This window comes from Mus caroli, unplaced genomic scaffold (genome assembly GCF_978045245.1).
Source record: "Mus caroli unplaced genomic scaffold, Mus_caroli_1 scaffold_9, whole genome shotgun sequence".
NCBI lineage: Eukaryota > Metazoa > Chordata > Mammalia > Rodentia > Muridae > Mus > Mus caroli.
This window is the reverse complement of record NW_028227264.1, coordinates 5625299-5697387: the sequence shown is the minus strand read 5'-3', so window position 1 is coordinate 5697387 and position 72089 is coordinate 5625299.

Here is a 72089-nt window from a genome sequence, read left to right as displayed (position 1 = left end):
GGGGCTGGAAAGATGGCTCAGCAGTTAAGAGTACTGGCTGCTCTTCCAGAGGACCCAAGTTCAATCTCCAGCATCCACATGACAGCTCACAACTGTCTGTAACTCTAGTTCCAGAAGATCTGGCATCCTGATATGCAGGCAGAACACAAATGCACATAAAAATAAATAAATCTTAAAAACCGAAATCTATCACTAAATTTATGAACCTCTGTAGGCATAGTGATTTGTTGAAGGAGATTCAGAATAGAGTGGAAAGAAAGCACTAACATACTTTTAAGCATGAAGTTTGAGATCCAGTTATTTCTACACTTGAGTTGGTCGGTTTTTGTCAACTTGGCACAAACCCAGACATCTCTGGGAAGAAAGAATCTTAACTGAGAAAATACCTCCAGAAGATTGGTCTATAGGCAACTTTGTAGAGCATTTTCTTGACTAATGATTGATGTGGTCAGGTCCTGCCCACTGGAGGCAGGGGATGTCACACTTAAACAGTGGGCATGAGTTCTCTAAGAAAGCAAGCTAAGCAAGCCAAACAGAACAAGTCAGGAAGCATCGTTACTCTATGGCCTCTACTGCAGCTCCTGCCTCCAGGTTCCTGACTAGATTTCCCTCAAGGATGGACTCCTATCTGGAAGTATATAAGCGGAAATAAAATTTTCTTTCCCATGCTGCCTTTGGTTCTATTCACAGTGATAGAAACTATGAATGCTTGTAATCTCAGCAGTCAGGAAATAGACACAGTGGTCAGGAGTTCTAGGTCATCTTTGGCTACATAGTGAATGGCATGCCAACCTGGGATACATGACACTGTGGCTGAAACAATAAAACAACAGCAAAGTGAATGTGAATCTCTTTGTGGATACATGGCTTCACTGAAAGTGTCAGAGATCTAGTGGAAGTTAGAAGGAAGACACAAGGATCCCCTGGAGAAGACCCCTACCCTGTGTTTCATGCCACTGTGGTTCCTTTGATGGACAATGGCTTGTGGAATTGCTTGCATACCATCTTAGATACCATCACTGTTTCAAGTGTATCACAGGTACTCATTTGGTTTTCTTAACAACTCTATTTAATAGGTGTTATCAGTATTCCTTTTTATGTGCTGAAGGAAAAAATTAAAAAAAAACAGTGAGGTTAAGTTACTTGCTCAGAGGATTACATATCTTGGGGCTAAAGAGATAGCCACTCGATGCTTTTGTAGAAGACACACCACCCACTTCAGGCAGCCCACAAATGCATGTGAATCCAGCTCCAGGGGATTCAATGACCTCTTATGAGATCTTCAGGCAACTACGTGTATATCACATACATGAATATAGACACACTTACATACATACATATAAATAAATATTTTAAAAAGATTATACAACTTTTTCATCTTTCTTTCTTTCTTTCTTTTTTTCTTTCTTTCTTTCTTTCTTTCTTTCTTTCTTTCTTTCTTTCTTTCTTTCTTTCTTTCTTTCTTTCTTTCTAAATGTTTTCTTTACTTACATTTCAAATGTTATCCCCTTTCCTGGTTTCCCCTCTGAAAACCCCTTAACCCTCCCTCCTCCTTCCTCCCCAACCCACTCACTTCTGCTTCCTGGCCCTGGCCTCCCCCTATACTGGGGCATAGAGATTTCACAGGACCAAGGAGGGCCTCTCCTCTCATTGATGTCCAACAAGGCCATCCTCTGCTACATATGTGGCTGGAGCCACATTCTTTTCTATTCGTTTCAGTGTATCTAGTTTTACGTGGAGGCTCTTGATCCACTTGGAATCAAGCTTTGTACAAGGATATAAGAGTGGATCAATTTGCATTCTTCTATATGCTAACTACCAGTTGAACCATCACCATTTGTTGAAAATGCTGTCTTTTCTCCACATAAGACCAGAGACACTGAAATTAATTGAGGAGAAAGTGGGGAAAAGCCTCAAAGATATGGGCACAGGGGAAAAATTCCTGAACAGAACACCAATGGCTTGTGCTGTAAGATCAAGAATTGACAAATGGGACCTCACAGAATTGCAAAGATTCTGTAAGGCAAAAGACAATGTCAATAAGACAAAAAAGACCACCAACAGATTGGGAAAGTGTTTTTACCAATCCTAAATCTGATAGGGGACTAATATCCAATATATACAAAGAGCTCAAAAAGCTGGACTCCAGAAATTCAAGTAAACTCCATTAAAAATGGGGTTCAGAGCTAAACAAAGAATTCTCAACTGAGGAATACCGAATGACTGAGAAGCACGTGAAAAAATGTTCAACATCCTTAATCATCAGGGAAATGCAAGTCAAAACATCCTTGAGATTCCACCTCACACCAGTCAGAATGGCTAAGATCAAAAATTCAGGTGACAGCAGATGCTGGCGAGGATGTGGAGAAAGAGGAACACTCCTCCAAGGCTGATGGGATTGCAAGCTTGTACAACCACTCTGGAAGTCAGTCTGGAGGTTCCTCAGAAAATTGAACATAATACTACCGGAAGATCCAGCAATACCTCTCCTGGGCATATACCCAGAAGAAGTTCCAACTGGTAATAAGAACACATGCTCCACTATGTTCCTAGCAGCCTTATTTATAATAGCCAGAAGCTGGAAAGAACCCAGATGTCCCTCAACAGATGAATGGATACAGAAAATGTGGTATATTTACACAATGGAGTACTACTCAGCTATTAAAAACAATGGATTTATGAAATTCTTGGACAAATGGATGTATCTGGAGGATATCATCCTGAGTAAGGTAACCCAATCACAAAAGAAATCATTAGATATACACTCACTGATAAGTGGATATTAGTCCAGAAACATAGACCATCCAAGATACAATTTGCAAAACACAAGAAAATCAAGAAGAGGGAAGACCAATGGGTGGATACTTCATTCCTCCTTAGAATAGGGAACAAAATACCCATGAAAGGAGTTACAGAGACAAAGTTTGGAGGTGAGACAAAAGAATGGACTATCCAGAGACTACCCCACCCAGGGATCCATCCCATAATCAGCCACCAAACCCAGACACTATTGCATATGCCAGAAAGATTTTGCTGAAGGGACCCTGTTATAGCTGTCTCGTATGAGGCTATGTCAGTGCCTGGCAAATACAGAAGTGGATGCTCACAGTCATCTATAAGATGGAACACAGGGCCCCCAATGGAGAAGGTAGAGAATGCACCCAAGGAACTGAAGGGGTCTGCAAACCTAAAGGTGGAGCAACAATATGAACTAACCAGTACCCCCAGACCTCATATCTCTAGCTGCATATGTAGCAGAAGATGGCCTAGTCGGCTATCACTGGGAAGAGAGGCCCCTTGGTATTGCAAACTTTGTGTGTCCCAGTTCAGGGGAATGACAGGGCCAAGAAGCAGGAGTGGGTGAGTAGGGGAGCAGGGTGAAGGGAGGGTATGGGGAACTTTCAGGATAGCATTTGAAATGTATATAAAGAAAATATCTAATAAAAATAATAAAAAAAAGAAAAAAGAAAATGCTGTCTTATTTCCACTGGGTGGTTTTAGCACCTTTGTCAAAGATTAAGTGGCCATAGGTGTGTGGGGTCATTTCTGGGTCTTCCATTGATCAACCTGCCTGTCACTGTACCAAAATACCATGCAGCTTTTATAACATTTGCTCTGAAGTACAGCTTGAGGTCAGGATGGTGATTCCACCAGCAGTTTTTTTATTGTTGAGAATATTTTTCACTATTCTAGGATTTTTGTTATTCCAGATGAATTTGCAGATTTCTCAATGAAAAACTGAGTTGAAATTTTGATGGGGATTGCATTGAATCTGTAGATTGCTTTCGGCAAGATGGCCATTTTTAGTATATTAATCCTGACAATCCATGAGCATGGGAGATCTTCTGAGGTCTTCTTTGATTTCTTTCTTCAGAGATTTGAAGTTCTTATCATACAGATCTTTCACTTCCTTAGTTAGAGTCACACAAGGTATTTTATATTATTTGTGACTATTGTAAAGGGTGTTGTTTCTCTAATTTCTTTTTCAGCCTGTTTATCCTTTGAGTGGAGGAAGGCCACTGATTTGTTTGAGTTAATTTTATATCCAGCCACGTTGCTGAAGTTGTTTATCAGATTTAGGAGTTTTCTGGTGGAATTTTTTGGGTCGCTTAAGTATACTATCATAACTTTTGCAAATAGTGATATTTTGACTTCTTCCTTTCCAATTTGTATCCCTTTGACCTCCTTTTGTTGTCTAATTGCTCTGGCGAGGAATTTGAATACTATATTGAATACGTAGGGAGAAAGTGGGCAGCCTTGTGTAGTCCCTGATTTTAGTGGGATTGTTTCAAGTTTTTCTCCATTTAGTTTGATGTTGGCTACTGGTTTGCTGTATATTGCTTTTACTATGTTTAGGTATGGGCCTTGAATTCCTGATCTTTCCAAGACTTTTATCATGAAGCAGTGTTGAATTTTGTCAAATGTTTTTTCAGCATCTAATGAAATGATCATGTGAGGTTTTTTTTTTTCCTTTGAGTTTGTTTATATAGTGGATTACATAGGTTGATTTTCATATATTGAACCATCCATGCATCCCTGGGATGAAGCCTACTTGATCCTGATGGATGATCATTTTGATGTGTTCATGGATTTGGTTAGCAAGAATTTTATTGAGTATTTTTGCATAGATATTCATAAGAGAAATTGAAGTTCTCTTTCTTTGTTGGGTCTTTGCGTGGTTTAGGAATCAGAGTATTTGTGGCTTCATAGAATGAATTGGATAGAGTTCCTTCTGTTTCTATTTTGTGGAATAGTTTGAGTCGTATTGGTATTAGGTCTTCTTTGAAGGTCTGATAGATTTCTGCACTAAGCCTATTTGGTACTGGGCTTTGTGTGTGTGTGTGTTTCCCTGATCTGTCCATTGATGAGAGTGGGGTGTTGAAATCCCCTATAATTATTGTGTGAGGTGCTATGTGTGCTTTGAGCTTTTGTAAAGTTTATTTTATGAATGTGAGTATTCTTGCATTTGGAACATAGATGTTCAGAATTGAAAGCCTTTCTTGGTATATTTTTCCTTTGATGAATATGAAGGTCCTTCCTTATCTTTTTTTGATGACTTTTGGTTGAAAGTAGATTTTGGCCAATATTAGGATGGCTACTCCCACTTTTTTCTTGCGACCATTTACTTGGAAAATTGTCTTCCAGTTCTTTACTCTGAGGTAGTGTTTGTTTGTCTTTGACACTGAGGTGCATTTCCTGTATGCAGCAAAATTCTGGGTCCTGTTTACGAATCCAGTCTGTTAGTCTATGTCTTTTTATTGGGGGAATTGAGTCCATTGATAACGAATTATTTAGGAATAGTGATTGTTGCTCCTTATTATTATTAATATTATTTTTATGTTTGTGTGGTTATCTTCTATTGGGTTTGTTGAAAGATCACTTTCTTGCTTTTTCAAGGGTGTAGTTTCCCTCTTTGTGTTGGCATTTTCCATCCTTTGTATTGCTGGATTTGTGGAAAGATATTGTGGAAATTTGGTTTTGTCATGGAATATCTTGGTTTCTCCATCTATGGTAATTGAGAGTTTTGCTGGGTATTATAGTTGGCATTTGTGTTCTCTTAAGGCCTGTACGAGATCTCCCCAGGATCTTCTAGCTTTCATAGTCTCTGGTGAGAAGTCTGGTGTAATTCTGATAGATCTGCCTTTATATGCTACTTGACCTTTTTCCCTCGATGCTTTTAATATTCTTTCTTTGTTTAGTGTGTTTATTGTTTTGATTATTATGTGATGGGAGGAATTTCTTTTCTGGACCAATCTATTTGAAGTTCTATAGGCTTCTTGTATGTTCATGGGCATCTCTTTCTTTAGTTTAGGTAAGTTATCTTCTATAATTTTGTTGAAGGTATTTACTGGCCCTTTAAGTTGGGAATCTTCACTCTCCTCTATACCAATTATCCTTAGATTTGGTCTTCTCATTGTGTCCTGGATTTCCTGGATGTTTTGGGTTAGGAGCTTTTTGCATTTTGCATTTTTTTTCGACTCTTGGGTCAAATTTTTCCATCTTCTGCACCTGACGTTCTCTCTTCTATCTCTTGTATTCTGTTGGTGATGCTTGCATCTATGACTCCTTGTCTCTTTCCTAGGTTTTCTATCTCCAAGATTGTCCCTTTTGCGATGTCTTTATTGTTTCTATTTCCATTTTTAGATCCTGGATGGTTTTGTTCAGTTCCTTCACCTATTTGGTTGTGTTTTCCTGTAATTCTTTAAGGAATTTTTGTGTTTCCTCTTTAAGGGCTTTTACCTGTTTACCTGTATTGTCTTGTATTTTTTTAAGGGAGTTTTTTATGTCCTTCTAAAATTCCTCTATCATCATCATGAGATGAAATTTTAAATCAGAGTTTTGCTTTTTTGGTGTGTTGGGGTAACCAGGGTTCACTTGGTGGGAGAACTGGGTTCTGATGATGCCAAGTAGTCTTGACTTCTGTTGCTTATGTTCTTGCACTTGCCTTTTGCCACCTGGCTATCTTTGGTGTTAGTTAGTCTTGCTGTCATTGACTTTGGCTTGTCTCTCCTGCAAGCCTGTGAGTCAGTACTCCTGGGAGACCAGTTTTCTCTGGGAGGAATTTGGATATGGAGAGCTGTGGTACATGGTTTGCTCTGGGGTGCAGACAGAGACCAGAAGGATCCTGTCCCCAGATGATCCTTGGTTCCTGTGTCCTGATGGCTCTGTGAGTGTCCCCCTTGGGCCAGTAATTTGAAGAGTATTGGTGGTCTTACGTGTGTTCGCAGGTATGTAGGCACTCCTGGGAGACCAAGTCTCTCCTGGTGGTATATCTGTATGTTGGCACAGGATTAGCTGTGGGTGCAGACTGAGACCAGAAGACTCCTATCCCAGGCTGCCCCTTGGTTCCTGTATCCTGAGGGTTCTGGGTGGGTTCTTCTGAGCAGCAGTGGTGATCCTACCTTCATTCACAGTCCTATCCACAGTCCTGGGAGGCTTGCTCCCTCCTGACACTATTTGGGTATGGAGCCCTGTGGCGGAGGATTTGCTACAGGCAAAGATGGAAACCAGAAGGATTACATAACTTTTAAAGTGCAGAATGAGAATGTAGACCTGAGACAAGAGAGTCTGCACATAGACCCAAGTGACACTATGTAACTGTGCCCTCAAGTTATCTCTTACTGGTGAATAAAGATGCCTATAGCAAATAGCTGGGCAGCATAGAGATAGGAGGAGTCTTGGGTTCTAGGGCTTGGGGTTGGAGGAGAACAAGGGAGAGGAACGTGAAAGAGAAGGAAGATACCATGAGTTTGGAGTCAAGAAAGCATGGCCACAAAGACTGACCTGGCCAATTGGAGTTAAGAGCAGCCCAGATGAAACATATTAAGTAATAACTTGGAATTATCAATAGGAAATTGATTTTAATAGGATACAGGGTAGATAATGGCCCAGCTTTAAGGTTGATAAAGGCCTATCTTATACACACACATATACATATATACATATATACATATATATGTACATATAAGAATGTAAACCTGTACACAAGACACTAGTTATATCTGTAGTCTATAAATTCCACATACTCCCAATCTGAATATCCAAGGTCCTTGATAAATAAACAATCATCTTTAACTCCATAGTTATGAGCCAGTGAGAAATGCTGATATGTACCAATTCATAAACTTTTACTTTGAACATTGTAAATTAGAGGCTTCTTCTTTCTTTGGTCTTAAAGTCTATGGAGTTATGTGCCTTCAGGTAAAGTTGCCACAGTAGGAAATACCAGGAAAATCTCTTAAGTAAAATAATGGCAATACCATCCAAAGCAACTCCAAAGGCCCTGTCATCATACAGAATGCTCCTCTCTGGGGTGCTCCAAGAAGGATGTTCTGTCATATTGATATGGTTCTTTGATAATGAGAAAAGTAACAAGAACCGAGAGACTAGAAATTTTCAAGTAATTTTTTAATGATTTATTTATTGTATGTATATGAGTATACTGTGGCTGTCTTCAGACACACCAGAAGAGGGCATCAGATCCCATTACAGATGGTTGTGAACCACCATGTGGTTGCTGGGAATTGAACTCAGGACCTCTGGAAGAGCAATCAGTGCTCTTAACCACTGAGCCATCTCTCCAGTCCATTTCAATTGATTTTTAATGGAAGGATAAAGGTGTTGACCTTTTCCTTTAAAAATCATTATTGGGTGGATGATGTGTATGTGTGATGTTATGTATATATGGTGGTCGTAGGATACCTTTCAAGAGTCAGTTAGTACCATTCACTGTGGATTCTAATAATCACACTCAGCATATTAGGCTTGTGGAGTGAATGCTTTCGCCTGCTGAGCCACCTCAGGAGCTCTTTCTACTCTTCTTCTGTCTGTCCACTCATCCCTCCCTCCCTCCCTCCCTCCCTCCCTCCCTCCGTCCCTTCCTCCCTCCCTCCCTCCCTCCCTCCCTCCATTCTCTAACAACTTGATCCATATCCTTCCCCATCTACCTTTAAACTTCTTGGTTGTACAGAACTTTTCTTATTATTGAACTATTTATTATAAAGTCCATATTGTCACAACATTATAAAAGAAATCAGAAACTGGAAAACTCTGACAGCCAGGTAACCCATTCATGCTACCCCTAATTATAACCTTAGGTTATCTGAAAATTGGTGAACAGTTTATGTTTTAAATATTCTATAACTCATTGAAAATCAATTATAAAGAAAGGCTCCATATCTTGCTGGAGATAGAGGACTTGATAAAGTCTTTGATGAGAATGCTCAAAACTGTTCCACTGACTGGGAAAACCACTGGAAGATAAGGACCTGGCAGGGCTGGATAAGCTGGCAATTGAAGAAGAGAAATTTGAGAAGGATAGAAATATTTGGCAAAGAGTGATTTTAATATAAGCGGATTAAGAAAAGATCTGGTGAAATGTGAAGAGATCCTTGAATATATTTAGGAAAAGAATATATTACTCCTAGTTTCTGGGAAACTCAAATATGAAAAATGTCAACCCATGCTCTCAGCTCCTTACTGGAAAAATTATCCTCCCCCAAAGTTGTTTTAGATGAATTTCTCTTTCATCCTGAGGATGAGTGGAACAACACAATTATGGCTTAAATATTTTTAATAGTCATTTTCAGAACTTTAGCTGTACATTTTATGATAAGATTCTAATCAAATTTTATCTTCATGTTATTTTCTCTTTAATATTTGCTCCTCTTTTGTCCAGATTCACTTATAAATAGATCTGTTCTGTCCTCAGAACATGAAGACATTCTATTGAGAAAGCAAAAGCTGACCAGAGACAGAAAGGCGAGACAGTTCTTCAACTACTCTTCAATCAATTATAGTCAGCTCAGACAGAAGCCTCGCAGCCCCATAGGTTGATACCACCAGTGCTGGGTTTAGGAGAAACCCAGTTAGAAATTCCATTCCCGAGCCGGGCATGGTGGCACACACCTTTAATCCCAGCACTTGGGAGGCAGAGGCAGGCGGATTTCTCAGTTCAATCCAGCCTGGTCTACAAAGTGAGTTCCAGGACAGCCAGGACTATACAGAGAAACCCTGTCTCAAGAAAACAAAATAAAAAAGAAATTCCATTCCCTAGAAAAATACTAAAATGTTCTATAGCTTACTTTCGCATACATACAGATGGGGGCACCAACTAAATGCTTGGATAAATCCCTTCCTTTTTCTCCTTTTACAGAACTATGTCTGTGAAGTTCTTCCACGATATAGATATCACTAAAAGTATGGGTGGCATGGTCCCCTGACATAAGTTAGATATGCTTTCTTTACCCTCAGATGCACCCTGGCATGACTTTAAGTGATTATATTCAATTGCCTTTCAAAGTGATTTGTTGTAAATGCATTCAGTTACCAAGAATTGTCTCTCCTTCAAAAACTAATCCTTCCTGTAGCTTTTATAATAATTGTTTTCTAGGTAAACTGTACAATAGTGTTAGCTGGTGAGAATGGATAAGAAAAATGATCAGTGCGGAAGATTCATCCTTAACTTGAGGATTTCTTACTTGGTGAATCTCAATGAAAGTGAGCCAATGACTAAAAATCAAGCAAAAGAATAAAAACTATATTTAGGTGGGCAGCAAGTTACCATGGAAGTTTCAAACACACTTTACCCTTGGTCAGTTCCCCTCTTGAGTGCTAAGATGAAGTAAACATGTCAGCAGCCAATGAAGGCACTTCACTATGTGTAACAACTTGAGTGTGAGCCCTGGATCACACATGGTAGAAGACAGAAGATGTCCTTTGACCTCTACATACATAACATGACATGTACACACATACATACACACACATACACACATACACACACACACACACACACACACACACACAAACACAGAGTCCCTTAAGGACTTCTGTGGTCATAGGCAAAGCAGAACAATTTGGAGGCTCCAGCATTTTACAGCCTGCTTTGACTACACTGGACATTATAATCACCTAGGTCCACGGGAGCTACCACGGTTCTGATGCCACCTTGGCCAGAGTACTCAGATCCTGAGACCAGCCCCTTAGCGGGACTTTCACCCCTGCTCTGCTGACGTCCTGTATTTCTCCATGTCAAAAGAAACACCTAGCTTTTTGTCTACCCTTCTTGTCTAGCTTTATAATTCCTTTCTACTGTCTTCTTTCTTGCTCCCTACCTGGGTACTTGTCTCTCTTCTGCCAAGACTTCTCCATTATTTTGTTGCAAAAATTGAAGCATCGGCTAGGGATACGGATCAGTCAATAAAGTGCTTGCTGTACAATTGTGAGGATCTGCGTGCGTTCAGATGCGCTGCAGCCATTGCCATGGCAAGTTGCTGAGATTGAGACCACCCTGAGGCTCACAAGCTAGACAGCCTAGCGGAATTGATAAGCTCTCGGTTCACTTAGAGACTTTGTCTCAAAAACTAAGGCAGAAGATAGCTGATTTTGATCTCTGGCCTTTACACATATGCACACATATGTGCACACAGCGCCTTCACAGGCTACAAACATGGACAACACATGTGCAGAGAGAGTGTTAAAGATTGGTTCTTCTCAAACAACGTTTACTTGACTCCAAAATATAAAGTGCTTGGAGAATGAAAATAGCAAAAGTCCACATCTCTTTCCAGAAAATGCTTAACAGAAATAATAAACAAGTGGAGTCTAGTGATGTATTTGAATGGCTACCGTTTATGGTGTGCTTTGAAATTAGGTAAACTGGAAGAAACATAAAATGAAAAAGAGAAGTGCAATAAAAGATTGAATAAAGGATATAACATAGAGGTGGGAAAAGGTTATTGCTAATCATTTAATCTTCTGAGCTAAGCTGGAGCTCAGGTTGTGGAAACATAGTCAACGATGAGACAATTGTTGGGTCTCTGTCAGCCCCCCAATTAAAAGAGACTCTCTAACTTTAATATTTAGTTTGTACCTCAATAATAGCTTTTATGTTAGCTGTGATGGTGCATGCCTGTGCAGGTGCAGGTCTTTGGAGTGTTCTTCACAACAGTTTGTTTCTGCAGTACCGAGGATTGAAGCCTGGCTTCCGGCATGCTACTCTGGCTCTCCAAGCTACCTCCCAGCCTTTTCTCACTCTTTATCCCAAGACAGGGTCTCACTAAGTTCTCCTGGTTGGCTCTGACCATGTGATCTTTCTTATGCCTCCCTAGTAGTTAGAATTACTGGCCAATGGCACCGGGCTCAGAACGCTTCCCATGGTACTGATATCTTGCTACTCTTGTGGTGCTTCACACGTGCGGGCACTTCAGATGCCCAGTCAAAGACAAGACCTTCCAGTAACTAGCCATAAAATGTATATTTCCATCTCTGTCCTCGCCCCTGAACCCAGTTATTAGCATATCAGTTCTTTCTGGTTCTGTCATTCAAGGGGTGCATCTGTGTCCATCCAGTGGAGAAGTAATGAAGACCAATAAGCTCTGAATCTGATTGGCTCTTGACTGACACCATTGCTTATCTCTCCAAACATCATCTATGTGTTGATGGGTGTCTTAAGTGGAGTTTCTATTGCTGTAAAAAGACATGACTAATGCGACTCTTATAAAGGCAAACATTTAATGGGGACCGCTTACATTTTCAGAGGTTCAGTTCATTATCATCATAGTGGGAAGCATGGCAGCATGCAGGCAGACATGGTGCTGGAGGAGCCAAGAGTTCTACATCTTGATCAGAAGGCAGAGCATAGATAGGAGACCTCAAAGCCTACCTCCACAGTGGCATACTTCCTCCAAGGCCACACCTACTCCACATGTCCTAATAGTGCCACTCCCTATGAGCCAAACTCATTCAAACAAATGAGTCTATGGGGGCTAAACCCATTCAAACCACTACACTAGGCATCCGGCTGATTCCATAATTTAGCTTGTATGAATAAAAAAATGGTAGAAAGGATGTGCTGTTAGCTCTGTGTAGAAGGAATGTAGATTACATTCCTTCTGCCATACACTCAGGACTGATAGAGCCAGGTATGTACTTCTGGCTTTAGATCTTTGAGGAGCCCCTATACTGATTTCCTCAGTGGCTGCACTGATCTGCACTTTCACTAGCAATGTATAAGGGCTCGTCTTTCTTTGCAGTCTTGCTAGCATTTGTTGGCGTGGTAATAGTCATCCCGGCTGGGCTGAGATGGAATCTTAATGTAATTTTGATTTGTGTTTGCCTGATGGCTAAGGATGTTGACCTTTTTTTTCCTGTGTATTTATTGGCTATTTGTACTTCTGTTTAGAATAGTATGTTCAACTCATTTGCCTACTTATTGATCGGCTTATTTGGGGAGGTGGGTGCTTATTTATTTGTTTGTTTGTTTGTTTGTTTGTTTATATTTTTACATTTGTTCCACAGTCTAGATGTTAATCTTCTGTCTGGTGAGGAACTGCCAAATACTTTCTCTTGTTTTGCGACTGGTGTCTAAGGTCTGCTGATTTGTTCCTTTGCTGTGCAGAGTGATTTAATTTTATCGAATCCCATTTGTCAATTCTTGTTATTGTTTCCTGGGATATTTGGAGTCCTGTTCAAAAAGCTCTTCCATGTGACTGCACCTTCTAGTGTTTTCTCTGTGGTTTACTCTCATGGTTTTGCAATCCCAGCTTTTACATTAAGGTCTTTGATTCAACTTGAACTATTTTTTTAGTCAGGTGTGCAAGAGAGTGAGCAACTTTGTTTTATTATTCTACACGTGGTTATCTTGTTTTCCTGGAACCATTTGTTGAAGAGTCTGTCTTTTCACTAACAAATATTTGGAAATTTTGTCAAAAAATGGATGGTTAAGGCCACATAAATTTATTTCTAGGCCCCATATTCTATCGCATAAGTCTGGGTGTCTGTTTCGGTGCTAGTACTACACTGATTTTTTTTTACCCTGGATTGGCAGTATAGTTTGGACTCAGGTATTTGATACACCCAGGACTGGTCATTTTGCTTAGGACTGAGCTGAATTTATTGTTGCAACGGTAGGAATCAAGCCCAGGACATCAAGCATACTAAGCTTACATCTATGCAGACAAATACTTATACCCATAAAATTCTAAATAAATCTCTTTTTCTCTTTTTGAAAAAGGTAAGAATAGCTTGATTTGTATTTACAACATAAGCCAGACTCTCTACTGCTAATTATTAAGACTTTCAGTGTCCACTCCTTCTGATAACAGCTTGGTGCTCATGGAAGTTTCCTGAATACTGTGAGTGAAAACACCCTTTGGCCTGAGGGCTGCCTCCCTGAATTGTTGTTCTCTTCCTCAGATGGCCATGCTGGCTTATTACCTTGCTTTATTGTCAGGGTCCTGTGCATCCTACCTGCTCCCCACACCCCCACCCCTGCTTCTTTGACTTCACCATGACTCCCACAGTGCTACAGTCCCTCCGAGTCCCACTCTAGTTAGAATCAGGACAACCCAGGAGGATTCAACTCTCTCCCAGGCTTCCTGTTCTACCTTGGCTCCCATTGGAGAAGCTCCTGGCAGACTATAGTCTGGCTGAATTCTGTAGACCTGCCAGAACATAGGACAGACTTGTCATGTACCACCACGGATTCCTGGTGTGGGGGAGTGAGTGAGGGTTCAGTTCCTTGCCTTGGAGAACCCTCAGAAATATTCTCTCCTGTTCCATCAGCCTCCTGATTTATTCTTCTGTTGGATTCACCTGATTTTATGATTCCAATATGATTGACAGCCTTATAGAACAAGGAAACACACTCAGTGAATAGCTAATTTGTCTAAGATCACTGAATTACATGAAAGAATGTGACAAAATTAGCCGGTACCAAGGTCTGTCCCACAAACTACTATTTAGGGAACAGTGTTCTTCAGCTGAGAAGTAGGCTATTGAGTTATGATTATTCAACATGAGCTTGTGCTCCTGGGCAAGCTACTGTAACACTGACATCTTTTTCTGATATGAACAAATATTCTTTATATTCAATAATACAGAGAATATAGGTTTCTCCCTTTACTTCATCAACCTAGTTCTTCATTAAAAAGTATCTACTACCATTATTTCAATTAATTAAAATGAAGACCACAATCTGTTCTTTATTCTACTTCTATAAAACCCAATGAATATAGCAGCATAATAACAAACAAATGAATATAATTTCTTCAGGATTGAATTGCTATCTGTTAGTATCTTTTCATGAATTCAATTAACCATCTTCATAAATATTAAGGTTCTTATTACCTTATTTCATTTTATTATTTTATTTATTAAATACTTTGAGGTAAAAACTCTTCCATTTAAGTATTTGTTTTTCCATTTCTCTTTTTCAGTTTTCTTTTTTAAGGAAGAGGATGTTTATTTCCATTATAGAGGGATCATTTGCTGTTTTCTTGCGTTCCCTTCTCTTTACATCTCTAATTTAATCCTGTACTAACTCCAAAGAGTAATTGAGCAATTTGGGGTTCTTCTGAAGAAATATAACCCATTTATTTCCTGGAGCCTTGGAAGCCGTTGCTCCAGAATGCTCCCGTCCCACGCCTCTTTTCCTTCCAACAGTCTCCTTCTGTTTCTAACACTAAGTCAGCTCCTGCTCCCCAACCTCTACCTTCTAAAAAGCCTCTTTTGTTGCCTTATTTTGCAGTGATTATGTGGATTTTATTTCTGCCATATTTCTCTTTGTCCCTCACCCACAACCCTAGGCTCTGGTGATTCAATTTCTCAGCTTCGAATGTATTGTTGCCTGATTTTTTTTACTGCTGTTGACTATAAAATTCTGCCCAGCCACTGGGCTGTGAAAAACCAGAGGCAAAATTACTTCTACAGCCCACAGCCTGGCCAAGTAACCCAGCAGTCAGATTCTGAGCAGCCACGCCTCCTTCGCACATTCCTCCCAGTCAGGAGCATGCTCCATACGTAGTATGTCTATCTAATAACCCATGCTGTTGTTATCAAGAACCCCAAGTGCGTCCAATTATGAAATAAAATTAGTTTCATTTTATGTAAACATCCATGTGTTAATTACATAGAGCATGGAAATATTTTACTTATTTTTATATTTATTTATTATTTTACTTTTCTATTTTAATTTACTTTAATTATTTATTAATTTTATAGTGTGTGTGTGTGTGTGTAAGTATTGTTGCTCAGGCATCTTCCACCTCTTGTTTAAGACAGTGTCTCTCAGTGACCTGGACCTTTGGCAAGTAGGCCATGTTTGCTGGGTAGTGAGTACCAAGAATCGACTGGACTTTGCCTTCCCAGACCTAGAATTATGCAAGCTCAACCACACTTGACATTTCACTTGCAATCCAAGTATTAGAACTGAAGACCTCACAATTATGAGGCTAACATGTTGCCAACTAAGTTGTTTCTCCTCCCTCAAATTATTTATCCTTTTAAAGTGACTTTAAATTAATTATTTAAAATCAATATGCATTCATTGTGATTACTTTATTACATTAGTTAAATGTATAAGTTTAATCAGGATACATTCAACTGTGATGCTAATTTCACAGCTGAAGTGATGCCAACTAGCTTTGGTGTGTTATGTGGACAGCTGCTGTCTTCCTTCCAACAAGAACTGACCACATGCTGGGGTGTAGAAATCATGAGCATGAAAGCTAAGAGGAAAAGCATTGTATAGGAAGAGAGCGACTGTGGTAGGCTTAAATAGGTATGGCCCCCATAGAATCATGTGTTTGAATGCTTAGTCCATGGGGAGTGGGACTATTAGGAGGTGTGGCCTTCTTGGAGTAGGTGTGGTCTTATTGGAGAAAATTATGTCACTGTGGAGGTGGATTTTGAGGTCTCCTATGCTCAAGCTCTGTCCAGTGTGCAACCCAGTCTCTACCTGGCTACCTTTGAATGGTGATGTAGAACTTGTGGCTACTCCAGCACACACTGCTATGTTTCCCACCATAATGATAATGGACTAAACCTCTAAAACAGTAAGCCATCCCCAATTAAATGTTTTTGTTTATAAGAGTTTCCTTGGTCATGGTACCTTTTATAGCAATGGAAACCCTAACTAAGACAGAAGTTGCTACCAGGAACTGGGTATTGCTGTGATAGGCCTGACCATGGAGGAATGTGGATTTGAGGACTTTGAGTTAGGAAAGCAGTGGAATGCCTTAAGTGGGGCTTAATGAGTCATCCTAGTAGGAATATGGAAGACATTGGTGCTGAGGGTGGTTTGAACTGTCACAGTCTGGCTCAAGTGGTTTCAGAGAAGAAGAATTTTAGTATGTTGCCTAGAGATCATTCTTGTGTTATTTTGGTGAAGAATGTGGCTGCTTTTTGTCCTTGTCTAAAGAATCTGCCTGAGGCTAATGTGGAAGGATTTAGGTTAATTACATTGTAAGGAAATCTCAAAACAGCTGCACATAGACTCTGTACCGTCGTTCACTCTTATGAAGAGTGTTTTGATCAAATGTAACAAGCTTCAAAAAGAAAAATTCAAAATACATGGTTCAAAAATAAAACAGACACCAGGAACCAGAATGGAGGTAAATCCTGGGTTCAAGTAGATAACCAGATTAAAGATATTAAATGAAATTTAGGGAAAGGTGACCTCAGGGCAAGATACTATCCAGCTAAGCTTTCATTTTGTGAAAAAGAACTAAAGAAAAGTTTAGGTCCAGGCATGGTGGTAGATGACTTTAAATCCAACACTCATAAGACAGGTAAACAGAAATCAGAGGAGTTCAAGGCCAGCATATTCTACAGACAAGTTTCAGGTAAAGAAAATCTTGGGTCTAGGTGTGGTGGTATATGCCTTTAATCCTAGCACTCAGGAAACAGAGGACTGTAGATCTCTGAGTTCGAAGTCAGTCTACCAAGCAAGTTTCATGAAAGCAAAGCTTGAGCAGTGAAGGAAACCATGGAAAATGGAAAGCTGGTGAAGATGTGATTGAGCAAGGGGGTCATGTTCCAGCCCCGGCAGGCAGCAGAATTTGGTAACTGCATCTGTGTGGTCCTGGCTTTAGAGTCAATGATGGAATTTCTCTCCAAGACTAAGAAAAGCTGAGACCAGGAATGTGCCGGGGGTGTCCCTGCATGGAGAGCCAGAAAGGCCATTATGAGAAAGGGGTGATGGAATCTCTCTCCTTATCTAAGGAAAGTGGCTGAGGCCAGGTATGTGTCAGGGGTGTCTCTGCATGGAGGCCTAGAGAGGCCATTGCAGGAAGCTCTGAAGGCGAATCCTGGATTACCTTAGAGAACCCAGGATGTTAGAGATGTCAGAGCCATGGGATACCTGCGGAGGAAATCTGTTAACAGGGAGTGGAATCAGCCCAAGAGAAAGAAGTATGCTTCAGTCAACAAAGCTGAAAGAAACTGGAGATCTGAACAGCATTTTGATGCAAGACATGGAGAGGCATAGTTTGGAGTTTGCCTGGCTGGTTTTCAGTTTTGCTGTGGTACAGTATTTCCATACTGTGCTCTCTTCCTTATGTTCTGGAACAGTAATGTATATCCTGTGCCATGATATGTTGGAAATACATGATCTGCTTCTTAATTTTGATTGTATAGGAGGTTATAGTTAAGAGATTGTATGTAACTCAGAGAAGATTTTGAACTTTGGCCTTTTAAACATTGTTGAGACTGGGATAGACTATGGGGACTTTAGAAGTTGGACTAAATGATTTTGCATTCTGTTATAGCTACATGCCTATGGGGGCCAGGGAATGGGATGTGGTGGTTTGAATAAGTTTGGCCCCCACAGATTCATGTGCTTGAATGCTTGATCCATAGACACTGGTACTACAAGGAGGTGTGGCCTTGTTGGAGTAGGCCTTTTTGGAAGAAGTGTGTCATGGTGGGGGCAGGCTCTGAGGTTTCCAATGCTCAAACTATACCCAGTGTGACACACACACAGACACACACGCACACAGACACACACAGAATCTTCTCCTGGCTGCCTTTGGATCAAGAGATATAACTCTTGGCTCCTTCAGCACCATGTCTACTTGCCTGCTGCCATGCTTCCTGCCATGTTGATAAAACTAAACCTCTGAAACTGTAAGCCAGCTCCAATAAAATGTTTTATTTTATAAGCGTTGCCTTGCTCATAGTGTCTCTTCATAGCAATAAAACCCAAACTAAGATAGTAATGGAAGAGGCTACTTTCTGTGTAGGAAACTACAGTAGATGTCATTAATTTTTTTCAATAGAGTTGTCAAACCTTCCCAGGCATGGAAGTGTGACAGATTCTTAGAGCAGCCTATGTCCATCACCTCAATGAGAATTATGTTTTAAATTAACTACCTAGGCTTCTGATCGTGTCAAGATCATTTAGAGCACTCATTGTGATTGTTGAGGTTTTTTTTTCTTTTATTGCTGAGTAGATGTGTCCTTTTTCTTCTTCTTAGCTACCTTTTTTTTTTCTATTTTGTGTTTTTGGGGCTAGTTTACAAGATGTAATTGTTTCTATGCTTAGTTTCCATGCATCTAGACCCTGTTTTGTGTGTCCATGTGTTTAATATTAAGGCTTCCCTTGTGTCAAAAGTTTTTTATGTAATACTATTTCTCTCTTTTTTGGTTTGGAATCTATTTTTAAATTTTCCTTCTTCTCTTTTAATCAATAGTAATTTCTCCCTTCTTTTCCTCCCTCTCTCTCATGTAGTTTTAGACTCACAGAAATAATGAGCATAGACTCTAGAGTCCCCATACCTCGTCACTTGTTGAAAAAAAGAACTCTGCTTCTCCCATCAAATTGTCTTTGCTCCTCTGTAAAAGATTATTTTCTTGTTTCTGTGGCGTTGTTTCCGAACTCTTCATTTTTCTTTACTGTTGTGATTACGATGCTACCATCTTGATTATTACATACTATATGCCACTGTTGTGAAGACAAGACTAGCCCACTGAGCATGAAGTCATGATGACAGCCCAACTGTTGTGATTATGATATCCACAGCCATGATGATGACTGTTGCCACACACTATCATAATGACTACTCAATGGCCAGGCCATTGTCATGATACCTATGCATGCTGTTGCATGCACACTATGCCTAGAATATCATACTAAAATATTTCTTTGTGTTAAAGTTAGTACCACTACATTTAGAATTTTAAATTTCAATTAGTTACTGCTAACATATAAGAAAATGATTAAGTTTATAAATTAACCATTTGTCTTGAAAATGTGCTTTAATTAATTAATTAATTAATAATTAATGTGTGTTAATTAGATTCGAGGAGATTTTATTTGTTGATTCTTTGAGGTTCTTTGAAATGTCAATTAAAACTATTTTGTTACTTCCATCTTAATCTGCATTTTATTTCCTTCTCTTGTCTTGCTGCTGTAGTTGGTACTATGAGCATAATATCAAGGAGCATAATATCCAAGAAGAGCAGATATCCTTGTCTTGTTCCTGATATGACTAAATGTCCAGCTTTTTACCATTAAATGAGAGGTTATCTGTAGGTTTCTTGGATATGTTCTTTACCAGTTTGAGGCTATTTCTTTGCATTTGTAGCTGAGAGTTTTTATTTTATTATAAGGGCCTGTTAGATTTTGCCAAATGTTTTTCTATAGCGATCAATGTGATCGTGTAATTTTCTTTCTTAGCATACTAATTATGATTAATGATATTAATTGATTTTATAATATTGACACTACTGCATTGTTAGAATATATTTTCTTATGTCATGGTTTATAATCAGATAGATTGTTGAATTAAATTCTCATATGTTAAAATGTGTACATAATGTTTCCTTTATATGATGTCTTTGTCTGCTTTAAGTATTAAGGATGTGATGTATCATAGAATTGGCTACAATTATCCTCTCTGTGTCTATCCTATTCTTAGCTGTTTTTATTTAGACCCAAGAGGCCAGTCATCCTAAACGTCTGTGTTACACATGATCTTATACCATGTGTTCTATCAAATTTTAGATAAGGAAGAAGGTACATCCATTATGTTCATGGTGTGTTCTTGGGCTTGAACCAGGTCTACATTTTGTAAGACTCCCATTCAAACCACAAATGCACAAAGAACAAAAACAAAAAACCAAAAGGACAAAACTTCCTGAAAGTCATTTTGGCCTTGAAAATGGTCCTAGCATTGATAATAAATGTCTTTCTATTCAGCATCATTGTAAATCAAAGTAACTTTCTAACAAGTTCTTTTATGGGGATAATGCTAGGCTGATGTGATAGCTACTCTGAAAAGCAAGCAGCCTTTTATGAAGAACTTTCCTTTGAGTGGAATGACCTTCAAAACAGTTTGCAACAGCGCCTTAGAAAAGAGCTTTGGAAAGAAGAAACAAAAAAATTGAAAAGGCTTGACTTTAGCTCAGCTACTGGGTCCACACTGTAAAGATTCAGTTTCTTTTGTGTGTGAGCACAGGGAACATTTATGAGTGCCATCATGATCAAGTGGAGGAAAATAGCAGCTAGAAACTGCAGTCCAATTATTTTCTGTCTAGAAAAATGGTTGAACCCACAAGCATCTAATAAATCGGTCAATTATACAGATGCCAGGCTTCACGAAAGACATGATATCCAGTTTTACAAATCAGTCCCATCTCAGAGCAGTTTTATGACAGTGACTTCCACTAATTAAAATGTCAGTGTAAAGCATTGCTTCTCCTTCAAATCACCAGTGCAGGCTCCCCCTCCGTAATGATGGAATGTGGTAATTAGACCGTGAGCAAAGCCCACATGTTAGCAAACAGCAAACAGAGACTGTTCACAGAAAGTTAAAGAGCCAGCAGAGCATCACTGAGGTGGTCTCAGGCTTAGCTTTCTGGTGAAAACACTAAAGCAACACCCAGGTGTGTCTCCATGACAACTCCAAGGATCTGCCTAGGACCTACCACTGTCATTGCAGAGTTGAGATCCCTCTGAAAGGCACAGAAGATTTAAGATGGTCTTGAAATCGCTGTGTAACCCACACTGGCCTTGATTTTAGATCCTTCTGTCTTAGCCTCCTGACTAGTAGGATTACAGATGTTGCCACTGGACACTGGAAGAATTTGTGTGTGTTGGTGGGTGGGGGTGGGGGATGGGGTGAGGTTACATAGGCACCTGTAAATGGGTGCGCAGCAAAGAGGTCAGAGGAAGTCTTCAGGTGCCCTCTGTTAGCATCCCTTCTAGGCTCCGCCCCACAGTTACCTGGCAACAGCCAGGTATGCCAGACTCACTATAAAAGGGGCTGTTTGCCCCCTCCTCACTCTCTTACTCTGTACCTTTTCTCCCCATGCCCCTCCCCCTCTCTCTCCACTTCTTCCTGACCAGCCTCTCATCTCTCTCTCTCTCTCTCTCTCTCTCTCTCTCTCTCTCTCTCTCTCTCCCTCCCTCCCTCTCTCTGCCCTTCTCTGTCTCTACTCCCTCCTCAACTCCCCTTCCCATGTCCAAAATAAACTCTATTCTGTACTATATCCATCGTATGGCTGGTAACTCAGGGGTAGGGGCTCAGTATGGGCCGACAGAGACACCCTTCCACCTCACCATACCATGTCTCTACCAAACAGCCTGGCTCTGTCTTTTTTTTTTTTTTTTTTAAATAAGACACAACACCCTCTATTACTCTCTGCCTTTGTTATAAGCATACTATGCCAGAAACAGAGAAGGACATATTTATGTCTTTCCACATCTATTTGGATTATAATTCAGAATTTATTGAACAGTACACTGAGAAGGGTTCAATAGCTTCAGTGATAGCAATTTGTCATAGAATCCCACCTACCTTTGTGATCTGGACAAAGCAAATGCAGGTTGTTTTGTTTCAATCTTAATTACTAATACTAACTCATATCTCACATCATAAAGTGACACTCTATGTATTCTTTGTATACATGTTGAATACATGTTGAAGAGGCTGCAACAGATTTCAACCTAGTTTAGAAATGGCGTTGAGAGTCTATATTGATCAGACAATAACCAGATCAGTGCCAGGAGGTTCCAGTACTGGAACTTCTGCAGTCAGGGCGTGCGAACAATGCAGGGAAGTTCAGTTGCATGCAACCATGGCTGAACCATGGTTGACAGAAAGAAACACCAGGTTCGGTGCTAGGTCAAGAATAGGCAGATGGGTAGGTGGTCAAGTGTTGGGCCCTATTTGGCCCTGGTTTGGGCCTTGAGGACAAACCTGAGCCTGGCTTGAGTTTTGAAAACTGTCTCAGTCACTTCCATATTGGAATGTCTCAGCACAACCTGCTTAAGCCTGCCTTTGCCTAGCTATTGCTGACTTAGAATAATTTCGTTGGGTCTGTCAGTTACCCCATACCTTTGTCACCCTTCTCTTCCCCTCTATGTCATCTCACCTTAGCGGAAAAACCCCACCTCCTCTCTCAGTCCTTTATAAACAAAAGTCTGCTTTGCAGACTCTGGCAGGAGATCCGATTGGTGACACTCACCATCCTGCTTCAGCCCCAGAGAGACTCAGCTGGACCAGGTTCTCTCCTCTCAGCCTGCACCTGACAGCAGAGAGCTGGCAGTCAAGTGGGCTGCATCAGCAACTGGGCCACCAAGCCAAGCTGTAGCTCCAGGGACAGTTAAGGAGAACCCTTCTTGCTGGTCCTTACACACACACACACACAAACACACACACACACCAGGCTTCAGATGATAGGGTGGTGTGGGGCCATGTCATAACAGTATTGAGGGTTCATTGCTTTATGGGGTACAAGGGCAGGAGTTATGTCCCTCTGCCAGTGTGCTTTGGTGTGTCCGGTAACTTCTTTTGGCTGGTTTCCCTGATAGGGTTTGATACATCCATGTGCCCCTACACTCTCAATACACCCCAATAAACTTACAGAGTGACACTATTTCTATTCCTAGGAATAGGTCATTTACCAAATTGTTCCTGACAGGTGGTGCAGTTTCTGGGTCCACACAACAGACACAGTCATTCTTCTCCCTTCCAAAAGGAGTCAAAAGCTGCTTGTAAAATGGAATCTCCTGGGCAGAGCACAGTCTGAGAAACCACTGCTGGGTACACTATAGACTAACTACAGCCTTATTCCTTTGAGGTACGGTCTCTCTTTGAACTTGGAGCTTATATTTTTGGGTTAGACTGGCAGCCAGAAAGCCCTAGTAATTTCCCTGTATCTGTACTCCTGATTGGTCTAGGGTTACAGACATGTGTAAGACTGTAAGGGTCCATGATTCTCAAGGAATAACGCCCCAGACTTAAATAGTATGCTGTGGGTGGTGAACTGTGCACTGGCAGCCTGGTCCGGGTGCAACACAGGCCTGGAACCCGGGAGATCTGATGGGTGGTGACTTCTGCCTTCATGGGATAATAGGAGTCAGGTCAAGCCTTCTGGGCTCCTGGCTCCCGATGCAGCTACAGCCTCCCCCAGCCCCTGTAGAGAGGTGTGTGGCCAACAGTCACAGTCCCCAACCTCCTGGTATTCTCTCTGGACTCCTCCCCACAGTTGCCTGGCAATAGTCAGGTAGCCCCTGCCCACTATAAAAGGAGCTGCTTGCTCCCTCCTCTCTCTCTCCTTCCTCTCTTACCCTCTTGTTCATACTCTTGCTCCCTTGCTTCCTCTCTCTCCACCTTCCCTACCCCCCCCCTCCCGGCTTTCTACAACTTAAAACCATGGACTGTCTCATCTCATCAGACCGCCATGCTGGAGCAATGGAGCAGGTCTTCCTCTAATATGTCTAACCTCCCACCAGGAAGCCTCCCAGGGTTCCAGCCATGGCCACTAGCAGAGCTAGCTGCCTGAGCTAGCCACACTCCCTCCTTCCCACTGTAACCTGCCAGAGCTCTCCTCCTACCTTTTCCCCTTCAGCCCCTGAGGGTCCCCACCCATCTCTGCTCTTCCACTACTTACAGCTGTGTATGGGATGTCCGAGTGAGAACCTGTCCGTCCCTGGCCTCTGTGCAGCCCAGAGACCCAAGAACCGGCTCTTTCATGGTGCCTAGCAGCGTCTTGTGGTGCCTGAGGGTGGGAGCCCAACTCTGGCAGTTCCACGGGGACCCTAGACTGTGCCTTTTCCCACCCCTGGAGCGGAATCCCGTGGCTTCTCACAATCCAACACCTGCCCAGTGGTTCCATGAAGCTGTGCGCAAACTCCCCGAGTTCGCCTTGCCTAGCGTCCCTAGCCCCAAGCGACGCGGGACCCCATTTTTGTCTCACAGTGTGCAACAGTAAAGAACGTTTACTCTGCAGAGATCCAGCATGCAGGGGTCCACCATACATCAGGATGGAAGACAGGTGTGGACTTTACAGGGTCAGTTTAAAGCCTGTTAGGGTAGGAGTGGGTGGCTTTTCTTTATCTTGATTTTGTTGGTTCTATCTCCAGGAGCATGGATGTCTTTGTGATTGGTTAAGGCTCTGAGGGGGTTTAGGGACTTTTGCTGATTAACTATACTTGACTTAGGCTAGGTGAGAGGGCAGCTTTTGGTAGCTCCTGATTGGCTGCTCGTGAGGTTGGCTCAGGCTAGATGGTGGGGCAGCTTCCTGATTGGCTGCCCGTGAGGTGTGGTTCTCCCACGAGTTGACTTGTTTTGGACTTTTCCAGTTCTGGAAAATAGAAACTTAGACCTGCTTTCCCAAACTGCCACTTTGCAGCCTGTCATGGAGTCAGCCTGGCTCTGGCTAACTCAGGCCTCTCAAATTGTGGCATTGTTACATGGTTGTTGAGGTTACAGCAAGTGCTCTTAGCCATTGAGCTCTCTCCAATGCCACTGTCCATTATTTAAAAATTAAAGAAATGCTTTAAAAATTATTCTTCTAAAATGTAATTAATTGTGATGAATTATTTTAATATTATTACATTTTTACATTAATGAAATCAAGTAATATTTTATAGTGGCATACTCCCTGGTTTTTTAATAAATTCTGATTATATTTTGTATTAATAACATTAACGCATTAATATTTACATCCTAATATTAAATGATTTGGTTCATTAATATTTAGTATAATTAAACCTTACATTAAATTAACACTTACAATAATAAAACTGCTTGATACGTTTAACCTTGTGTCCCGAACTTTAAAAATTAAGGCTATTTTTTAACTTCCTCAGCTTCCCAATCTGGGATATTATTTCATGCGTAGTGAGTTTCTCTTTCTGTTCTGTAAACACTTTTAAAAATATCCTTTTGGTAAGTTTTTCTTTTATTTTTAATTAGCTTTTAAAATTAGCATCCAGGCTAATGGGCTTCATAACAGCATTTCCATAGGCTTTGTGTCTGCTGGCCCTCTTCCCTCATTTCCCCTTCCCCGGGGGTCACCATCTTTCCCTTAGAGACCCTCTTCTGCTCTGACAGCACATAGATTCTATTACTGTCCTTCTTCCCCAATTTGAGAATTGTCTTAGTCTGGGCTAATTCACTTAGTGGAATAATTTCCAGCTACATCCATTCCTACACGTATCATGATTTCGTTTTTCTTTTATGGATGAGTAATGTTCCATTGTGTATTTGTGCCTTGTTTTCTTCACCCACCTGTCTACGGATGAACATCTAGGCTGTTCTATTCTTTGGCTGTTGGGAATACAGCAGACCCAATCAGAAGCCTCCTGGCTTTGTAGCAGGCTTGGCATAGCGTCCACTCGTGGGCCTTGCGTGTGACTCTGGGCCCAAGGGAGAAAGACTCCCTACTGGGGAGGAGGAGTGTAGGAACGCACAGGTATGGTGGACAGATAAAAATCAAAATCACAAAGCACCTTGCCTGGCTCTCTGTTTGGATGCCTCCCTCCTTTGACTTCTACTTTTGACTACCTGGGCAACAAAAAAGAAGCGGATCCCAATCTCTTTCCTCGCTCTGAGGGAACCCTCAACTGAACAGAGATGGACCTCAAAGTCAGCAGTGACAGGCACTGTTCAGAGCGTGAGACTGCATCCCAAGTGACCCTCCATCCCACGGTGCTGTGGGCAGCAGGTGTAATGATTACAACATTGGTTGGTGTCCGTCACAGATTTATGTTTTCAAGTCCTAAACTTCAGTGCGCTTGGATTGCTGTCTCTGAGGTCGGCTCTGAACCTATCAATCCCCTCGATAGAAAAACAGATCAGAAAGGATCTCAGGAAAATAGATACCAGACAGCTCTCTCCCTACGCCATACCTCTGTGTAAGCAACAATGAGGCTACATGAGGCCACAGAGAGAATGAAAGCCAGGAAGACAGCTCTCCCCAGACACAAACCCCCAAACCCCCAGATCTTGGATTTCTAGCCTCTAGAAATGAGAGAGAAATGATTTCTGAGTGTGTTAACTTTGTTAACAGCATCCTAAGCTGACTAACGTTGTCGAACCTTTCCCTCATGGAGATTAGGATGATGGCATATAAAGGATTTGTCTGTCTATGATGTTTGTCAGTGCCAGCAATCCTAGAAGCCTGATTCAAAAGATCACTGCCCTCCATCGTGGAGATAGTTTTCCCCCATATGGACAAGTGCACTGCCTGTCCTTGTGCATGACGGCTTATGTGGCAGATGGTGCCCAAGCTTTCAGTACACAGCCGTGGAATAGATTGGCCATGGCCGTAACATCTTGCAGATGGAATACAGAGACTCAGAGATTTCCACTAAGGCTGCACAACCTTCCAGTTGGCGCCCTGGCTCCTGCACATTGGCAGAGCTTCACTGGGATATTTTGTACAAACATCAGGGAAGAAAACGCAGGGGTCTGCAACCCACCTCTGTTTCTCCATAATGCTTTGGTGCGACTTTTGGCCTCAGAGTAGAGAGTTTATTCTGACTTCTTTATCCTGGTCAAGACCTATGGTTCTGACTCATCTTCCAGTCTCACTTTTCTCTTCTGCAGCCTATGTTAACATGCTAAGTTAGGATTAAATGGTCTCTTCCAAAAAAGAACACATGCAAATTACATATGTGAGAGGGATTTGCATGTGTCAGGCTGACTGTGCTTTGCTCATTTCTGAGAGTTAATAGTAACCATTTGTTTTTGCTTTTGTTTTTTGTTTTTTTTTTTTTCAGTTGAGGTTTCCTCGTGTAGCTCAGGATAGCCTTGGACCCCTCAGCCTCTTGCCTCCACTTCCTAAATGCTGGAATTCTAGGTGGGCTCACAGCCATGCCTGAGCTAAGCAGGGATGTCTTGGTTCATTTGCTCTTATTTCAGTGCTTTGGTTATTCTTTTATTGAGAATATTATTTTTTGTATATCTCTGACTTCTTTTATGTTTTTCATCTTCAAAATCAGTGGTTCACAACCTTCCTAATGCTGCAAGCCTTTAATATATTTCCTCATGTTGTGGTAAACCCCAACCATAAACTTACTTTGTTGCTACTATGTAACTGTCATTTTTCTACTGTTATGAATCATGTTAATATCTAGTATGCAGAACATCTAATATATGACCCCTGTGAAAGGGTTGTTCAACTCCCAAAGGGGCCACAACTCACAGTTAAAGAACCTCTGTCCCAAGTGAACATTCTGAAAGAAATCATTGAATAGATTTTATCTCATTAAGGATTGTTTATGAAACATAATTTTTTGAAATCTGAGGATTTGAATTTTATTTGAGTGGTGAATGAATGTGTATATGTTCGTGTGTGTCACATGTGTGTGAGTACAAGCACACATCATTACATGTGCATGGGGAAGCACAGGTTAATGTGTGGTGTCTTCCTTTATTGCTTCCCCTGCCCCGACTTTTTTTTTGAGGCAAGTTCTCTCACCTCATTGAATCTAGCTCATGTATTTGACAAGACTTGGCTAGACAGCCAGTTCCAGGGACTTATCCGTATTCTACACAATCCACTCCCAGTCCTAGCATCACAATGCTTGACTTTTACATGGGTGCTGGGGTTTGAACTCAGGTCTTCATGCTTCAGGGACAAGTACTCCCCACTTCCTGTCACTACTTGTATTTCAGCCATTTGTCTTGAAACGGATTTCTCTAGGAAGCTTAACGTTCATTCTCCTCCATGTGGTATCAGAATAAGTGTAGTTTATGTCCTAGTTTGGATAGTCTTGTAGGAAGAGAACACTGTTCAGAGACCCCCATGGTTTCTCTGTTGCAGTTCAATTATATTATATATATCACATGACCTGACAACATGGTACTTATAAGTGTGTAACAGACTGCTCTAGAGCCGTTTCCCAACTACTTATGGTGTAAATAGTCTCACACAACCTGTTCCGATATGGATCCGCTGAGAGTGGAATTGGGACGTGATGCATGCATTGGTTCCCCAGGTCTTGCATACAGGATGATAAGTCAAGACATTTCACATACAGAGATGATAATAGAACTGGTACATGATCTTTAATGAGAGCCTAACCTGAGGGGTTCCTTGTCTTTCAAAACTAGCCTTTGTGGCCTGGGGCCTTGCATCTCTAAACCATGTTCTAGCTCCCCAGCACTGTTGGAGAAAATAGAGCAAAGAGCTGAGAAACTTGGCAACATTAGAAAGCCTTCCCACACCTTTTCTTTCCTAGCCACACCCCTTCACCTCTTTAACTCCACCAGAAGTTCACCAAAGACAACTATCCATTGTGTCTGCATTAGTGAACACTGGTAACTAGCATTTTCTACTCAGTGGTAGAGAGGAAGACCTTGGTCAGGGAGTGATGTATCAATTTGACTTATTAAAAAAACAAAACCAAAACCATTGTACATTGGCAAATGCCGGAAATCTCATCTCTCTGGAGGAGGCAGGAGAATTAGAAGTCTGAGCTCACAGTCAGCCATGTAGTAAATTGAAACCTGGGCTGGGCACCATGAGACCTTGTCTCAGGAAACTAAACTGACAACAACAAAGGCAGACACACTCTTCTGCCTGCTCACAACAAGCATGAGAAGCAAGTTACTGGTCCCTGGCACGGGCACATCTCGTACCCAGTGGTTGGGAGAGAAACCTATTTCTTCACCCAAGCAGTTCTGTGCTGGGGGTGCCAAGCTTGCTCCTGGCTATCCAGACTGACATCCATTCTCCAGCCTTCCTGAAAGTTCTATGGGTTTCTCGTTTTCTCTTGAGAAACTCCTCTCCCACAGCATTGAACCACGTTGGGGTTTGCCTATAACTAGGGAGAATTCAGAGTGTCTGAATGGCTGGCCCTTGTTCTAGAACCTTCATGCCTCAGCTCCTGGTATGTGGCCTTAGGTGAGTTCCTTACCTCAGTTCAAGTTCCTTACTCATTTACTCATAACAGTAGGCTAATCCTTCTTGTGGAATCAGGGTGGGGCCTACATGAATGAATGCATGCAGAGCCCTTACTGTCATGCTTGGCACATAGCAAAGCCCTCCATAACTGTTAGCTATTATCATCATGCCAGGTCCACTTTATAAAAGAAAGAAAGAAAGAAAGAAAGAAAGAAAGAAAGAAAGAAAGAAAGAAAGAAAGAAAGAAAGAAAGAAAGAAAGGAAGGAAGGAAGGAAGGAAGGAAGGAAGAAAGAAAGAAAGAAAGAAAGAAAGAAAGAAAGAAAGAAAGAAAGAAAGAAAGAAAGAAAGAAAGAAAGAAAGAAAGAAAGTTAGTTGACGGCAACCAAGTCCAGATACAAGGGAAAACAAACTGTCATTAAGCTGTCGCTTTTTATGGTATATATTTTACATTTTCTCAGTCATAAGCAACCTTTTCATAGTATAATAGTTTCAAAGTTGGTGCAGAAGAGAGAACGTGTATTTAGTTTTTCTGTGGAAATCAGCAGTTTAGGAGTTGATCACTCTTTAAATCCAGCATCTGTTAATGTTTAAAGCAATTCATAGTTTTCCTCAGAGCACATGATTTTTGGACAAGGACAACAACAATCAAAAGCACCAAACTGCGCTCACTCACTGGATTGTGGAAATCGAAGTGACTAGTACAAAATTTTTGTATGCACTATGCATATACTTTCTCAGCTCCAGGGTAATAAAACCTCGCATTGTACTGCTGGAAAGGGCCCCAGATATTTGCCCATTGGAGTTCTCTCTGGAAAGTCTATGCCAATTGTAATGCCACATCATTGTTTCCTTCTTGGCAAAAACGTATTGTTTCACTTTAGTGTTCTGAAGGGAGCTTTTTGATTTATTTTTTTCCTAACATTTCTAACAGATGGGTAATTTTGAAAACTGAACTCTGACCCCCTCCCCACCACCACTCCTTTTGGCTCAACAAAAATGAGGAAGGAAACTCTGTGCATCTTCTAAAACGCACTGTTCTAGAATTAATTCATGGGCTCATCATGGGTTCCAGAGCAAGCTCACACAAGCCATCAGGTCACCATCCACCTCCCAAGGATTTGCCGTAAAGAGCAAAGACCTGAAAACTAAAAGTTATCGTAGCCTCCAGTGACAGGGAATGGAAGCTGCTGTCTAGTACACTAGAGGGGCATCTCACCTCAGCTCAAGGGGACAGGAAAAGATTTCCTCAGGAAACAGTGTTTGACAGAGATGGTGCCATTGATAAGGGTTTGATGTGGGTTTTCCCCACAGCTTTCTATGGAAAGAATGTATAATTAAATGCATAATTCTATAAATGTATTTTATATGCCTTTGTCAAAAGACTGTCATGGTTTTTAGAGTCCAATAAGCACTATAATTTCTTTGTTACAGGAAAGTTTTTAATACGGCATGTTCTAAAACTGAGACTTTTTACATGTGTTGAAGTGTAAATTGTCATCATGATCCCAACATTCCAAACTATTTTATGTGCTAGTACTGGTTAGTTTGAGCTGCTGTTTTAAAAAGTACCACACACCGGGTGGCTTGAGGAATGCATATTTACTTCTCATAGTTCTAAAGACTAGAAGACCAAGATTCAGGGCACCACCATAGCTGGTTACAGTTGAGGACCTACTTCCTGCCTTGGAGATCGTTGTCTTCCAGCCACATCTGACAGAGAGAGGTGGGAGGGGGGGTTATGGAAGAGAAAGCATGTTGGGGCAGTTTGTGGTGGTTTGAATGAGAATGGCTCCTATAGACACCCACAGAGAGTGGAACTATTTGAGAAGGATTAGGCGAAGTGGCCTTGTTAGAAGAAATGAGACACTTAGGGTGGGGTTTGAAATTTCAAAAGACTCACAGCATTCCAGGTGTGTGCTCTCTGTCTCCTCTTGGTGGATCAATATGTGACCTCTCAGCTGTTTCTGATGCCATGCAGTTGTTCTACCATCATGAACTCTAAACCTCTAAAGCCATAAGCCCAATTAAATCCTTTTTTTTGTAAGTTGCCTCAGTCCTGATTGGTTTGTTTTTTTTTTTATCACATCCATAGGACAATAACTAATATAAATACATGTGCTCTGATCTCAGCCTCTTTAAGGGAAGTAATCCATCTTGGGGAGCGGGAGGGATTTGTACTCTGATGACATCATTAAAATGTTATTTCTTTCCTGAAGACCCATATCCAACAGTCAGTGACGCTGCACATTGGGGCTTCGGAATATGAATTTGGAGAGGACACGGACATTTAGTCTATAGCAAGACTTTATCCACATAGTTACTCCCTTTTTCTACATTCCCTACAAATAAATCAAAGTCAATAAAATCAAATGTTGATTTTGATGCCAAATAAGTATAATGAGTTTCAAGTCAGATCCTTTAACTCAACACTGAAAACTCATACAAAAGAACATCGTATCTCTCTTAAAGTTTTAAAAATTTGTTTTATGTGTTATGTTTTGTCTGCAGATAAGTCTGTGTAACATGTGTATGCACACAGAGGACAGAAGAGAGCATTAGCTCTCTTGTGACTAAAGGTAGAGATGGCTGTGAGCTGCCATGTGAGTGCTAGGATTCTAACCTTGGTCCTCTACAAGAGCAACAAGTTCTCTTAATTGCTGAGGCATCTCTCCAGCCCCACAAGATAACATTTGAACAATTCTACATTAGAGATAATAAAACTAAATGCATGCTGAAGGGCATGCTGTAGCTATTAATAGGAAGTCATAGCTACAAGACTATATTATACCCATCATATTCTATATTTGTTGTGAAACATGCTATTGCATTTTTTCTAACAGAGGAAAACAGTGTGGCAACAAACAACTCCTGAGCGTTTCCAGCTCTCTACTCCCCACAGTGGCTCAGAGCCCCAGTTTTACTCAGCCTCTCTCACACACTAGTTGGAAATAGTCTTTCAACTACCTTGGGTAGTGACATTCCATTTAGAACCACAGAGCGCACAAACCATCCAACTCTGCTTAGTAACCCTAATAATTTCAGTGGTTTCCTTTTGGTAACAATCTCAAGCATCCCACACACCTGTCCTCACCTGTACTCTGAGATGCCTTGTTCTTCATGAGGGTGACAAAATTACAGATGAAAAAAACCTCACACTTAGAAATACCAATGTGAGACAGTGACCCCGTTTGTCTGCAGCCCTAACTAAATTCTACCTCCACCTCTTATTCACTGGAGGCAGAAAATTGAATTCCATGAGCCTTTAACCATTCGTGGTGTTTTGGGTACTTCCAAGTCAGCATCTTTTCTGAATTTTTCTCAGAGTGGTATTGAAGGGCTGGATGTCTTCATATAGTATTAATGGGAAGAATCACATATTGCAAACCTGAAAACAAGAGAAGCCTGAAAGAACAACCTACCTGGGAACAATTTTGGTCTAGACGTAGTGCTTCTTGCTAAACAAAGGCACTTGAGAAGGGAGAAAATTTTTAAGTGAAAGTGATTTTAAAGAAAAAGCATCATGAACATGGAAAAGGAAATACTTGGGGTGAAAGGTAGGGGGAAGAAAAAGGAGCTTCAGTGGGGGCAAGGTTGCGGGCAGGAATCAATACAAGAATGTCTAAAAATTCCCTAGGAAGCATATAACTTGGCAGAGTCATTTAGAAACAGCAATGGGACCAGAGAGAGGGCCGATGCGGTGGCTCACAACCAGCCATAACTCCAGCTCCAGGGAAACGGACACCTTCTTCTTACTGTCTCATGCACCATGCGTGCACATGTGTAACTTAAGTTTTCATTATTTTTAATGATGGTTTTAAAACACTTTAACCTTTCTTGTAACTCACTACCCACCAGAGGTAGTGGAAAAGAAAGGATACAGGGTGGGGGGGGGGGGCGGGGGAAGTGGACCTGTTTAGAAAGATTCTTTGGAGCAACTCCTGTCTGTGTTGTCTGGAAATCAGCAGTTCAGTTCACAGGTCAGCAGGCAGCAGCAGCAGCTTGATCCACTCACAAACACCACAGTGATCCACCAGCAGCCCAGTTTGGTAGATTTGTGACAGCAAACACCAATCAGCAATGGTGACACGACCTAGCAGAGACAGCCAGGCCTCAGCCTCAGCTCTTGTCAGTAGGAGGGACCTGGAGGGATGCCAGGAGTTTTCAGCTGTGCCTGTCTCAGGGAAGTGAAGATCAGCAAGGACGAAAGACCCACAAATGTTGGACTAGCAATCCAAGCTCTGTCTCCATCACTCCATGGAGTCCTATTTATGCCCTCCAAACATCATGCATCCTCCATGTGCCTTGCCTCAGCATGACTCTTGTCTCAGCATATACATCCAATCAGCCTGAGTCTTTGGAAGAGACAACAAACTTTAGTACACCACCAGAAGATTTTTGGTGCATTTCTCTCTATGGAGTCCCGACAAATGCAGCTCAACTACACAGTGTAAGGCGAACCAATTCATGTGTGTTGGTAGCAAAGAATCCTTCAACACGTCCTTTCATGTGCTTGCTTTAGCAGAACATCCTCTCTTCTGTGTCTGCTTCAGTGTAATGTTCCTTCATGAGTCTGCCTTAGCCTTTCACACCTGTGTCCACTTTAACGAAACGATCCTTCACATGTTTGCCCCAGCAAAATGATATCCAACCAACTTTGCAAAGAACCCTTAGGTTTCTACTTTATATATGGGGTACATGCAGACAAAACATACATATATATTACAGACAAATATATGTATACGTTAATTCTAAAATGTTTAAACAAAGAGTATATGTGAGTGTATGTATATGTGTGTGTGTATATATATATATATATATATATATATATATATATATATATATATATATATTTTTTTTTTTTTTTACTTTATAAAAGCTACCAGAGCTTCTAGGTTCCAATGCTCCAATCTCAATGCTCTCCCAAAAAGTCATATAGAAACTAAATACCCAGCACCATATATGAATGCTTTTGGGGGTGGAGTCTTCTGAGTGGAATTAGAATTAGATGGGGTAGAAAGAGTTCACTTTAATGAAAAGTTCCTTCCCATGTTTTCCCCAGCAAAGCACCATCCATGTAGGGCTTCGTGAGAACTACAAAGTCTCAAGTGAGCAAACCCACACTGCCTATATGATGTCTCGCACCTCCTCAAGACTGACCAGCAGGAATCCCTAGCTGGACACGGGACAGATGTGGACAGATGCTGCTACCATGTACTCTGGAATTGTGAGCTAAACAAGCCTCTCTTCTCTGCAAATCTCTTAGCTTATAGCATTCGGTTAAAGCAACAACAACAAGAAGCTAATGCACGAAGACAGCTGGAGCGAGGGTGATGCTATTTCATCTCTTCCATATGAAATTTGTTTATCTTTCTACCCACATTGCAGATACTGCTTGTCAATAACAATAGAAATGACGGATTGGAATTCCAAGCACTTACCTTGGCTTGTTCGACAGTATGCAGAAAGCAGACTGAGAATAATCAAACTAGTGTTTTCAGCAATATCATCACAAATTCCTCTAAAGAATCATTTCTGGCTAGTGTTACTCTTCTGATGTATAGTTAAACTATCCCACAGTGACAGAACATTTGATTATTGTTTACTCTCTTCTTTCTCTTCTGTCTTAGATTAGTTAATGTATTTCTGTGTATGTGTGTATTTTGGAGCAGTGGTATGAGGGAGTTAGTCTGTTCTCACCTGTGATCTGTGTTCAAGGGATAAACCTCAGGTTGGCCTGCTTGGCAGAGTCTTTATCAGTTGAGCCATCTCTCCAGCCCTCCCTTCTATTTCAGTGTCAGTTTTCCAAGTATACAGCTACAGCTTGTCACCCATCTTGATGGTAAAGTCTTTCCTGTAGTTTTCTCCACAGTCCCAATGAAGAGTCACACAAACAATATTTTCTGAGTTCTTAAATTCTAATCATATTTTGTCTATGGTCTTTAATACCTGGATGCCACTTTAAATGAATATATAATCCTTAATCAATGTTTCCTATCATGGAGTCTCTTGAATATGTTCCATTTTCTTCTATCTTAATGTGTTCTTATCAAACACTTAAGCACAAGTTGGATTTAGTTAACCCAGGCCATGACTATGGTGTGACCTTGAGCTGAGTGCTCAGGTTTTGTTTCCTTGTTGTTGTTGTTATGGTGGTGGTGGTGGTGGTGGTGGTGGTGATGGTGATGGTGGTGGTACTAGTGGTGTTTTTTTGAAAAAAAAAAAAAAAACTCAGTCGTGCTGAGGAGATAGTTTAGCTGGTAAAGCACTTGCCGTGTAAGAGTTGGACCTGAGTTTGGATCTCCAGAGTCCTTGTAATAGCTGGGTAGGTGTGGCAGCTCCTCTGAAGTTTCAGAACTTAAGAGGCAGAGACAAGGGATGCCCAAGGCATGCTGGCTCATCAAACTAGCACAAACAGTATGTTCTGGGGGAGGAGGGGCAGAGGGATACCTGGCCTCAACACACAACATAAAGAGCAATCAATGAATACAGAAACATGAGTCTTAGACCTTCATTTGCATGGACACATGTGCACACATGTGTCCACACCCATGCAGACATGTACTTACACACCACACACATATGTAAAAAATGAAATAAAAATAAAAGCCAATTTTTCCCTCTTACTGAAAATAGATTTTTTTTCTCACATAATAAATCCTGGTTATGGTTCACCCTCCCTCGTCTCCTCCCAGTTCCTCCCACCTTCCTTCTCATCGTTATCCACACCCTTTCTGTCTCTCATTAGGAAACAAACTAAAGCCCTGCAGGGAACGCCATCTTGGCTCCGGGACTCCGCCGAGCTTAGTCTCTACAGGTCAGAGTGGGGACCACGGGGGCAGACGGCTTCTGGGACAGGCGGGAGCCACAGAGCTGCTGAGGCAGCACCCTTTAGGGGCCGCAGACATCCGGCACCCTCCCAGTCGGAGGACAGTGACCTGCCCTGCAGGGAGCGCCATCTTGGCTCCGGGACTCCGCCGAGCTTAGTCTCTACAGGTCAGAGTGGGGACCACGGGGGCAGACGGCTTCTGGGACAGGCAGGAGCCACAGAGCCGCTGAGGCAGCACCCTTTTGGGGCCGCAGACTTCCGGCACCCTCCCAGCCGGAGGACAGAGACCTGCCCTGCAGAGAGTGCCATCTTGGCTCCGGGACTCGCCGAACTTAGTCTACAGGTTAGAGTGAGGACCACAGAGGCAGACAGCTTCTGGGACAGGCAGGAGCCACAGAACCGCTGAGGCAGCACCCTTTTGGGGCCGCAGACATCCGACACCCTCCCAGCCGGAGAACAGTGACCTGCCCTGCAGGGAGCGCCATCTTGGCTCCGGGACTCCGCAGAACTTAGTCTGTACAGGTCTGCTGACAGAGGATACTCAGAATCTCCAGAAGAACAACCTCTGAACAGAGACAACTATAACAACTCCAGAGATTACCAGATGGCGAGAGGTAAAGGTAAGAATCTTACTAACAGAAACCAAGACCACTCACCATCATCAGGACCCAGCACTCCCACTTCGCCCAGTCCAGGGCACCCCAACACACCTGAAAAACTAGACCTGGATTTAAAAGCATATCTCATGATGATGGTAGAGGACATCAAGAAGGACTTTAAAGAACTACAGGAGAACATGGCTAAAGAGTTACAAGTCCTTAAAGAAAAACAGGAAAACACAACCAAACTGGTAGAAGTCCTTAAAGAGAAACAGGAAAACACATCCAATCAGATGATGGAAATGAACAAAACCATACTAGACCTAAAAAGGGAAGTAGACACAATAAAGAAAACCCAAAATGAGGCAACACTGGAGATAGAAACCCTAGGAAAGAAATCTGGAACCATAGATGCAAGCATCAGCAACAGAATACAAGAGATGGAAGAGAGAATCTCAGGTGCAGAAGATTCCATAGAGAACATGGGCACAACAATCAAGGAAAATGGAAAATGCAAAAAGATCCTAACTCACAACATCCAGGAAATACAGGACACAATGAGAAGACCAAACCTACGGATAATAGGAGTGGATGAGAATGAAGATTTTCAACTCAAAGGACCAGCAAACATCTTCAACAAAATTATAGAAGAAAACTTCCCAAATCTAAAGAAAGAGATGCCCATGAACATACAAGAAGCCTACAGAACTCCAAATAGGCTGGACCAGAAAAGAAATACCTCCCGACACATAATAATCAGAACAACAAATGCACTAAATAAAGATAGAATACTAAAAGCAGTAAGAGAAAAAGGCCAAGTAACATATAAAGGCAAGCCTATCAGAATTACACCAGATTTTTCACCAGAGACTATGAAAGCTAGAAGATCCTGGACAGATGTTATACAGACACTAAAAGAACACAAATTCCAGCCCAAGCTACTATACCCAGCCAAACTCTCAATTAACATAGATGGAGAAACCAAAGTATTCCACGACAAAGCCAAATTCACACATTATCTCTCCACGAATCCAGCCCTTCAAAGGATAATAACAGAAAAAAACCAATACAAGGACAGGAACCACGCCCTAGAAACAACAAGAAGGTAATCCCTCAACAAACCTAAAAGAAGACAGCCACAAGAACAGAATGCCAACTTTAACAACAAAAATAACAGGAAACAACAATTACTTTTCCTTAATATCTCTTAATATCAATGGACTCAACTCCCCGATAAAAAGACATAGACTAACAAACTGGCTACACAAACAAGACCCAACATTTTGCTGCTTACAAGAAACTCATCTCAGAGAAAAAGATAGACACTACCTCAGAATGAAAGGCTGGAAAACAATTTTCCAAGCAAATGGTCTGAAGAAACAAGCTGGAGTAGCCATTCTAATATCAGATAAGATTGACTTCCAACCCAAAGTCATCAAAAAAGACAGGGAGGGGCACTTCATACTCATCAAAGGTAAAATCCTCCAAGAGGAACTATCAATCCTGAATATCTATGCTCCAAATACAAAGGCAGCCTCATTCATTAAAGAAACTTTAGTAAATCTCAAAGCACACATTGCACCTCATACAATAATAGTGGGAGACTTCAACACACCACTTTCACCAATGGACAGATCATGGAAACAGAAACTAAACAGGGACACAGTGAAACTAACAGAAGTTATGGATCAAATGGATCTGGCAGATATCTACAGAACATTTTACCCTAAAACAAAAGGATACACCTTCTTCTCAGCACCTCATGGTACCTTCTCCAAAATTGACCACGTAATTGGGCACAAAACAGGACTCAACAGATACAAAAACATTGAAATTGTCCCATGCATCCTATCAGATCACCATGGACTAAGGCTGATCTTCAATAACAAAATAAATAATAGAAAGCCAACCTTCACGTGGAAACTGAACAACACTCTTCTCAATGATACCTTGGTCAAGGAAGGAATAAAGAAAGAAATTAAGGACTTTTTAGAGTTCAATGAAAATGAAGCCACAACATACCCAAACTTATGGGACGCAATGAAAGCATTTCTAAGAGGAAAACTCATAGCTCTGAGTGCCTCCAAAAGGAAACTAGAAAGAGCACACATTAGCAGCTTGACAACACACCTAAAAGCACTAGAACAAAAGGAAGCAAATTCACCCAAGAGGAGTAGACGGCAGGAAATAATCAAACTCAGGGGTGAAATCAACCAAGTGGAAACAAGAAAAACCATTCAAAGAATCAACCAATCAAGGAGCTGGTTCTTTGAGAAAATCAACAAGATAGATAAACCCTTAGCCAGACTCACTAGAGGGCACAGGGAAAGCATCCTAATTAACAAAATCAGAAATGAAAAAGGAGACATAACAACAGATCCTGAAGACATCCAAAACACCATCAGATCCTTCTACCAAAAGCTATACTCAACAAAACTGGAGAACCTGGATGAAATGGAGAAGTTCCTAGACAGATACCAGGTACCAAAGTTGAATCAAGATCAGGTTAATGATCTAAACAGCCCTATATCCCCCAAAGAAATAGAAGCAGTCATTAATAGTCTCCCAACTAAAAAAAGCCCAGGACCAGATGGGTTTAGTGCAGAGTTCTATCAGACCTTCAAAGAAGATCTAATCCCAGTTCTTCACAAACTATTCCACAAAATAGAAACAGAAGGTACTCTACCCAACTCATTCTATGAAGCCACAATTACTCTGATACCTAAACCACAAAAAGACCCAACAAAGATAGAAAACTTCAGACCAATATCCCTTATGAATATTGATGCAAAAATCCTCAATAAAATTCTTGCTAACCGAATCCAAGAACACATCAAAACAATCATCCATCCTGACCAAGTAGGTTTCATCCCAGGGATGCAGGGATGGTTCAATATACGGAAATCCATCAACGTAATCCAGTATATAAACAAACTCAAAGACAAAAACCACATGGTCATCTCGTTAGATGCGGAAAAAGCATTTGACAAGATCCAACACCCATTCATGATAAAAGTCTTGGAAAGATCAGGAATTCAAGGCCCATACCTAAACATGATAAAAGCAATCTACAGCAAACCAGTAGCCAACATCAAAGTAAATGGTCAGAAGCTTGAAGCAATCCCTCTAAAATCAGGGACTAGACAAGGCTGTCCACTTTCTCCATACCTATTCAACATTGTACTTGAAGTCCTAGCCAGAGCAATTCGACAACAAAAGGAGATCAAAGGGATACAAATTGGAAAAGATGAAGTCAAAATATCACTTTTTGCAGATGATATGATAGTATATATAAGTGACCCTAAAAATTCCACCAGAGAACTCCTAAGCCTGATAAACAGCTTCGGTGAAGTAGCTGGATATAAAATTAACTCAAACAAATCAATGGCCTTTCTCTACACAAAGAATAAACAGGCTGAGAAAGAAATTAGGGAAACAACACCCTTCTCAATAGTCACAAATAATATAAAATATCTTGGCGTGACTCTAACTAAGGAAGTGAAAGATCTGTATAATAAAAACTTCAAGTCTCTGAAGAAAGAAATTATAGAAGATCTCAGAAGATGGAAAGATCTCCCAAGCTCATGGATTGGCAGGATCAACATTGTAAAAATGGCTATCTTGCCAAAAGCAATCTACAGATTCAATGCAATCCCCATCAAAATTCCAAATGAATTCTTCAACGAATTAGAAAGTGCAATCTGCAAATTCATCTGGAATAACAAAAAACCTAGGATAGCAAAAACTCTTCTCAAGGATAAAAGAACCTCTGGTGGAATCACCATGCCGGACCTAAAGCTCTACTACAGAGCAATTGTGATAAAAACTGCATGGTACTGGTATAGTGACAGACAAATAGACCAATGGAATAGAATTGAAGACCCAGAAATGAACCCACACACCTATGGTCACTTGATCTTCGACAAGGGAGCTAAAAACATCCAGTGGAAGAAAGACAGCATTTTCAACAAATGGTGCTGGCACAACTGGTTGTTAACATGTAGAAGAATGCGAATCGATCCATTCCTATCTCCTTGTACTAAGGTCAAGTCTAAGTGGATCAAGGAACTTCACATAAAACCAGAGACACTGAAACTTATAGAGGAGAAAGTGGGGAAAAGCCTTGAAGATATGGGCACAGGGGAAAAATTCCTGAATAGAACAGTAATGGCTTGTGCTGTAAGATCGAGAATTGACAAGTGGGACCTCATGAAACTACAAAGCTTCTGCAAGGCTAAAGACACCATCAATAAGACAAAAAAACCACCAACAGATTGGGAAAGGATCTTCACCTATCCTAAATCAGATAAGGGACTAATATCCAATATATATAAAGAACTCAAGAAGGTGGACTCCAGAAAGTCAAATAACCCCATTAAAAAATGGGGCTCAGAACTGAACAAAGAATTCTCGCCTGAGGAATACCGAATGGCAGAGAAACACCTGAAAAAATGTTCAACATCCTTAATCATCAGGGAAATGCAAATCAAAACAACTCTGAGATTCCACCTCACACCAGTCAGAATGGCTAAGATCAAAAATTCAGGTGACAGCAGTTGCTGGCGAGGATGTGGAGAAAGAGGAACACTCCTCCATTGTTGGTGGGATTGCAAGCTTGTACAACCACTCTGGAAATCAGTCTGGCGGTTCCTCAGAAAATTGGACATAGTACTACCGGAGGATCCAGCAATACCTCTCCTGGGCATATATCCAGAAGATGTCCCAACCGGTAAAAAGGACACATGTTCCACTATGTTCATAGCAGCCCTATTTATAATAGCCAGAAGCTGGAAAGAACCCAGATGTCCCTCAACAGAGGAATGGATACAGAAATTATGGTACATTTACACAATGGAGTACTACTCAGCTATTAAAAAGAATGAATTTATGAAATTCCTAGCCAAATGGATGGACCTGGAGGGCATCATCTTGAGTGAAGTAACACAATCACAAAAGAACTCACACAATATGTATTCACTGATAAGTGGATATTAGCCCAAAACTTAGGATACCCAAGATTTAAGATACAATTTGATAAACGCATGAAACTCAAGAAGAATGAAGACCAAAGTGTGGACACTGTGCACCTTCTCAGAATTGGGAACAAAACACCCAGGGAAGGAGTTACAGAGACAAAGTTCGTAGCGGTGATGAAAGGATGGACCATTTAGAGACTGCCGTATCCAGGGATCCATCCCATAATCAACTTCTAAACGCTGACACCATTGCATACACTAGCAAGATTTTGCTGAAAGGACCCAAATATAGCTGTCTCTTGTGAGACGATGCTGGGGCCTAGCAAACACAGGAGTGGATGTTCACAGTCAGCTATTGGATGTATCACAGGGCTCCCAATGGAGAAGCTAGAGTAAGTACCCAAGGAGCTAAAGGGATCTGCAACCCTATTGTTGGAACAACATGATGTACTAACTAGAACCCCGGAGCTCTTGTCTCTAGCTGCATATGTATCGAAAGATGGCCTAGTCAGCCATCAATGGAAAGAGAGGCCCATTGGACTTGCAAACTTTATATGCCCCAATATAGGGGAATGCCAGGGCCAAAAGAATGGGAATGGGTGGGTAGGGAAGTGGGGGGCGCTATGGGGGACTTTTGGGATAGTATTGGAAATGTAATTGAGGAAAATATGTAATAAAAATATAAAAAAAAAAAAAGGAAACAAACTAAAAAGCCCAGTATCTTTAAAAGTTCATTATAATACCAGCATTAGCTGATATTTTTGCTGTAGCTTTTCAAAATGTGGCTTTGGTTTTATTATTGTTACTAACCTTTTTTTTCAAAAACTGTTTCATGTTTTGTTTGTTTTTCAAAATATGTTTTAAAAGCAAGTATGAAAGACATGCCATAATTAAGTCTTAAAGACTTACCTGTAGCTGGTTTATTCTCACGTTCCTTCTTAAAATAGCCTGCACCCTATATATTATATATTGCCTGAGTGACATAAACATAGGAGTTAAGTCAGAGGGAAAGAGGAGGCTGGCTACTGAGGAAACCAGGCTCCACCTCTGTCTCACTGAAACGAAACTGTGAATTGCTTATATGATTGCACTACTTGCTTTTCCTGTTGCTGTTACAAAAGTGATGACAGAGAGAACAGTTTGCTTGGGCTCAGAGTTCAATGAGCCCAATGAGACCACAAAGGCAGAATTTGAGGTGGCTGCCACATTGCACCCATGGTCAGGAAGCAGAGAGCAATGAATGTGAGTGTTTGGCTCCATTCTTCCTTTGTATTTACTCAAGGTTCTTGGTCTATGGAATAGTGCTACCAGGTCTTCCCACCTCAAGTAACCTAACCTGGATAATCTGATATACATGTTCCCCACTGTCTTAGGGTTTTACTGCTGTGAAGAAACACCTTGACCACAGCAACTTTTATAAAATAAAATATTTAATTGGGGATTGTAGTGGTTTGAGTATGCTTGGCCCAGGGTGTGGCACTGTTAAAAGATGTGGCTTTATTGGAGTAGGTGTGGCCTTGTTGGAGGAAGTGTGTCACTGTGCGTGTGGGCTTGGAGACCCTCCTCCTAATTGCTTTGAAGCCAGTCTTCTTCTGGTCTATATCTTCAGAATAAGATGTAGAACTCTCAGCTCCTTCTCCAACACCATGACCACCTAGACATTGCCCTGCTTCCTACCTTAATGATAATGGACTGAACCTCTGAACCTATAAGCCAATCCCAATTGAATGTTGTCCCTTACAAGCATTGCCTTGGTCATGCTGCCTCTTCACAGCAATGGAAACACTGAGATAGAAGTTGGTACCAGAGACTGGAGTATTGCTGTGATAGGCCTTACTATGTTTTTGTTTGGAGGAATGTGGATTTGAGGACTTTGGATTTGGAAGGCATGGAATGCTTTAAGTGATGTGTAATGTGCCATCCTGGTAGGAATATGGAAGACATTGGTGATGAGAGTTCTACATCTTGTTCAAAGGCGACCAGAAGAAGACTGACTTCCAAGCAGCTAGGAGGAGGGTCTCCAAGCCCACCTCCAACAAGCTCACACCTACCCCAACAAGGCCACATCTCTTAATAGAGCCACTCTCTTTTGACCAAACATTCAAACTCGTGCATCTGTAGGGGACATTCCTATTCAAACCATCACACCCACTAACCACTAACTCCCTCAAAGGTATACCTAGAGCTTTGCCTCCCAAGCAATTCTAGATCATTCCAGGTTGATGATCAATATGAATTATTACAGTGCTTTATTTTCTTTCTCCCTGTTAAGTAAGAAATAATAAAGCTTGTTTGAAAAATAAAAGAAAAGAGAAGATTCATTAAAATTTTACTTCTGAAGTTAACAGCAAAAACTTTATAACTGTATGGTGGTTCCAATGAAAATGGTCTTCATAGGGTCATACATCTGGATACTTAGTCACCAGGAAGTAGAATTGTTTAAGAAGGATTTGGAGGTGTGGCTTTGTTGGAGCAAGAATGTCACTGGGGCTCTGCTTTAAGATTTCAAAAGCCCATGTCAGGTGCCATCTCTCTCTCTCTCTCTCTCTCTCTCTCTGTGTCTCTCTGTGTCTCTCTCTCTGTCTCTGTCTCTGTCTCTCTCTGATCACTGCCTGTGGTGGATCGGGATATAAAGCTCTCTGTGACTGCTCCAGTTCCATGCCTCTTTGTTTCTTGCCATGATGATAAAACTGTAGGCCAGCCTTCACTTAAATGCTTCCTTTTATAAGAGTTGCCTTGGTCGTGGTGTCTCTTCACAACACTAGGACAGTAATAATACAAATTGTTTATCTTGTTTTGAGTGCTTTATATCTATCTGCTTGTGAGCAATAACAACTCTTTTTTAATTGCATCTCTGCTTTCCTGGGCCTCCCAGCAATAGAAGATAATACCAGGGTCAGAAGAATCCTCAGAAAATAATGTAGGAAAATGAGTGCTTTCTTATAATGACCAAGAAATGACGTATAACTTCCAACTGCTCTTTAATGTTTCCCTCTCCTTTCTCCTTTCTTCATTAACTTTCCCTCTTTTTTACCATCCCAGACACAATTATGAAGCCAAATCTACATATTTAGAAAATTGAATATAACAATAGCTCATCAAAACATGAGTTATAGGAGCTGAAAAGTTCCCTTCAAAATTAAGAGCACCCTTGCTTTCATGCAAGACCTGGGTTTGAGTCCCAGAATCTTCATGATGGCTCACAGCATCTGTTAGGTCCAGTCCCAGGGGATTTATTGTCCTCATCAGGCTTGTATATGGAACACAAACATACATAAATGCAAAGCGATCACATGTACAGTTTGTTCATTAAAATAAGTCTAAATTTAAAAACCATGAATTATATATTCTTTAATAATTGGCCTTATGGGATGGAGTGATGTTCAGTTGGTAAATATTTTACCTGTTGTGGATGGCCCTGGTGCTGCCTGTATTTTAATTTAATTCTGCTTTCCTAGGAGGGGTTGTCTGTAATGAGGAATGACTCATGTAGTCAGGTGACTTCTTGTGAACTTTTCCCCAAGTGAATAAAGGGACAAATCACTAGGCGAGTAGGCAGGAGTTCCAGGTTGGATGGAGGAAGAGAGGAAGCAGGAGAGAGTGAGGGGCTTTTGGACAGGGATAGCATAAGGACAAGTTGTAACTGCAAATGTCTCCTGGTTTCAAAGGTGGATCCACCAGGATTCGCCACTAGAGGATTTAGATTTAATATGGCTTACAAGATTAGGATTCTAGTTGTTGCACCCAGCGATTGAGTTACCATTGATTCTGAACTAAGTCTGCGTGGTGTTTTCCCTTACTTGGCGGCAGCTCGACCAAATGTGCACCATAAAGGCCATGGGAGGTTTGAAGCATGGGGCTGGCATGGTAGCGACTCACCAGTGGGAACTTAGCAAGCTGGGTGGGGAGATTTTGGGGCTCTGGGTCAGAGTGTCTCTACACGATAAGAACTGGCCAGCGAGACCCTCGGGGCTGAGAGTAGCTGGGTAAAGCGCAGGAACTTGCCATTCTTTAATATTTCCTGTAACATTTACCTTCAGTAAGAGAGTAAGTATGATTCCCCAGAATGCATTAAAAAAATCTTGGTCTAGTGGCATGTGATTTTAACCCAGTGCTGGGGAGATAAAGGCAAAGGGACTCACTAGCCAGCCAGTTTACCATAGCCTACTTGGTAAGTTCCAGGACAGTGAGTAATCTTGTCTCAGAGAGAGAGAGGGAGAGAGAAGAAAATATAAACAGCACTTGAGGAACAACAACCAAGGTTGTCTTCTGATCTCCATGGCTCTATTCATACATATATTTGCAACACACACACATTGACAACACATTCCCAGCACACAAACATTCACAATACACACACACACTGACAACACATTCCCAGCACACAAACATTCACAATACACACACACACACTGACAACACATTCCCAACACACACACACATTGCAACACATTCCCAACACACACACATTCACAACACACATACTCACAACACACACAATCACAATACATACACACATTCACAACACACACAATTACAACACACATATTCACAACACACATATTTACAACACACGTACACAGTCACAAAACAACACATTCACAACATACACACATACACTTACAGCACTCATACATTCACAGTATACACACATTCCCAACACACACAATTAGCATTTAAACAATTTTAAATGTAAAAAAGTAAAAAAAAAAAAAAAAAGAGTCTGTACTGACTGAGCAAAAAAAAAAATGGAAGGAAGCATGGGAAAACTTGAAAATATTTTGTACTGACACATGCACTTACTTAAACTCTAAAAACATCCAAGCATGCATTTTAAATTTTCAAGCCCCTATGCACTTCAGTGAGAATTAAATTTGGCTGCTTTTGAGGCTCATGAATACCACTCATCCAAATGCAGCCTTATACTTCAGAGCCAAGGGGGAAAATCCACTTTATATGCAATTAATACCAACTCATAGGGAGTTGCATCTACTTTTTGGGGGTGTTTACCCCTGGAAGAATTGTTTTGATCAAGTTTCAAGTTTGAGACCACACAATTAATGTGTCTGCTAATTGTAAGGGATAGTGAGAGTGTTCGAGTCATCTGTTTGAAAGCAGTGTCCCAGTGTATACGAACCTATTCTGAGTACTACATAGCATCCCAACTATGAACACTTGAGCAGGTAGAATTCTAACCGTAGCCTCGGAGGTACAGACTTCCAGTCCTCACTTGCAAAAGGCAGTCACTGAAGAAGGACTCTGGAAAAAGGATGGGAGAGCGTTTAGGGCTGCCATAAAATGACTGTTGAGTAGTTTTGATATCACCCTTCTGCTCCTCTTGGGTTGAGGCTAGAGACTAGGTAGACCATAGCATGGAACAAAGCATGGGTGGATGGAATTCTCCCAGGATTCTCAGTCTCTATCCCGAGAAGGACATGGGCTGCCGTGTTCCTGGGTCTTCCTGCAGCTCCTCTTATCACCAACAAGGAAGAAATGTGTCTGAGGCAGATGAGGAAGAGAAACATCCAGGAGACAAAAAGCAGAGTTCAGACTGTCACTGGGTAGCATTGCCAAGACAATTAAGTCCTTAAGGCTCTGCTGTAATAAGTGGCACATCCTGTGATGAATTCCTGATAGGATGGCATTATGGGAGGTGGTGAGAAGTGGGAGGTAGGACTTAAACGAGTGAAGTGGATCACTGGCCATGTGTTATCAGGGGTTCTATATCTACCCAGACCTCCTCCTGTAGTCCTCTTTCCTCTGCTTCTTGTGATGGGTGGAACTCTGGGAAACCAAGAGGTAAAATAAGTAATTTTCCCTTTAAATTGTTCTCAAGTATTTTGTTCACAATAATAACGTTCCTAATAAACCCCTCCAATTTTTTATTATGTATTTGCAGGTAAAACATTAAGAATACTTTTTTTCTCCCAGTTTTGTGAGCTACTTAGGATGCAATGGCTTTCTGTAATTACCCCATGGTACAGTTAGACACCAGAACTTTGAACTAGTGCCTAACCATATCTTGGTGGCCACTAATCAAACCCTCCTGCATCTTTCCCTCTTCTGTACTCTTCCTGACTCTCATAACCGCCATTCTGTTCCCACCTTCCATGAGATCACCTTTCCCAAGACCATGTGGTGCTCGTATATTTGTACCTATTTTGTTTCACTTAACAAAGTGTCCTCTGGTATATCAATGCTCTTACAAATGACAGAACCTCATTCTTTTTTAGGATTGAATGGTGTCCCACCATATGTATGTTCCACATTATTTTTAATCTGTTAAAAAGCTGGTGGAAAACTGTGGTAGTTTGAATGGGAAGTCCCTGTTAGGCTCAGGTGCTTGACTATTTGGTCCCCAGTTCATGGAGACGTTTGAGAAGGATTAGGAGTTGTGCTCTTCCAGGAAGAAGACAACACTGGGGGCAGGCTTTGAGGTTTAAACAGCTATACACAATTCTCTCTGTTTCTGCCTTCCTGTCTTTCTGTCCCTCTCTCTGTATGTGCACATGAGTGTGTGTGTGTGTGTGTGTGTGTGTGTGTGTGTGTGTGTGTGACAGTTTGAGATATAAGGCTCTGAGCTTCTGCTTCAGACACCATGACTGTCTGCCTGCTGTCATGTTTCTCCACTGTGGTAGTGATGGGTTCTTATTCCTCTAAAACCCTAAGTTAAATAAATTCTTCCTCTTTAAGTTGCCTTGGTCATGATGTTTTATCACAAGAATAGGAAAGCAACCAGTGCTGCACTTAACTTTGTTTCTTTTTCTTGGCAAACAATACTTCATGGAAAATGAGTGTTAGTGTGTGGTTCCATGTCCTGTGGACTTGTACCCAGAGTAGACATGCAAGATTGTATGACAATTTTTCTATTTTTTGAAAAGTGCCCATGTGTTTTTTCATTATGGCTGTGCTAATTTACTAACTTCTCATTACATAAATGAGGCTTTCTTGTTCTTCAGTCCTATGGAGCTCTTATTATATTTCATCTTTTTGTAATATCTACTTTTGATAGAGTGGGGTTATATCTGATTCAGTTTGATTTAGATCTCTCTGATGATTAGAAATAGTGAAAATGTTTTCAAATACCTATTAATCATTTGCATGTCTCTTTTTAAGCAATATCTGCATAGGTCTATTGTTCAGTCTTTAATCAGGCTAGTTGATCTTCTGCTATTGGGTTTTTAAAGTTTTTTTTATGTATCCCATCAACCTCTTGAAAAAAATTCTTCTTCTGTTTATTGTCTCTTCTCTTTGCTGGGGAGGACTCCCCTTAACGAATATTTTCAAGTTATTCTTGTATATAAGACTCTTAAAAGCGACCACATTTACAGTCTCTTTGCAAGTTCGTGACCTTAAGTTTTGATGGGGGTATTTGTTTGTTTTCAAGTTTAAGCATAGAGGAACTTGGAGAGGAAAATAGACCTTCAAATGCTATATTACAGTGAACATTATTACTGTAAAATTTGTGAGCACCACAGAAAATGAGCTCTAACAAGGAAACCAAATGTGGAGGGGATGCTGGAGGGACATAACCAAAACCTCACCAACCACTAATTTTATTTATTTATTTATTTATTTATTTATTTATTTATTTATTTAGAGACAGGGTTTCTCTGTATAGCCCTGGCTGTCCTGGAACTCACTTTGTAGACCAGGCTGGCCTCGAACTCAGAAATCCACCTGCCTCTGCCTCCCGAGTGCTGGCATTAAAGGCGTGCGCCACCACCACCGCCCAGCGCCAACTACTAATTTCTACAAGTCAGTCTTGTAGAAAACATTGACAGAACCAAAACACCAGCATAAAGAAGGATGAAGACGAGAGATTTGGGACAGACAGAAGCTGTTAGCACAGGCCAACAGTCCTGGACTGGGTCATCCAGGCAGATTCAGATCAGCTCCAGCATTTCCTGGGGTCAGCACTCCCACAGCTGTGGCCTCAAAGCCTTTCCTCAGAGCTGTCCAGGAAGTCTCTTCATTCTTTCTAATCACTGAGCTCTCCAGCTCTCGCTTTCCTGGAAAATTTGGCTTCTTTTTTTCCTGCCTTCCACATGGAATACATATTTGAGGGAGAAAGGTCGTATCATTTAACTCAACAATAACTCATGTTCAGAAAAAATATGATTTTTTGACTTGGTCTATAACTAATTCAGCCCTTTATGTAAGCTCCCCAAATGCTGGCTGGCTCTAAACTATGCAGAGAATGTCTAATCTGCTTTAAGGTTGAGTTCTCAATATTTCACATCAGCCCTCCAGTAAATTGAACTGTTCAACCTCTTAGGGAGACCCCACCCCCACCCCACCCCCTGATGTACCCCTCCCTGTGACAATACAAAGGTATAAGCAGAAGAAAGAGAGGGAATGTCCTTGAGTTGGAGATCCTCTGGCCATGATTTGCACCTTGATTGTAGTACCCCAGTGGCCTCTGAAGGCAAGGGCAGCAGCTGTCTTTTATATCTGGCTCTGGGTAACGTAGCCTAACCTTGACTCTTCCAGTTCCATGTTCCCCAGGCAGCCAGTTAACATGGGCATTCATTATCAGTTTTATTTTGGGGTCACCTTGCTTGTTGCAACAGATCTCTGCTGGCCTACCAGCTCTCTAATTCAACATCCATGCTATTCTGTATTGCCGAGGCTTGGTCTTTTGTTATGTATTGTAATGCTAAATACTAAGGACAAGATAATCTGCACTTAGACCCAAGTGACACTATGTGATCTTATCTCCTCCCCGCCCCGTGCCCCACCCCCCCAGCCATTCCTGATTGGTGAATAAAGATACCTACAACCTATAGCTGGGAAAACTGAGATAGGCAGAGACTGGGGTTGCTGGGCTTGAGGTCTAAAGAGAACCACAAGAGGAGGAAGGAGGAGAAGAGAAAGATGATGCCACGGGATAGGTGAGCCATAAAAGCATGGCCATGAGGGCTGGCCAATTGAAGTTTAGAGCAGTCCAGACAGAACATGACAAGTTATAATTCATGGTTATTGATGGGGAGATAGATTCCAATAGCATAGAGGGTAGATATCTGCCCAGATCTAGTGCTAATTAAGTCTTATTATAAAGATTGTGTGTCTTTTATCCAGGAACTGAATGATCAAAGGCAGGGTAGAAGCCTCTGATTGAGATGAAATATTTTCTACAACATAGGATTACCAGTTCTCTTTTTCTGTACACTTAACAATATTCCTTACATCATACACATTGTGTTTTGTAGTTACCTATGTATTTTCACACTTATTTAAATTGGTACCTGTCTATAAATATGTGAGGACATTCTGTTTCTATGAAGAGAAAGTTCTTAGAGGCCCCTCTCTATAGCCACAAGAGTGGTACAATTCAGGAACATTGGGCAACACTCCCTTTGCTAGTTTGTTCATCTCAGAAGATCTTTACAATAGAATAACTCCCAAGATATTGTTCTTTTAAAAGTGTGGATGTCAGGGAGATAGTTGGATAATGACTAGTTTCCCCTCTCTTTTCAGTCCCGGCTTGCCTCCCAGGTATATATACCCCATTTCTTGTGAGCCGCAGGCCAGCTTCCAACAAGGGAGATAGTTGGATAATGACTGCAAGTTTGAAGGCCTGAATCAGTTCCCAGCATCCACACTAAAAACTGGGCATAGTAGTGGACACTTGTATCCCCAGTGCTGTCGAGGGAGAAGCAGATCCCTAGCTCTCACACCGGGGAGTCTAGGAGAGTCAGTAAGCTCCAGGCTCACTGAGAGGTGCTGCCCCACTAAAAATAAGGCAAAGAGGGATTGAAAAAGACATTGCGCATGAACCTCTAGCATACACACACATGCACAAACATGTGCCTGCATGCACATACAACAAAATGCACACCAGAATACACACACACATACACTCACAGAGAGAGAGAGAGAGAGAGAGAGAGAGGATCAAGTAGTTGGCTTTCATATATCTAAACTGGCAAGTTCTAGGTATGATTTTTAAAAAAATCTGTGGTAAATGTCTTGTGCTGTGAAAAATGTTGAAAAGTGGACAGAATTATTATAAACAACGGTCTCCAGGAATAAGAAAATTATCAAAGGCAGAAAACAAATGGAAACAGCTACTGGTGGAAACCTAACCGGTCTGTGGGCTTCTTGCCAGAACTCTGCTCTTCCTCTTCGGGGAAGCAGCAACACTCACAATCCAGAATCAAATCATCGGTTTGTTCCTCTAAGGAACAAATCTCTCAAGCTAGAGGTGGCAGATTCCACAGGGACACAAAACCAGGAGAAGCAGCAGCTGGCACCTCCCATGTCAGCGTAAGGAGGATGAACAAATCAACTAGACATTTATATGTGTGATGTTGGAAGGGGGAGCACAGAGGGGTTGAAGCACAACTCCTCATGTGACTCTGGATGATTACACCGGGGCTACCTCCGAGCACCTATCAGCAGGTGAAGACTGAAGGAGATGTAAGTGTTGCGTCTGCTCTCGACCAGCAAGAAGGACACGGCACAGTCGGATTCTTCTCAACAGCCTTTATTGTAGGAACGCCTCGATGCTTCTACGGGGACCCCAGGTGCCCAGGGAGCCCTGTTTATATACTCTTAGCCCCCATCCACTCACAGCAGGCCACGTCACCTCACCAGGCACGCAGCTTTAGCTAATCAGGGCAGCAAGGGCATGTCTCCACCAAATAAGGACTTGTTTGCACCACCAGCATCATGGTGCACCTGCGCAGCTCTCACGATGGCCGTGGCTATTTTTAGGTGTATGAGGAAGTCAGGTGCAAGTCATAAGACTTAGCTGCAGTCCCGGGTGCCATATTGGGACTGCTGCCACACCTGCTCCTCACATCTCCCCCTTTTTTCTTTTTTGGCAGAGAGAATGTCTTAGATTGCTCCCTGTGGCAATCTCCCTTACCTGTCCTTGGGAGACAAACAGTATTGGTTTGATCTCTGTCTTAGGTTGGTGACACGCCCAGGGAGTCTTATCCGTCACTGACTACTTCTCTAGCACATCAAGCCACACATGAAGAGATTGTCCTGTCTGTATGCTGCAGGTGCACCAGAAGGCCAGGACGTTGATTGGCCCGATTTTGATTGCTGCAAGCAAGCCTCATGGGTGAAGATAGAGGTCTGATTTCCAGTGTGGAAGCATAGGGGCCCTACACAAAACCATCTCTTGGGCTCATCACCCAGAGAGGTCTTGGTCAGCTCTCGTGTCGTTTTTTTGGGGGGGGAAGGGAACTAGGATACTGAACCTTCATGCAATCAGACGTGTCTCCCACAGGATGCCAACAGCAAGCTATCCTCTGTGCAGTGCTTAGCCTCACAACCCACGGCACAACGCAGCATTATTTCTTTAGAGCGGCAAGCCAAATCTGAGGAGATTGTCCCGCCTCCACTGCGGCAAAGACCTGCACCACCATGGTGGAAGTGCGGGCCTGCACACGCTGCATCCGACACATACACCAAACACACAACACACACACTATTACAAGTATATATCCCAGGGCTCCCATCAGCCCTGAGGCAAGGGATCAGTGCAACTACCATAAGAATTGAGGAAACACTTGAATGCATCAATGGCATGGGTTTCAGGAACACAGACATAATTCCCCAACGTAGCTCCTTAGTTCTCACTAGCGGGAGCATTCCCAGTCACAGGAATATCCACATCTTTATAGCTCTGCTTGTTTTGAATTGCTCTGGTCAGCCGTTCTGGGACCCACAGCTGTTGTCGGTGATCCTGGGGAAACACACAAACAGACCCTCTTGCCCACATCAACACTGTCAACACTGGTGGGCAATGATTTCCACACCCTTATGGCAATCTGATTTACCTGCTCAAACACCTGCACTGGATATCCTGTCTGTTGTGCAAAGTGACCTTGACCAAGCAGCATATCTCTATCTCATGCTGGATTTCTTGCAGCAGCGTTAGCCGCTGCCTGTTCGTTTGCAAATTCAATAAGGAAGGCTTTTTAATCTAAATACTGCCCAGGTGAAAGGCATGCCTTTACCAAGACTGTCTAATTGGACGGCGTCATGCAGTGTCTATTCAAGGCCTCTACTTGAGCCACAGTATAGGAGGCAGTTAGGCCGTACGTCCGCACGGACTCAGCCAAATTTCTGATTACTTTGAAATCTAGAGGCTCATGATATCTCTGCCCTGTTTGGTCAGTGAAAATAGGACATCCCAGCAAGGAGAATCTACCCTCTCTCCAAACCTCCAGACAGAAGGTCTGCTTATAGGTGGCTGCCGAGGAGGAATAGGGAGGGGGCGCAGAAGCCAATTCGCCTTCTTCCTCTGCCTCGGCTCTTTTGTTTTGTCCTTTCTGTCCACCTGATAACACTGTGTCTCCTTTCTTTTTCTTTTTTCTTTTTAAGCCCTTCTCTTCCGATATACTCTCTTGTTGCTCTGTAAGGATTTTCTGACCTGTCTTGACTGCCTGACAATTCAAACAGTAACAGAGTCCATATATCAGAACAAACAAGACCAAAACTATCAGACCTACCCACAAAGGGTCAATGGGAGAAAAAAGCATAACTACACAGAGAGGATCTATTGATCACTACACTGAGGTTATCATAGTTCCTTAACTTGTCCCAAAACCGTGAACCTTAATTTGTCCCAAAACTGTGAACCTTAATTTGTCCCAAAGCCGGGAACCTTCAAAGCCGGGAACCTAATCGTCTCAATCCTTTCTTTCCTTTTCTTTTCTCTTTTTTCCTTTTTTCTTCTCTTCTTTTTTCTTCTTTCCTACTCTTCTTTTCTTCTCTTCTTTCCTTCTTTTCTTTCCTTTTCTTCTTTTCCCCTTCTTTCCTTCCCTTTATTTCTTTCCTTCTTTCTTTTCCTTTTTTCCTTCCCTTCTCTATTTCCTTTTCTTTATCACTGATTCCTTTTATTTTTTTTCTCCCTTTTCTTTTCCTTTTTATCCCCCTTTAACCCGGGGATCAATTTGGGAGACTTACCGGTACCACCTTTCCTCATCTGAAGAGTTCTGAATCCACGAGATCCTCGGGTCTCTGTAAGGGCCACCAGATGTCCTGTCTGCTCTCGACCAGCAAGAAGGACACGGCACAGTCGGATTCTTCTCAACAGCCTTTATTGCAGGAACTCCTCAATGCTTCTACGGGGACCCCAGGTGCCCAGGGAGCCCTGTTTATATACTCTCAGCCCCCATCCACTCACAGCAGGCCATGTCACCTCACCAGGCATGCAGCTTCAGCTAATCAGGGCAGCAGGGGCATGTCTCCACCAAATATGGACTTGTTTACACCATCAGCATCATGGTGCACCTGCACAGCTCTCACAATGGTCGTGGCTATTTTCAGGTGTATGAGGAAGTCAGGTGCAAGTCATAAGACTTAGCTTCAGTCCTGGGCGCCATCTTGGGACTGCTGCCATACCCGCTCTTCACATGTAAGAGTTTGCTGGGCTTGATGGCTAACACCTATAATCCTAGCACTTGGGAGACTAAGACAGGAAGATCATTAAAGATTAGAGGCTATCCAAGACTATGTAATGACTTCAAGTCTAGCCTGGGCTACAGAGAAAGATACTGTCACAAAAACAATTAATCATAAAATAAACAAAATTCATCACACATCAGAAGAATTTGCCATATTTCTAACACATTCCTCAACAGACCTTGAACAGGCAGGGTTAAAAGTCTTATGGGCCAGACAATGGTGGCACATGCCTTTAATCCCAGCACTTGGGAGGCAGAGGCAGACAGGTTTCTGAGTTCAAGGCCAGCCTGGTCTACAGAGTGAGTTCCAGGACAGCTAGCGCCAAAAACCAAAAAGAAAAAAAGTCTTACGGGTTCAGAATATCTAATTATGATCTCTGACACATAATTACTTGGCCACTAAACTACACAGGCATGGGGCCCTTTTGTAATGAGACCAAAACAAGCAAATATCAATCTAAGAAAGACATCAGAAGCTGAGCATTGGGCACAGATAATACCAAGCCTAAATATGGATGGCTTGCTAAAATGTAAAATAATGGTCAAAACTATTGAAACTAAGAATACTTAATTCGGTATATTTGCCATGGAGTCCAATTTTCTATTTAAAAAATTGCAGGCATTTAAAAACAAATAAACAAGAAGTAACTCATTTTTAGAGCAGCCAGTGGGAACTGGCATCAATTAGGCACAGATGCTGGTTTTAGGATTAGAAGACTTCAGAGGAAGCACCTACAAAGAGTCTGTGGGAAATATGCTGACACCTCATCCAAAACTAGCAACAATAGAAAAACAGAAACTACAAATAATGCCATATGGAAGTTCTATAGCTGAAAAAAGTCAATAGCTGAAATTTCAAATGGACAAGACGAATTCAACTTCAGATGGTTGCTATCAGAAGAAAGAATGGATTTGAATGCAGACCAATAGATTGTCTAATCAATTGTAAAAGAGCATAAACAAATAGAAAAAAGAGGGAGAGAACTGGAGAGATAGCTCAGTGGGTAACAGTTCTTTCTGCCAAACCTGCTGATTTGAGTTTAACCCCCAGAACCTACATGGTAGAAGGAGAAAACCAACAAATGACCTGTGTCCTTCAGTGGTATGATATGACAATTGTGTACCTTTCTCCAATAAATGAGTGTTATGAAAAATTTAAGACTTGAAAGAAATAAACTATGGAGCCAAACTTTCCAAATATAGTAAAAATATTAATATATAATAAGCCAAGAAATCCAATTAACAAATTGGCTAAACGTGAAGAGAACCAAACTAAGGCCAACATGCAGAAAAACAGATAAAATTTTGAGAACAATAAGAGAATAATTACAAACCACATAGGGTAAAAAAAAAACAACCTAATATAGATAAGAGCTTACCATATTTCAAAATTAATGAAGTCTATCTAGACAGTAAGAGAATGGTATACTCAAGTTGCTGAAGGAATAAAAAAGACTATTCAGTATTCCAAGACCCCCTCTCTCCCAAATTTTGCCTGGAAAGTGAAGAGGAAATACATTTTCAGACAAGCAGAAATTAATTAATTACTCCTTAATTACTGCAAAAATTTACTACAAGAAATATTTTTAAAGACTTACTTAAGAGAGAGAGAGAGAGAGAGAGAGAGAGAGAGAGAGAGAGAGAGGAGTCATGCATGTAGGTCCCTTAGAGACCAAAAGGGGGCATTAGGCCCCCTGAAGGTGGAGTTTCAGGCAGTTGTGAGGCATCTGATGAGCATGCTGGAATCTAGAGTCAGTCCCCCGCAAGGGAGGCAAGCACTTTTACCTCCTAAGCCATCTCTCCAGCCCCACTACAGGAAATATTAAAGACACTTCCTTAGGTTAAAGAAATTTGTACCAGATGCTGACTTGAGTCTATAGAAGTAAATGTCCAAAAACTGGATAACACACAGTTATGCAATACAAACATATTTCTGTTAAAAAATTGGCATATAAATACAGTGTTCCATTCCAAACAGCAAAATATTCATTATTTTCAACTTCATCTTGAGTACTTGTCAAGATTGACTAAAGGACATAAAATTCATTTCAGTGAGTTTAAAAAGACAAATTATAAAAATGCACTCTAACAACAATTGAACTGTTTAAAACCAAACAGAGAAATATAGAAAAACATCTAACCATGTAGAAATTGAGCAACACATTTAAAGTAGTTTATGAAAAAAATCAAAACAAAGGTTTAAAATATCTGAAGTGATATTTAAATTAAAATTCAATATATAAGAAGATTAAACATAAATGAATGCCTTAGATAGTCAGAAAACACTATACAAGTTTTCACTAAGAAACTAAGGGAGAGGAACAGAACCCAAGGAAGAAAAAACGGGTAAAGCCTGGGGTAGAAACCATTGAAAGGGAAACCAGTGGACAATTATATAAAATCTGATGAAATGAAAACTCCTAAAAAACAAAACTGGTGAAATGCTGGCTCATTAATGAAAAAGGGATGCTACTATCAACCCATCAAAAGTTAAAGCCAACACTGTGAACATTTTATATCAGTGTTACTGGAAATTAACTATGATGGAGAATTTTAGTTGCCAACTTTACACAATCTAGACTAATTGGGAAAAGAGTGTAAGTGAGGGATTGTTACCATGGGTCAGTTAACCTGTCCATGAGGGATTGTTACAGTGGGTTAGTTAATCTGTTGGTAAGGGATTGTTACCATGGGTCATTTAACCTGTCTGTGAGGGATTGTTACTGTGGGTCAGTTAACCTGTCCATGAGGGATTGTTACTGTGGGTCAGTTAACCTGTCTGTGAGGGATTGTTACTGTGGGTCAGTTAACCTGTGGCAGGAAGTGCATTCATGGTTTCATGATGGAAGGTGACAGCAAGGGCTGGTCACATTTCGAAGTGAAGGAACTGGTCCAGTTTCACAAATGGGTTGAGTGATTATGTGTACTTTTACGTTTTATCCAATTGTGCAATTAAAATCAATAACTTCTACTGCCTGTAAACTATACTTCCCATTCCCTACCTATTCTGTTGTTACTTAAAATGAACACTGAGGGGCCAGTAATATGGCTCTGTGGGTAAAGGCACTCGTGACCAAACCTGATGGCCTAGTTTGTAAACAACGCTCCTGTCATATTGAATCATCAATTGAGGATTAAATAGTTGGTTTGACCTGTGGGAGGTAGATCCAAGATGATTTTCTGAAATTTAAAAGAAATTTTAAACAAATTAAACAATTTTTTAACAATTTTGGGTTAAAAGGCATGGACAGTCTTTCATGTGTTCCTGTTATGCGGGAAGAAGAAGCGTTTAAACAAATTTTAGACAAAGAAGCATGGAATGTCTAAGTTTTGGATGAACTGTGTTGTTCCAAGCTGTCAGTAGCAAGATTCCATCCATTTTTTCCCCTTTGGTAGGCCCTTTCCGCCCACACGTCATTTATGTCTGACAGATAAGAAGCACTGCAAAAGTCACTGGTTCAGTACCAAGCCGTCCCCAGCTTAGAGGCTGAGGGAAACAATGCTACTGAGCCATTGTAAAATAAATCAGGGGGAGATGTGGTTAATTAAGTGGAGACTCTGCTAATTAAGGTCAAAGTCCACCATGACGGAGCCTCGGAGCTCCGTGCAACATGGGAGAGTGCCTTGTTAGCAGGTTTTCTCCTTCTCTGACCTTGTCTGGGAGATTCTAAGCGCCCCCCCCCCCCCCTGCTCTCCTTTCATTGAAAAAAAAGCAGTGTAGCATAAAAACTTGGGAGTTCTCCATGCTAGTGAGGTGTCTAAATAAGGCCCTGAGTGTTCAGCCAATGAACTTCCTTCCCTTCCTGGGTATTTATTCCTGCAAAAGGTATTTAATCCCTGGTTTACCCTGAGTAAGGTGGGTGCATTCACATTCGCCATCAAATTAAACCAACCCCGGTTCTGCCCCCTTTCAGGACTCAGCTTTCCCCCTTCCTACCTGCTCCATGAGGGGAAGGGCAAACCTCGGATCTGGGTTTCCAACTCCCAGTGGCATCCAGCAGTGGTGCCTGGGTACACAGAAGACTGGGATCCACTTCTGAGGTCTCCCATTACAGACTGTGTTCAGCCTCCCTAGAGCAGTTTGCTGGGGCTGCTGTGGCGGTGTTCCAGGCACCCCAGTGATGAGGCAGACAAGCAGCCCAGCAATTGTGCATGGTGCTGAGGAAGGCAACGTGGGTATTGGGCACTCTAGGCAAATTCTTCTATGAGCTACACCTCCCACTGATGGCTTACTACTTAACAGGAACAAAGATATTTTATCCATCAAAAGGTGGAGATGAATCGATTTAGGAGTCTGCTAGTTAGTTTTTAATTATGAACTTGCCACACCTCGAGTCGCCTGAGAAGAGAGCCTCAATTGAGGAATTGTCTAGATCAGGTTGGCCCTTAGTGATGATGCCTTTGGGAGACTGCCTTGACTGTTAATTCTTGTGGGAAGACCCAGCCCATTATGGAGCACCCTGATCCCAGGCAGGTGTGCCCTGGACTGTCTGCAAATGAAGGAAGCTAGCCAAGCATAAGCAAGCAGGCAGCTCGGGCGCACTCCTTTCTTTTTGCTCTTGACTGTGAATGTGCAGTAACTAACTACCTGTCACAAGCTCCTGCCTGGTTGAGACTTCCCCACTATGATGGAATAGAAGCCGAAACACCCTTTCCTGCTCTGGATGCTTTTGATCCAAGTGTTCGTTCGCTGTGTCCTCACAGCGTCAGACATGAAGCTAGAGCATGCCACCTTCCCAGGGCGCAGACATCTTATCAGTGAAGTACGAGGTACCCAAGGGAAGAGCTGGGTAGAGCAGTGGCTGGCGCTCCAGAGAACATGCAGCGAGATGGCTCTGCAGAGGTGAGGCAGACCTGCAGAATATTCAGAAAGGACTGCAGGATGGTGCCGGGCTGGCTGGAATTGGATGACCGCGGCCCCGCGGACATGCTAGGTCTACACAACTAGCTGTGTTTTCTCACAGCTTCTCCCACTTCCTTGGGTACAGACTAGGGGAGTTTAGCTGAACTGAAGCTTGACTGGAGTTTTATAAGAAAATGGAATCTAAACTCAGTAAAAGGAGAATTATGGAAATGGGTGAGGTTTGAATAAAAACGAACAGATTTGAAGGCTTAGTCACCTGTGGCACTATTGAGAGGTGTGGCCTTGGAGGGAGTGTGGCCTTGTTGGAGAAGTTGTGTCACTGGGGACTGACTTTGAGGTTTCAGAAACTCAAGCCAGACCCAGTCTTCTCTCTCTCTCTCTCTCTCTCTCTCTCTCTCTCTCTCTCTCTCTCTCTCTCTCTCTCTCCTGCCTGCAGATCTAGATGCAGAACTCCCAACTACTCTCCAGCACTGTGTCTGCCTGGAGGCCGCCATGCTTCCTGCCATGATGACAACGGACTGAACCTCTGAACCTGTAAGTCAGCCCCAATTAAATGTTTTCCTTTATAAAGGTTGCTGTGGCCATGGTGTCTCTTCACATCGTTAAAAACCCTAAGACACATAGAAGTCTACATTTAAGGCCAGAAATAAATATAATTTTAGGAGGCTTATTAAAGATAGGAACAAAAGTTACAAATACAGAATTATTTTTCAGAGTTAACATTGATCTTAAAATGACAAAAATATTTACAAGATAGGCTGGAGAGATGGCTCAGTGGTTAAGAGCACTGACTGTTCTTTCAGAGGTCCTGAGTTAAATTCCCAGCAACCACATGGTGGCTCACAACCATCTGTAATGGGATTTGATGCCCTGTTCTGGCGTATCTGAAGAGAGTGACAGTATATTCATCTGGGAGGACCAGCAGTGGCCACCTTTGCATAAACACAGGGCGCCACACAGCCCACAAATGCAACTCCTGCAGGAGGACCTAATTGAAGACTACCTCGGAGACCAAGGATTGCTGATTCAGACAACGTCAGCCAATCAGGAACTGATGTTTGGAAGAGATGCTTGCTGGGGACCAGTGGGATGCGGGTGAAGGGTGTTAACAGAGCTTCCTGCAGTGTTCTAATTGCTCCTGGAGTCTGAGCTATTGATTCCAGGCCACCTCATCTCTAACCCCAAGGGCAGGTAGGGTTGGGCAGCAGGCAGTCTAGGGCACAAACGACATATTTATATACAAAAAGAAGAGGAGGAGGAGGAAGAGGAGAAGGAGGAGGAGATGAAGACGAGGAAGGAGAAGGAGGAGAAGAAGAAGAAGAAGAAGAAGAAGAAGAAGAAGAAGAAGAAGAAGAAGAAGAAGAAGAAGAAGAAGAAGAAGAAGAAGAAGAAACAATTGACTAAAAGGTTTTCTTAAAGCATACTTACAATAAAGTATGTTTATGGGCTGGAGAGATGGCTCAGCAGTTAAGAGCACTGCCTGCTCTTCCAGAGGACTAGAGTTCAATTCCCAGCAACCATATGATGGCTCACAAATATCTGCTCTGGGATCTGATGCCCTCTGCTGGTGTATCTAAAGACAGCCACAGTGTACTCATACATCAAATAAATAGATAAATAGATAAATAAATAAATAAACAATTCTTTTTAAAAATATGTTTATAAAGGCAATATATGCTACCAATGTGTCAAAAATCCTGAAAATGTACATAATGGTTTTTCTTAATTTCTTTAACTTCCTCTATGATATTATTTTCATTATGCATGTTGGCTATATGCCCTATGATGGTTTCTTTATTGGACAATAATTTTAGACACAGAAACATAATTATGCCCCTCCTCTAGCAAAAATAATTGGAGAAAAAAATCTTAATAATTGATATACAGGATACAAACAATACATGACATCATACATATGCATTTACTTCATTTGTGTAGCCCAGGTTCAGATTTTTGCTACGAATTTTAAAATGATATATTTTCAGTATTTTCAATTGTGTGTAGGTGTGTTTGCATGCATGTGTGTGCGTGTGAGCACACTAGTAGTACTACCCTTGGAGATCAAAGGCATTGGGTCCCTTGCAGCTGAAGCTGCAGACAGTTGGGAGCTGCCTGGTGGGTCCTCTGAAAGAGCAGCAAGAGCTCTTAACTGCTGAAGCATCTCTCCAGTCCTGTTGCGCATGATCTTCATCATAAAGGGAAGCACTGTGTTACTATACATGTTTTCCTTCCTTCCTACTGTTTTTTGTTTCATGGAGGCCATCAAAAGACCTGCTCCTTCTAAATGTTCTCATCACATGACTCCATAAAACCACCCACACCCAGAGTGACTTTTTAACTTCTTCAGGACACTCGTTAAAAATTGACATGTTTTGTTAGGAACATACATATTGCCATGGTTAAGTTTCCAAACATAAACCATTGACTAATCACCCTCAGTAGCAAGCTGTATGCTTGTAATAGGAAAGAAATTTGAGTGAAAGTGGATATAATCTGAAAGAAAAGAGGTATGTGCTGGGAAGAAGTAGGTATGTACTAAGAGGAAGTGGGCATGTGCTGACAGGAAATAGGTAGGCTCTGAGAAGAAGTGAGTATGTGCTAAGAAGAAGTGAGTGTACTCTGAGAGGAAAGAGAATGTATTCTGAGAGGAAATGGAGATGCACTAAGAGGAAGTAGGTGTGTGCTGAAAGGAAATGGGTGGGTACTAAGAGGAAGAGGTGGTGCTCTGAGAGAAAGTGGGTGTGTGTTGAGAGGAAGTAGGTGTACTCTGAGATGAAGTGGTTATATGCTGACAGAAGGTAGACATGTGCTGAGAAGAAGTGGGTGTGCTCTGAGAGGAAGTGGGTATGTGCTAAGAGGAAGTGAGTGTGTGCTGAGAAGTGGGTATGCGCTGATGGCAAACCTGTCTAGCAGGAGAAGATCAATCATATAGTTTGGTAGTGTCCAGAACAACTCTGGCCAAAAAAAGAAATCTTACTTGATAAATTAATTGGTTCTCCATGTAAGCTTTCATCTGGTAATACTGTCCTGCTAGCTGCCAGGGAAGTGAAGTGAAATTACTCATGAAATGAGTTTGAGGGGATTTTTTTTTCTGTCTGAAAATTTAAATCACTCTATCAAAATAGAGCATTATTGGAATGGGGTATTGAGATGCTTGCCTTGAATAAGGGTTTTGCTTCCTCCAGGGCTCCATATTTGCTGTTCCCTTTGCCTGATGCCCTCATCCGGGATCTTGTTAAAGTTTTAGCCTTAATCATTTTTCATCTAGTTTTTCTCAGCTACAACTTTGCTTTGGTATTCTCCTGACCACTCTGTGTGAGGCAGAGCCTTTCAGCCACTTTTCCAGTTTCATTGTCTTTTTTGACATATGTTGAGATAGTAGCCTCGTGATTTGTCTATGTATTTATTTTATAACCTGGCCATTATAAGGCAATTACCCTGGGGACATATTATATTTGTTCTCCACTGTTCTAGAACCCATAGTGGTCTAAAGAGATGGAGGGTAGAAAGATTAGCTCTTTAACTTACTTTCAGATTTCTGGTCCAGTCTTATACCTGAAACAGTCAGTCACCCACCCTTCAGCTCCATATGATTTCTCCGTCATCTTTTCTGATGTGTGACTTGGTTGTAGTGTTGTCTAGAGTACTAAAGGGACCCCTGCACACAGTGATTCCAGAGAAGCTAATTTCTTTCTTTCACAAGGGAGCTAGAGGTGGTGGCTACCCATCTCAGGTAGGCTGATCCACTCCATGAAATCATATGGAGATACACATTCCTCTCCTCAGGTCCCCCAATGTTCCTCAAAACCCTGCCCCATGTCCTTGACTGATGTTGAGCCACTTCCAGGTCCACATTCAAGTCCATGGAAGCTGGGAAATGAGACCGGAAGGGTACACATTCATCTAGGACTTGCCTACATCTTTTTTTTTTCTTTTCTCATAATCCTGACTTGATCTCAGCCATACGGCCACATCTATCTGCAAAAGGAGCCTAGAAAATGTAGTACCTACCTATAAACATGGCCATGAGTCCTGTTAGTGGTTTCTTTGACTGAAATGAAACAGGAGGAAATAGGTGCAGGGGACATGTAACTCTTAGGCACCTTGGCCACAGTTGTTCATTGTCTCCCTGAAATGCTAGTGCTCCCTTGGCTTCATGACTCAATACGATCTTACTTTCCAACATGGTTGCCACTGGGGAATGTGTTCGCTATCTCTAGGGTGTTTTAAATATCAAGACACTATGAAGAAGACTATTTCCAGGGTTACTCAAAGGTTTATCCCCACTTTAGAAATTAACCCTACCCTTGTCTTCAGGAGTAATGGTGAAGCATCACAGTCTCGGTTGATAAAGGCCCTCAGACATCCAGGGGAGCACAGTGAAGTGATTCGTAATCTGAATTTGGCGTCTCCTAGAGACGATGCATGAACTGAAATTGTTATTTTTAATTGTGCACATTTTTGTGTGTGGGGCTAAGTTCATAGATTAGTCAGGTTCTCTAGGGACCCAAGTCACCATAGTGTAGAAAAATATTAAAGATATATTGGCAAGATTGGTATCTGAATTCTGGCCTTTCCACTTGCCAACAACACTCTTTTGTGCATGTTCTGTGACTTTTTTGGATTCTGGTTTCTTAATCCTCAAAGAAATCTTTTGCATTCTTACATGTGTGCCTAACATTTTAAGAAAAATGTGTTTCATCGGGCTAGTGAGAAGGTGTAATGAGTAAAGGAAGGCACTTGCCTCAAACTCTGACAACCTGAGTTCCATGCCAGATACCTTGTACTGACTGGCTGTGGTTGTCAGTGTCATCAGAGAGGAGGGAGCCTCAACTGAGAAAATACCTCCATAAGATCCAGCTGTAAGGCATTTTCTTAATTAGTGATCAATGGGAGAGAGCCATCCCTGGACTGCTGGTCCTGGGTTCTATAAGAAAGCAGGCTGAGTGAGCTAATAGGTAGCACTCCTCTGTGGCCTCTGCGTCAGCTCCTGCCTCCAGGTTCCAGCCTCATTTCAGTTCCTGTCCTGGCTTCCTTCAGTGATGGACTACAATGTGGAAGCTGAAAAACCCTTTTCCTCCCCCAGCTTGCTTTTGCTCATAGTGTATCATCCCAGTAATAGAAACACTAAGACAGACCTCATGGACGAAGAAACCCAGGTCCTGAAGTTGTCTTTTAACTTCTACATATGTTCCACTGTACACTAAAAAAGCATGGCAGTGCATGCTTGAGCGCGCGTGTGTGTGCACACACAAACAAAACAAATGTAGTAAAAATGTTTTTATGTGCTTCTCATCATTGCTGAAGCATATTCTACTGTTGACAGCACATTTTGCAATATACTTCAGGTGTTTGCTCATGATCACAGCACACTCGGGGTACTTGGCTATAATGGTTTTGGTTTTTGTTTTATTTTGTTTTGTCTCCAGATAAGTTCTGGTGAAGACCAATGTTCCTTCTGCTCCCCAAACCACTGGTTTTTCTTAAAGAGTCTGTGCTGTCATCATCAGCTCATCTCAGCGTCCATGGGTGACTTCGTAGATCAATTTCCCTGGAGTACTATATAGAAGAGCAGGTAGCTGACTCTGTGTGTCCCTGCCAGCTCAGTCTCAACCTGGGTCAGGCTAAAGCTCTGTGAGCCCGAGAGTGTAAACCTTAGTGTATATTCTTGACAGAAATGAAAACCTGAGTGTGAAGAGGAGGAATACCCAAGGCAACGATGGCGCACGCCTTTAATCTCAGCACTCTAGAGGCAGAGGCAGGCAGATCTCTCAGTTCAAAGCCAGCCTGGTCTACAGAGCGAGTTCCAGGACAGCCAGGCCGTTTAAACAGCCCTGGCTGTTTAAAGACAGAGGAACCCTATCTTTAAAAAAAAGGGGGGGGGAGGAGGAGAAGAGAGAGAGAGAGAGAGAGAGAGAGAGAGAGAGAGAGAGAGAGAAAGGAAAATTGGCTTTAGGCCCAAAAGGCTACTGATCCAAGGAGCCAGAAGACTGTATTTCAAGCTGTAAACTCTTCCTAAATTTTCTATTAGGCTGACCTTGAGAATCTTGACTAAGACTTGTCAAGAGTTTCTCTCATCTGCACGGTTCAGTATTTGGCTGTCATTCAAAAAAGTCTAAGTACTTTACAAAGCATGAGCAATATTTTTCTCTAAGAGGACAGGGCAGTATGTGACATGCCCATTGAACAAGGACTAATGACGATGTTAGGAAGGAAGGAGAGAGAGGACAGGACCTGCCCTCTACTGATTCCAGCCCACGTGAGTTAACACCAGCGGTGTCCTCTGCAATGGGAAGAGAGCTCATTTTATGTTCCAAATTAGCAAAGACCTTGGCATGAGGAACGGAGGCAACTCTGTAGGTACAAGGCCTGCTAAGATGCAAATATGGAAATAACTTGAACACAACTGGCAACTATTTGGCTAGGAAACTGCTTTGAAGTGGTTTATAGCCTGGTTTGTTTTATGCTACCCAAAATAGAAGCAACACCGAGACAATTTCCTGCAAAGCCTTCTAAGTGGTTGATAACATCACACCAGCTAGTTCCAGAGACCAAATGTAAAGTGTAAACGTGGCCATTTTTTTTTTATAAAATCTGCATGTATGTGCATGGACAAGGTATGTATAAATGTGCATTCGTGTGTACCATGGTGAATGCATGTGCTACGGTGAGCATATGAAGGCCAGAAGATGGAGTCTGTTGTCTGCCCTCCCCTTCTACCTCGTTGATCTCTGAGAGTGCCAGGCTAGCTGGCCTGGGAGATTCTGAGGAATCTCCTGTGTCCACCTTCTATGTCCTTATAGGAATGCAGGGATGCTATCACACCTAGCTTTATATGTGTTCTGGGGTTATGAACTCTGATCCTCATGCTTGCATGACAAGAACTTACGCCCTGAGCCTTCTCCCTAACGTGCATGTTCTCTCTCTCTCTCTCTCTCTCTCTCTCTCTCTCTCTCTCTCTCTCTCTCTCCTTCCTCCTGCCCACCTCCTCTCTTTTTCTTTGTAGCGGTACTGTGGACTGAACCCAGGGCTTCCCAATGGTTTTTGTCAACTGGACAGACTCTAAAATCTCCTGGGAGATGGGTCCCTGGGGAGTTATCTCAATGACATTCATAGATGATGCAGCAAGACTCATCTTACCCGTGGGCTAGCTCATTCTATGGGCACGTGATCCTAGATCTTATAACTCAAAGAGTTAATTCCAGCATGCAAGTATTCATCCCTCTCTGCTTTCCAGTTGTGGGTGCGATGTGACTGGATGCTTCAGACTCCTACTGCCTTCCCTTCTATGTCATGAACTTTCCCCCACTTAAGCTGCTTTTGTTAATTTTATCATAGCTTGAGGAGAAGGGGAACAAAAAGCAGCATCCCTCAAAGGTCTTGTGCATTCTAGGGAAGGGTTTGGCTTCTGACCAGTATCCCTAGTCTGAAGTATGGTGTTTATGTGTCCTCTGGTCACATAACAGTTTCAAGAAACTGTTTGGGGTGGGGCTGGGGGTAGGGTGACAGAAACTGAAAGTCTGAGATTATTTTCAGACTGTGTTTGCCCACTACAGCCCAAAACAACTTTCCAGGGGGCTTCCTACTATGGTTTGGGGGTGGTCTGTTCCCTCCAAGTTTGTGTCACTATTTGGTCACTAGTCCTGGTGTTGGGAGGTGGGCTTCTAAAACCTGACTCTGTGCTTAGGACAGAAGAGTGTCTTTCTCCTGGGAATGAGTCTTATTCCCCAGGCACTGGGTTAGTTAGCAGGAGAGCTGACACTCTCTTTTCCTACATCTTTCCCCTCTGTTTTATCAAAGCCTTTGTCTGCTGATCAAATAGCTTGCCTACTCAGTCCATCTGCATTGTTATGTAATGGTTATGGCTTTCTCTAAAGAGTCAAGCTAGTTCTCAGATCTGAGTCGGTGTTGGTGAGCTGCACAGCGCCCTCTTCTGTCTTGGTGAGGTACTTAGCCCTTCGCCTGGAAGAAACTACCTTGGGTGGGAATAGGAGATCCCCCTGTAGGAAGCTTGCATTTGAATCTGACTGAAGAGTGATCCCAAAAAGACTAAGTGAGGAAGATTCTTTGTTTTCTTCCCTGATCTGGAAGAAGCTGATCGAGATGAATTCCTGGCCTTCCAATCCTCTCCTCAGGGGAGGGAGCAGAGTCTGGAGTGTAACCAGTTTCAGAAAAAAAGAAAGTTTTGTATTTTAAGCAGAGGTCTTGGTGTTAAAACAAACCCGCCATTGGAAAGGCACAGTGCTCATTTAGATTAATGTTCTAAAAACTGCATCCAAAACTCCTTTATTTTCATGCTGTTTAGGCAAGGCACCCGAGTCGATCAAACCACCCATCCAATAAAGGCCAAAACATCTTTGTGATAAATGAATATATTGGAATTCATTTCTGTACCCAGCTGCATGAAAAGCACCAGGCATATTTCAGGACAGGCCAACACTTTATGTGAGACGCATGTAAAGAGAGAAAATGACTTGGATGGGATGAGTTACTAGAAATGGTCTTTGGAGACCTCCTGTGAGGTCCTGATTCCTGGGCTTCCTGTGCTCTTTGCACCAATAAGGTCAGAGTAATGGCCATGCAAGGAGAGTTCCACCACAGCTTCAGAGTCATAGCACTCCTGGCCTGATAAGACTGCCAATCCAATTGCTTTCTTTCCTTAACTCACCATTTAGCTGGGCAAGGTGGCACACAAATAGTTTTGAATGTTCAGGACACTGAGGCAGGAGGATCATACTGTGGTCTAAGAGGCCAAGGGTCAACCTAGATCACACATACTGGAATTCCATCTAAGATGGGGTCTCATCCTACTGTGACGGTTTGAGTGAGAGTTGTCCCATAGTCTCATTCATATATGTGAGTATTTTGTCCCCAGATGGCGAAACTGTTTGGGAAAGAGAAGAAGGTATGGCCTTGTTGGAGGAGGTGGGTCACTCCATGGGCTTTACAGTTTCAAAAGTTCAAGTCATCCCCAGTTAGCTTTCTCTGCCCCATGCTTGTGGATCAATGTCAGCTCTCAGCTACTGCTCCAGCAACTTGCCTGCCTGCCTGCCTGCCAGCTGCTGTGTGCCTCACCATAATGCTCTGAAACTGTAAGCCCCAAATAATCCCTTTTCTTCCATAAGCTGCCTTGGTCATTGAGTTTTATCACAAAATAGAAAAGTAACCAAGACACCCAGGCAGGCTCCAACTCCCTTTCTTGGTTACTGGGGATGGACTTGGGCTCCTGATTCTCTTGTCCCTGTCTTCACAAAGTATAGACAAACACCACATCTACCACCCCAATTAATAAGTGTCCCATAGCTAAATACTATTTCCACTTACCAAATTATTCCTTTTGTAAACAAAATGAACACTGGGTGTCTCTAACGATATGAATGGCTCAGGAATTTACAGCGTGCACCACAAACATTTTAATGTCTGTTACCTTTTTTTTTTTTTTTTTTTTGGTTTTTCTAGACAGGGTTTCTCTGTATAGCCCTAGCTGTCCTGGAGCTCACTTTGTAGACTAGGCTGGCCTGGAACTCAGAAATCTGCCTGCCTCCCGAGTGCTGGGATTAAAGGCATGTGCCACCACGCTCTGGTGTCTGTTACCTTTTTTTACTGTCAAGTTTCGTTTGGTGATTTTTGTCTTCCTGGAAAACTTGTGACTTCAAGGCTGCACAGCCTGTCTCACACATTTCTGTTCACAGAGTCTTAGCCACTTTCCATCACTAATTATGTACTACGCGACTTAAACAAAGAAACTGACTTTATATTGACAGATTAAGTCTAATAAAGAACTTTTATAGGTAAGAGATGAGCCGGAGAACTCAGGCTAGAACCTCCTAGGAACACTAGCAAACCAGAGCTAGATAAACTGCAAAACTAGTAGAAGACTGTGTGCTGCCCAGACATGTAAAAATTTGGATCAAACAACAATTAATACCATTAAATGATATACTACCTACCAACTAAGGTATGGCATTTAGCCTTTAAATGTGTTATTAAGGCTTTGTTGCTGGAACATAGTTGAGAATGGAGTCAGGTGAGAAATTCTGAGGGCTTGTTAGAAAACAAGAGTCTTGTGACCTCAGTTTCTTCAGAACTCAGAACTGCTCTTGGAATCTGTGTTCATGTTCCTCCCAGGCATAGCAAATTGGAGAGAATTTATTTCAGATTATGCATTATGGCTTGCTGTTGCTATTCAATTAAATGTTTAAATTATGCTCTATGTGCCTATGTGGGAAAACATGTTTTTGCTCCATTTGGGCTTATCTTTGTAACTGTATACAGCTTGAACCCATGAGAAATTTACTCAGGTGAACTATTTTAACCTTCAGAGCAGAAACTGTCTGATGCTCTAAATAAAGTTGGCTATTGGATGGGACTTTAGTCTACCTCATTTATTGACTCCATTCTCCTAGGTCCCACTGCCTCTACAATGGTAACAGTTTAAATTTAGGGCCGGGCGGTGGTGGCGCATGCCTTTAATCCCAGCACTTGGGAGGCAGAGACAGGCAGATTTCTGAGTTCGAGTCCAGCCTAGTCTACAAAGTGAGTTCCAGGACAGCCAGGGCTACACAGAGAAACCCTGTCTCGAAGAAAAACAAAACAAAACAAAACAAAACAACAAAACAAACAAACAAACAAACAAAAAAGAATAAATTTAGCTGGGCAGTGGTGGCCCACACCTTTAATCCCAGCACTTGGGAGGCAAAGGCAGGCAGATTTCTGAGTTCGAGGCCAGCCTGGTCTACAAAGTGAGTTCCAGGACAGCCAGGGCTACACAGAGAAACCCTGTCCTGAAAAACAAAAACAGAAACAAGCAAACAAACAAAATAAAAAAAAAAGAACAAATTTACAAATGAATTTATCTTTTAGATAACTCATTGGGCTTTTAGACAGATGCAACCAAGAATTTTAGTTAAAATTCACTCTAGAAGAAAAGCGTCTGCTCTAGGGAAATCTATCTTAGAGACAGGAAGTCAACATTACAGCGTAACAACTAGACTTGCAGTGTCTAAGCTAGGACTTGAAATCACGTCAGCATAATAATGATGGTTCTTTGAGGGCATGGTTTATTCCTGAAAATACCTAACTCATGTCTATCCTGCTGGTGTGAATTTTGTTTTCTCTGTAGCAGTCATTGGAATAAAATAGAATCAAGAATTCTGATAAATTCTTTTTAAATTAGTTTGTTTAATGGCACTATAGGAAAGTATCCAAGGGTGGACACTTTATAAAGAAAAGGGATTCATTTAGTTTTCTTTTTGGAGAAAGTCCATGATTAGGTAGTTCCATTGGTTCAGGTCCTTCTTGACTGGACCACACAACAGCATCAGGCATCAAGCTAGGAGAGATTACATGAAGAGAATGGAAGACAGAGAGAATCACGGCCCAGATTCACTCTTGTACAGCAAATCACTCTTACAGGAGCTAACTCATTCTGTGAGACCACTATTTACCAAGGATAGTGTCCCAGTGACTTCAGCACCTATATCTGCAGGCTGTCTTTTGATCTTCCATTTTTCAATTTGAGCATTTTTGACCAAGACTTTCCTGAAGCTGTTCTATTTTCAGAGGTGCTTTAGAAATGGGTCTGAGCACAGTGGTGTCCTCATCCAGAGACAAAGCTTAGGGAGCCTGGCTAAGATCGGACTCCCTCATTCCTATCAGGGCCCGTTGGTAACACCAACAAAGTGCCATGGATTCATACCCCTCCCAAATCTCAAGACTGGCTGAAATTCTGGTTGTAGGGAACCTGTGAGGGATTCATTCATTCACTCATTCACTCATTCATTCATTCATTCATTCATCCATTCATTCACCTGAAGTGTGTGTGGGGGTTCAAAAAGAAACCAGGAAGCAGCCCTATGCATTTCTGTAATCTAATGGTGTACAGTTGTGTTTAACTGAGTCAAGTTCTCTCCGCAAGCCCTGGAGCATGGACTATGAAGGGGAGAGGGAAAAGCATAGGTCAGAGGGGACCA